The sequence below is a fragment of the Malaclemys terrapin genome, chromosome 4 (genome assembly GCF_027887155.1).
Source record: "Malaclemys terrapin pileata isolate rMalTer1 chromosome 4, rMalTer1.hap1, whole genome shotgun sequence".
Classification (NCBI taxonomy): Eukaryota; Metazoa; Chordata; order Testudines; family Emydidae; genus Malaclemys; species Malaclemys terrapin.
Genome location: NC_071508.1, coordinates 10,014,033 through 10,074,980, shown reverse-complemented (window position 1 = coordinate 10,074,980; position 60,948 = coordinate 10,014,033). Strand labels below are relative to the sequence as shown.

At 52.1% G+C, this 60,948-nt stretch overlaps 2 protein-coding genes across 2 annotated transcripts; one reads left to right on the top strand and one right to left on the bottom strand.

The window, feature by feature from the left end:
• Nucleotides 1-246: 246 nt before the first annotated feature.
• Nucleotides 247-17,176, top strand: MOV10 (Mov10 RISC complex RNA helicase). The gene is made up of 22 exons (XM_054026837.1): nucleotides 247-516; nucleotides 3,424-3,520; nucleotides 4,048-4,166; nucleotides 4,578-4,816; nucleotides 5,343-5,583; nucleotides 7,211-7,309; nucleotides 7,695-7,857; nucleotides 8,023-8,177; nucleotides 8,537-8,713; nucleotides 8,834-8,981; nucleotides 9,146-9,307; nucleotides 9,834-9,937; nucleotides 10,449-10,546; nucleotides 10,869-10,988; nucleotides 11,340-11,442; nucleotides 11,850-11,967; nucleotides 12,070-12,261; nucleotides 12,771-12,845; nucleotides 13,339-13,464; nucleotides 14,857-14,945; nucleotides 15,544-15,665; nucleotides 16,172-17,176. Exons 1-22 carry the CDS (start codon nucleotides 383-385, stop codon nucleotides 16,234-16,236), a joined length of 2,946 nt encoding a protein of 981 aa, XP_053882812.1. The 5' UTR covers nucleotides 247-382; the 3' UTR covers nucleotides 16,237-17,176.
• A 3,180-nt stretch (nucleotides 17,177-20,356) lies between these two features.
• RHOC (ras homolog family member C) lies at nucleotides 20,357-52,925 on the bottom strand. The gene is made up of 5 exons (XM_054027076.1): nucleotides 52,819-52,925; nucleotides 25,488-25,645; nucleotides 24,441-24,561; nucleotides 21,928-22,058; nucleotides 20,357-21,325 (listed from the first exon to the last, which is right to left on the bottom strand). Exons 2-5 carry the CDS (start codon nucleotides 25,641-25,643, stop codon nucleotides 21,152-21,154), a joined length of 582 nt encoding a protein of 193 aa, XP_053883051.1. The 5' UTR covers nucleotides 25,644-25,645; nucleotides 52,819-52,925; the 3' UTR covers nucleotides 20,357-21,151.
• Between the last annotated feature and the right edge of the window lie 8,023 nt (nucleotides 52,926-60,948).

Sequence of the window (60,948 nt, the reverse complement as noted above, 5' to 3'; positions counted from 1 at the left end):
GGCTCTGGGCTGAGTCCTGCCAAGCCCTGGGACTTTCTCAGAGTCTCATTCACTCTGCCTTGAAGAGGAGGCTCCTGAGCTCTCCCCCACCCTTTGCAGCTGCTGCTAGAGGGGCTGGCTCCCAGGACCTGGGGGAGAAGGCCGGGTGCCGGCCCAGGGCTGTTCCCACCCCCAGCCCAGGCAGGGGCCTGGCTCCAGGATGCACACAGCCTCTTTCACTTTCGTTTCTGCCTGCTGAGAGTTTGCTATCATCCTCCCTCTTTGATAAGCACTTTGCTGGCAGATTTCACAAGCAGAGGCACTGGCCAGGAGCTGCTGAGCCGGGCCGCCCCACAAGACAGGACAGGAGAAGGTCTGGGGGCGAGCAGCGGAGCCAGAGGAGATGCCCAAGTTCAACTTTCGGGAGAGGAGGGAGTTTGGGGATCAGTTTGTGCAGTTCCTAAAAGACACAGGCAGAGAAGCTGTGAGCAGCCGGGAGGCACTGAGGACCATCTACAATGTGGAGTTCAGGACCAGGTAACAGGAAGCCCTGCAGGGAGGGAGCGGGGTGCGGATGGCTGATCCCTCACCCCAGGAGCACCCCATTGCCCAGGCCTGTTGCTAAGGAGAGCACCTTTCCTCGGCCACATTACCTGAGTCTGGGAGGAGCTGCCAGCCCCGATTTCTGCTTAGCACCCTGCGCACAGGGGCTGGGGACAGCTGCAAACCCCCCTGTATGGAGCATGGCCAGGGTGGGATGGGGCCGGCAGGGCTGGGGGAGGAAGTTTAACTTCAGGGCTGTGGCTGTCAGGAAGCCATCAAACTCCCAAGCAGGGAGAGGAGAGTGTGTGTCACCCCAGACCAGGAAGGAAACTCACCTAGATGTTGAGTGGATTCCTTCCCCACCCTGCTGGGGCTTGCCATTCTGTTAAGATCAAATCCAGGGCACCCCGCCTCTCCCCTGGCTGATGGGGTGCAGCCGGAGCGCTGGCACAGACCCCGACCCAAATCACTCGCTAAGTCAGGCCGGAGAGGTCAGCGCCTCCATCCTGGCTGGGTGGCAGGAAGCAGCGTTGGCCTGGGAAGCCGGGCTTCTAGGCTGTGTTTCTGCGCAGGCCCATGGCTGAATGGTTCCCTGCGTCCTGGGGTGAGATACTGGGCCAGATCCTCACCTGGGGTAGATCAGCCCAGTGCCGCTGGCTTCGGCGCAGCTCCAGCCATTGACACAGGTGAGGCTCTGGCCCATGGTTGCACTGCTGACCCGCCAGCTTCCCCTTTCGCAGGGCTGGCCAAGAGGGGTCCCCTGCTTTGGAGTGTTCCCCTGCCAGCACGACTAAGTCTGGCCCTGGGCACGTGACAGCCCCAGTTAATCATTGGCAGGGGCCAGTCTGCCAAACGGTCAGAAGGCAGCTAAAAATACATACCCGCAAATGAAATACCACCCTGACTTCCCCATCCCGAGCTGGGAGAGGATGTTTTCCTGAGAGATGGGCTCTATTCCAGCAGGAATGAACTCAGCTGTTCCTTGGCCAGTGTTCTACAGGTGCCAGAACAGATGCTCACCCCAGGCCCATCTGGCCTTGGGTCTAGGACTCCGGGTCCTGGGGCTAAGTGCTGTGGGACGGGCTGGGAATGAAAGGAGCCCCTGCCAGCTCTCCTCTGCCTCCTCCCCTGCCAGCAGGCTGAGACACGTAGTGCTGGGGGCCCGGCTCCATTCGGATTCAGTGCCGGTTTCGACCCATCGCAGCAGTAGAGATGGGCCTTGGAACGGGAGGGGGTGGGGCGGACACACAAACACCTCCCAGCCCCCAGGGCTTTGGGGTGTGCGTGGGCCTGTCCAGTGGGACTAGCACTAGCATTTGCAGTGACAAAGGGATGCCTCCGGCGTCAGGGCACAGGCCTCTTGTGCCGTGGGCGGGCGGCAGGCTCAGGAGAGCTCTTGGTTGTTGTGCAGTGACAGCCCTGCGCTGTCCAGGGCAGAGGGGCGTCTGCGGCAGGGCAGCAGAGTCTGGTGCACACCAAGGCCAGGCGGAGGCAGGCCCCAGGGTGCTCAGGCAAGTGCGGGTTGAAGTGTGATTGCTGTCCCAGGCAAACACTCCCCTGCTCCCTCCAGGTAAGTGTTGGGCCTGCTGCTGGGGAGCTCTGCTCAGGCACCATCCCCGGCTCGCCCAGGGCAGCAGGGCGCCTCCGTGGCCCTCATGTACCGGCCGGCAGCCTTTGCTCCAGCCCTTCAGACCCGACTTTGCAAACACTGAGCAAAGCTGCCAGGCCAGCAGCCTCATGGTCCCCCACCCCGGCCTGCGCACTATGGCAATTGGGGGCCCCCACCTTCCCTGTCCCCAGAGTGGAGTCCTACCCCTGGGGGTTGGGTGTGTGGGGGGGGTCGGTCTGTTGAGACTGAGTTCACCCCACAGGGGATCCTGTCCAACGGGACTGGCCTAACTCCCTGCTCCAGCCCATTGGTTCTCTCCACAACATGTGGGCAGCAGGGCCCTACCCCTGCAACCCCCGCCGCCATCCTGGCTGGAAGGTGTGTGCACACGCGCATGTATACACGTGACCCGCCCAGTGGTCGGGGACCCCCTGAGATCCCCCCGTGCAAATGCACCTAGTGCACATTGGCTGATCCGGCCTGACCCCGTCCCCCGGGCAGGGATTATGCCCTTTGCCCATGGTCACAGAGTGAATCGGTGTCATTGCTGGGGAGAGACCCCCCCAGGCTTTGCTCTAACCTCTAGCCAGGCTAAGGCACAGTCTGCCCCAAGTGCTGCCAGGCTCACCCGGCCACAGCACATTGAGGCTACCACCGTCCCCCGCAGCACCAGCCCTGACCCCCAGGCCCTGGGCTTGTTTCCCACTGGAGTTCCTTGTGTGCAGCTGGCTTCACTGGCCAGCCCATCGCTGCAGGAGCAGGGCCTGCTCCCAGGCTAGGCCTGCGCTGGGGAGGGGGAGCGGCTGGATTTGCAGCTGCTACTAACCCCCGGCACTGTGAGCCCAGCCTGGGTTGCAATTGCTGGGGACAGTCGCCCCCCAGGGAAGATGCCAGCGCAAGGGAATGGCAGAGCTCGGGGTGCCCATGCTGCATTCGAGCAATGCCTTGGGGGCTGCTCGTGAGTTGCCCATGCGGCAGGCGGCGGCACAGGATTTGGTTGGAGACCGTGAAGAGTCCCCCACTCGCTGCAGCCGGGACCCCTCTCCCCAGAGCAGAGCACTGCCCTGCTGCTTCCCGGGTGGCAGTGGTACAGCGCCAGGGCTCTCCCTAGCCCATCGCTCTCCTAACACAGCAGCGGGGGAATGCCCCTCGCCCCAAACACTGGCATCGCCCTGCCCCTGCTCCTTTCCCCGCTGCGTCCTGTCAGCTCAGTCACTCCCTGGAGACGCGCCCTGGGCCCAGGCTCTGGGCATCCCGTAGTCACAGACTCTCCCGCTCTGTCGTTTCTGCAGGAATGATACGAAGACGCCCAACTTCTCCTCCATCCTGTTCACACTGGGCCAGAGCGGCCGGGCCGAGGTGCGGGGAGACTTTGTGCGCTTCGGGAAGGTAGGTGCTGCCCACACGGCCCCCAGCTGCCTCTCGGCTCCCCGGGCAGACGAGGGCCTGGCTGCCCAGGTCTGTTCCCAACATCCCTGTGCCCTTGGGGAGCCCTGGGGCCCGTGTCTCCCTCGCTACGGGTAGGATTGTTCCCTGCAGGCCAGGCTCCAGGGCTGGGCTGGCTTGAAGTGGCTCAAGCAGTGGTGCTCCCCGTCCCTGGGCAGGCCGATGCACCTACAGCTCTCACTGCTGGAAAGGGGGTTCCCAGACGCACTCTATTCCGGTTCAGCCTGTGGTCCCCTACTTCATCCCACCCTGAGCCGGGCCTGGCTGCAAGGTGAATACGAGGGAGTGAGCCGCCGAGCCTGCCACCATCAGCTGGTCCGGGGGTTGGAGGGTGCTCCAGTGGGGCTGGCCCGACTGAGCCCAGGGGCTTTGTGAGTCCCCTCTGCTCCCTGCCCCAGCTTCTCAGGGGCTGGAAGCCCCCGCTCCCCTGCCTGCTCCCACCCACCCGGACAATTGCTCTCCTTCCCCAGGTGAAAAAGAAAGTGAAGTTTAGAGATCAGTACTGGACACCCAGGCCAGAGGAGCACCCCACGGACAACCAGCAGGCGGGCACTGATCAGCCTCCCCACAGAGGACGCGCCAAGGAGAGGTACCAAAGCCCAGCGGAGTGCAGCCTGGAGCCCCCCTCACTGTAATAGGGGATGACGAGCTCCTGGACAGGGATCGCCCAGAACAGGCTAAACATTGGCAGCTCATTCCTAGGCTCCACCCCAGTGGGATGGGGCAGCTGTGTGGGCGGGAAGGAAGCAGGAGGGCTAAACAAGGAGTGCCTGCTCCTCTGCGGGCCTGAGCCAAATGCCTCTGAAAATCGACAGGAGTCTTTGCATTGAGGGCATTGGCCCAGCCTCAGAGCCCTGGCAGGGTCAGGACCCCGAGGGACTGCTGCCCAGAGTCTCTGTTGTAACAAGGGGGAAGGGGCTCCTAGGGTAGCCCCGGCCGGCAGAGACGCGGGCCAGCTGGGTCTGTACCTGCACATCCAACCCGCACCCTCTGCCCTCAGAGCGGAGTTCATCGGTGGGAAACACGGGGTGGAGATTCTCTCTGAGCACGACCGGGGGAACGGGCGCATTCGCTTCCCCATCATGCCCAACGAGCCCACAACAGTCAGCATTTGGGTTCAGAACAACGGCACAGAGGAAGTGACGCTGCTAGGGTACAGGGCGCTTCGGAAGCAGCGCGAGATCACCTTCCACGATGAGAGCAAGGTGACCAGACAGCAGCCCCGGGTGTTGCAGCCAGGTAAGAGGGTCCAGCTTCCCCCAGGAGCAGGGTTCTCCTTCACATCTGGTCCCACACTGACCTTCAGCAAAGCTGTGTGACTGGGAAACAGCTGCCGCATTCAAGCCCAGAGGTGGCTGCATCACAATAGTGGGCAGTGTGTAGTCCGCCCTCTGTATCCCTTTCTCTGCACCGTCCTGGCTCCCCCATCTGGTGCACGCAGCTTTGGGGAAGCAAGCACAGCAGGTGTAGTTGCCAAGTCATCTGGGTATGTGGGCGAGGGTGGAGCGTAGGGGTGCGAAAGGAGGAACTGCAGGCCCTGCTCACATTCTGCCCTGCCAGCGAACACGGCAGCTATTCTCCCATTCCATCCCCACAGTCACAGACACTCATGGACAGGCGCCTTCCTGGGCGTCTGAGTTAGTGCCAGAGACTTGGCAGAACGTTGCCATGGGGTGAAATGCCCAAGGCCCCCTGGGAGGGTGGGGAAGCACGTGGGGACCCCGGAAGCGGGAGCTCCCTGTTCACACATCCCTTTTAACTGCAGGAGACTCTTACTCGATCGAGGCGCGGTGCCTGACTCAGCACTATGGTTACTATCCTGTCACTGTGCTGTTCGAGTTCACCAAGGAGCAGGACGGGCCCTTCAGCATCGGCCGGTTCGTGTCGGCTGTAGCCAACAGCCGGCTGGCTGAGGAGCTGGGGCCCACTGCACCATACAGGCCTTACCAGGCCAACCTGAGGAAGACGGTCACATTCATCACAGAGGATGGCGTCCCTCCCGACAGGTACACGGGGAGAGTTGGGCCGGGCAGCTTGTGCCCAGCACCATTGGCTGAAGGGACGGATACGGGTGCAAAACGGGTTGGAAAACCGTTCCCAGAGAGTAGTTATCAGTGGTTCACAGTCATGCTGGAAGGGCATAACGAGTGGGGTTCCACAAGGATCGGTTCTGTGTCCGGTTCTGTTCAATATCTTCACCAATGATTTAGATAATGGCATAGAGAGTACACTTCTAAAGTTTGTGGACGATACTAAGCTGGGAGGGGTTGCAAGTGCTTTGGAGGATAGGATTAAAATTCAAAATGATCTGGACAAACTGGAGAAATGGTCTGAAGTAAATAGGATGAAATTCAATAAGGACAAATGCAAAGTACTCCACTTAGGAAGGAACAATCAGTTGCACACATACAAAATGGGAAATGACTGCCTAGGAAGGAGTACTGTGGAAAGGGATCTGGGGTTCATAGTGGATCACAAGCTAAATATGAGGCAACAGTGTAAGACTGTTGCAAAAAAAGTGAAGATCTTTCTGGGAAGTATTAGCAGGAGTGTTGTAAGCAAGACAGGAGAAGTAATTATTCTGCTCTACTCCACGCAGATAAGGCCTCAACTGGAGTATTGTGTCCAGTTCTGGGTGCCACATTTCAGGAAAGATGTGGACAAATTGGAAAAAAGTCCAGAGAAAAGCAACAACAACAACAACAAAAAATGATTAAAGGTTTAGAAAACATGACCTGTGAGGGAAGATTGAAAAAATTGGGTTTGTTTAGTCTGGAGAAGAGAAGACTGAGAGGGGACATGATAACAGTTTTCAAGTACATAAAAGCTTGTTACAAGGAGGAGGGAGAAAAATTGTTTCTCTTAACCTCTGAGGATAGGACAAGAAGCAATGGGCTTAAATTGCAGCAAGGGCAGTTTAGGTTGAACATTAGGAAAAACTTCCTAACTGTCAGGGTGGTTAAGCACTGGAATAACCAATTGCCCAGGGAGGTTGTGGAATCACCATCACCAGAGATTTTTAAGAGCAGGTTGGACAAACACCTGTCAGGGAAGGTCTAGATAATACCTAGTCCTGCCTTGAGTGCAGGGGACTGGACTAGATGACCTCTCAAGGTCCCTTCCAGTCCTATGATTCTTTGTGCAGCTGGGATCCAACCCCATTCCCTAGCCAGGGCAAAAGCACCTACTGGGCTTTTATAGAGCCAAAGGGACCGTTGGCTCATCTAGTCTGAGCCCCTGGATAGCACAGGCTTGCCTCTGCCCCAGGACCCCCAGGCTGAGCCCAGTAACTTGTGTTTGGTTAAAGCATCTTCCAGTCAAGAGCTGAAGAATTCATCACGTCCAGTGGCTGATCACCGGCTGTGTTACCCAGTGGTGCCTTGTTTCCAGTTGGAATTTGCTTGGCATCAGCTTTCAGCCATCGGTGCTTGTTCTGTGCTAGATGAACGAGCCCTTTAGTTCCTGGTAGTTGCACCCCGGGGAGGTGACCCAGCCACTTCTCCATCTTCTGGGGGTGGAGACCCAGTGTCCCCCTGCCTGAGCCCCCATGCTGGAGTCTGTCCCACCAGCTGGGCAGGGCGAGGAGCTCACTCCCACAGAGCCCTGCAGTAACCCTGCATCTCGTCTGCCTAGCTCCCAGCACCCCGAGCTTAAGCAGCTGATCCCGCTGGGCTTCTACAACTACCCAAAGTACCTGCAGGACATGGTCAACGCCGAGCGCAGCAAGCTGCGGTGAGTGCTCGGGGGTGGGGTGGAGGAGGTTCACTGCACTGGTGGCCTCATTGACCTCCCAAGGAAGGGCGCCTTCTCCCGCGCAGCCATGGGGCCCAGCCCCCCTTAGCCAGAAGCCCCCACCTGCCCTTAGCTGAGCTGCCCGGAAAGCAGGGCCTCAGGGTTCCTGGCGCTGGGGCCCGGCAGGGGTTTCTCCTCCTAGACACTAAGTCTCAGGGACACACAACAGCCTTTACTGGCCACTGCTTGCCCGGCCCCTTGCCTCCGAGGCCCAGACACGCCGCAGGGCGCCTGGAGCTTGCTGCCTCGTCTCTTGTGCCGGCTAGCCCAGCCCCGCAGTGCCCGGCGAGGTCAGGATAACCTCTGGCTGGCACCGGCCCTGCAGGAAGTCCCTGGCGGCCGAGCTTCAGTTTGAGAACTACCAGGAGAAGTTCCAGCTGCTGCTGCACCTGGAGGAGCTCCAGATGGAGGTGGACATCCGGCGCTATGATATGCAGGACGTCCCGATGGTGAAGGACACTCAGAACAAGAGGCTGCTCATCCTGGAGGTGAGAGCCAAGGCCTGATGGCCGTGCCTGTCCCTTCAGCGCGCCCCCTCCTCTCATGTCTGGGCTGCCAGCAGGGAGGGTGGGGTCCGCAGGACAGTTGGCTGCCAGGGGACCACAGCCAAGCATGCTCCCTGCTGAACTGCCCCTTCTCTGCTCTGTCCCTAGGTCCCCGGCGTGGCAGAGAACCGCCCGTCCGTGCTGAGGGGCGATCACCTGTTTGTCACCCGAAGCGAGCAGCGCACCTTGCCCCAGCTCATCCAGTACAAGGGCTACGTGCATGCCGTGGAGCTGGAGAGGGTCAAGCTGGGCTTTTCCCCCAAGTGCGTCGCGCCCGGGTCCCTGGGGGGCTCGGGCCAGTGTCCGGGGTGGGGGGAGGGGAAGCTGGGCCCTGACTGGTGGCACCGAGGGGTCTGCATGGAACCAGACTGGAGGGGCTGAGGCCAGGTCCAAGGCAGCTGCCTGATGCAAGCCAAGCAGCTCCTGCTGTTAGCGCTGACGGGTGACTACCTGGGGGAGTGCAGCAGAGGGGGAGGTGCTGTGCTGTGGGGCGCAGGATCGCCAGCCTGAGAAGGGCTGGGGGTGGGAACCACGCAGAGTAGGGGGAAGAGTGGGCCTGGGCAGGACGGTGCCCGGGGAGGGGTGCCCAGTGCTCTGTCCAACCCTCTTCGCCCTTTTTCAGCCTGCTGGCGAGCTTCGTGAATAACCTGAAGTTCGATGTGACCTTTACCTTCAACCGGCTGCCGCTGCGGGTGCAGCACCGGGCCGTGGAGCTAGCCAAGGAGAGGAACCTGGGCGATATCCTCTTCCCGTCCTTCTCGTACAGAGAGTCTCTCCTCCACGAGGGAGGCCGGCTCAAGTGAGTGCCTGGCCTCAGAGGAGAGGCACTCGGGGGGATGGCTGTGTGGGGAGCGGGGTGGTCACACGCAGCAGGGCCTGGCCTTCCCCTCAGCACCTGCCTGGCTCCATTTCCCCTCAGGCTGTTTGACCGGAGCCTGGAGACCAACCAGGAGCAGTACGATGCTGTGCAGCAGATCGTGACAGGGATGTCCAGGCCGGCACCATACATCATCTTCGGGCCACCAGGGACCGGCAAGACCGTCACCGTGGTGGAGGCCATCAAACAGGTGAGGGGTCCCCTGGCATCTCAGTCCAGAGCAATCACCTGGTCCAATTGCCAGAGGGGCCAAGCACTGGCACCCGGGTCTGGGCAGCTGGCCCACAGCCCCTCTCTCCCCTCCACATCCATTTCCTCCTGCCTGGGCTGCTACGCTCTTCCTCTCCCGCTCAGGTGGTCACGTGCATCAAGGACTCCCATGTCTTGGCCTGTGCACCCTCCAACAGCGCCTCGGACCTGCTCTGCCAGCGCCTGCTGAAACACCTGGACAAGGGCAGCATCTATAGGATCAACGCCAGCAGCAGGGACTATCACCAAGTGCCGGAGGAAATCAAGGTACGTGTGCACCCCTGGCACCCCAAGAGACATCGCCCGTAGAGCTGGGCAGGAATTTCCTGTCTGAAGGATTTTATGAGGGCAGATGCCCTTTAGCACACTTCAAATTTTCCATGGGAAAATTGAAATTGGGGGTGGAAATCAGTTTTCCATTGGGAAAAATAGGACAGCCCGCCTGGAAGACTCCTGTCAGTTTCACTTTCTACAGACAGGCACAGAGTGAAATTGATGACAGCTTCCCAGGCAGACCTCTCAAGCTGAAAAATGCCAAACATTTTTTTCAAAACTCTCATTTCCTTATGGGAAGGGACTTCTATGTTCCAGCAGCTGTAGTCACCTCCCCAGGCTGCACGGTCGATAGGCGTCCCTGCCCTCCCTGCAGGACCCTCAGGTCACCCGCCAAGATGCACATGCCATTGCCAGTTGTCTCAGGGCTTTATGGAGGGAGAGGCGTCTGCCCCCAACTTCCCCAAGGGAAACACAGCTCCGATCCCAGACCTTGTCTAAATGCTCTTGGTGTTCGTAGCCCTGCTGTAACTGGGACGATGCCCAGCAGTGCCACGTGTACCCAAGCAAGGAGAAGCTGCAGCACTACCGGGTCATCATCACCACCCTGGTGACAGCAGGACGGTAGGAGGGGTCCGGGGCAAACGGCACCAGGGTGGGGCTGGGGGGCCCAAATCACTTCTGATGAATGCGACTGTGCTGGGGGACCATAGTAGGGATGTGATTGGGGGGCACGTGCCTGTGCGGGGGGAAGAGAAGGGAATTCTTTGGGCAGCGTTTACCGGGGGAAGGGACGTAACAGAGAAATGTGGGCGGGGGCTGACCGGAGGGCACAGGAGGGGGGCACATCATCAGGTTGGATGTATTGGACACTTTCTGGTGTCTCCATTTGTAAAAGGGGAGGGCCAGCCCCTCAGACTCCGGGGGGAGGAGTACTCTCCCTGCCCAGCCCTGGGCATGGCCGTGGAAACCCCTGCTCAGGGACGGGAGGGGGGAATCGCCGTGCTCAGGAGGGGGCCAGCAGCATGGACAGGTCCCACAGGAGGCCTTTGGGCAGCAGTCTGGCTATGCAGGTGGCAGAGCAGGGAGCCAGCATTGTACAGGCTTGTTCACTGCCTCTCCCTGTCCCCCGCAGGCTGGTAACGGCCCAGTTCCCTGACGGCCATTTCTCCCACGTCTTCATCGACGAGTGCGGCCACGCGGTGGAGCCGGAGTGCCTGGTTGCCATCGCAGGTGAGTAGGAGTCTGGGGATGGGAGCACTGCACCCCCCCAGGCATCGCCTCATCCACCCTGCCCCACATGCCTCGGAGCCGGCTGTCTCACTCCTGCTCAGACAGGTGGCCAGCGCCTGCTGCTGGCGGCAGATTCCAGGCCCTGGATGCAGCCTCTTCTCTGCGCTGTAAGCTCGGGAGGAGCCCCCCCATGCTGCTCGGAGCAGATACAGCCGTGATGGGGCCCTTCGGCGGCTCCTTGCCGTGCAGGGATCAGTCAGTGACCTGCCTGGGCGTGGATCTCCTACCCCACCCAGCCACCTCAGCCATCTCTCTGCCCCAGGAATTCTGACACCGATGGACCGGGAGACCAACACCAATGGGGGGCAGCTGGTGTTGGCGGGAGATCCCAAGCAGCTGGGTCCGATCCTGAGGTCCCCACTGGCCATCGAACACGGGTTAGGTGAGTGGAACAGAGGGCGAAGGCACCGGGGGGGAGAGTGGGGAGTTCTCAGACACGCTGATTTGCCCCCAGCTCTCTGCCCCCTCGTCTGGGCTCTGGGGCCACCTGGCTTTGCACAGCCCCTGCAATAGCCCGTTAGTGACCCTGGGCACCTCTGGAGAGCAGAGAGAGGCCCGCTCCCTGATAAGCGGGTGAAAGTCTCCCCCAGGAGAGTCACTGAAGCTCCTGCCCCCTGCTCAGAGAGGCGCAGGCCAGGCTGCGACAGGCCGGACCCTGTGGGGCTGCTCGTAGGGGGCACGGTCCCAGGCCACGGGGGGTCGCTGGTAACCAGGGCATCACTCTCTCTTGCAGAGGTCTCGCTGCTGGAGAGGCTCATGAAGCACAACTCCCTGTACCAAAAGGGAGCCGAGAGCTACGACCCTCAGTTTGTCACCAAGTTACTGCGGAACTACAGGTGCCATATCCACCCTGCCGGGACTGACACTGCGGCGTGCAGGAGCCGTGAGGGCTGTCGGAGCTGGGCTACCGGCGGCAAAGGCTTCCAGCCCCCGTTCTGCTGGCTCAGCCCGGGATGCTCGTGTCTGTCCATCTGTCTGATACCCACCTGCCTGGCGTGGGGCTCCTTTAATAGTCACCCCAGGGCAAGAGGCGTTGGATGGAACAATCTGAATTCCTGGGTTCTGCCCTCCCTGCCCGGAAGCCTGGCCATGGCCGCTCTGTGCCCAGGGCAGAGGTCGCTAGGGCCCCTCCTGTTGCTGGTGAGGTGGGAGGGGGCCTCAGGGAAGCAAGGCTGCGGCAGCGCGGGTGAGTCTGAGGAGCAGCCGAGCACCCCTGGAAATGCTGTTGCTGCTCCTTCCCCAGGTCCCACGCCGCCCTTCTTGAAATCCCCAACCAGAAGTTCTACGATGGGGAGCTGCAGGAGTGTGCCGACCGCCTCATCAGCTATTCCTACTGCACCTGGGAGGAGCTGCCCACGCAGGTGAGGGCGGGGCGGGGAGCAGGCACCCAGCCTAGCCCCCATCCCGGGCAGGGCAGCGCCATGGGGCTAGCTGCAGCCCTGACCGTGGTGCTCTCCCTCCAGGGCTTCCCGATCATCTTCCACGGAGTGTCCGGGGAGGACCAGCGAGAGGGTAACAGCCCCTCGTTCTTCAACACGTTGGAGGTCGAAGCCCTGGTCACCTACCTCAAGAAACTGCTGCAGAGTCAGGGCAAGCGGGGCCGCTCCAGGATCTCCCCCAAGGAGATTGGTATCATCTCCCCCTACAGGAAGCAGGTGAGATGCAGCCCGGCCCCCAGGGCTGCCTTCCCCACGCACCACGAGCCCTGCAGAGAGGCCGGCAGTCCAGCCCTGAGCTCCCCCATCCCAGGCTCCTCAGCCCCACACGCCGTCTCCCTGCTGCACCCCATCAAGCCCCACTCTGCTGAGTATCTGGACAGAGGGCGCAGTGCCCCATGTGGGGGAGCCCCCTTGGGGCAGGGGCCAGGAGCCCTGGGGAATTGCCCCAGACGGAGGGACCTGCCGGATGGGGCCGGGGAACCCCAGCGGCGTTCTCTGGTCAGTCGCATGGGAACGACACAGAGCAGAAGCCTGCCTGGCACTTTGCTGAGGGGTCGAGGGCATTAGCTCAGTGAGATGGCGGAGACCAAATAGGAGGGTTAGGGCGAGACATGGCGGCCATCGCAAGGGCCTACAGGCTGTGAGAGGAACAAGCACGGGGCTGGGAGCCAGGAGCTCCTGAAGGCGGCGGGAGTCACATCCACTCCTCCCTCGGTCCTCCCCAGGTAGAGAAGATCAGACAAGCCATCACCAAAAAGGATGGAGACCTGATGAAGCTCCCAGACATCAAGGAGCTGAAGGTAAGTCCCTCCCACCCCCCATCCCTCTGGCCACACCTGGAGTAATGGCTATGGCCTGGCAGCTACGCCAACAGCCACACACAGCCTGAGGGCAGACTGTCCCAGCTCAGCGGTGGGACTCGCTTGGCGCTGGGCCAGGGGGCAGCTCTCCACCAGGAGACACCAGGCCAGCCTGGGGCCCTCCATCCCTTGGGCTTGCAGGGCAGCATGCTCCGGCCATGCGGAGAGGGCACCTGTAGCCTGCATCCCCTGGGAAGAAGAGGGGCCCTGCATCTCCTTTGTGAGCCCTGCAGCCAGAGCGCTGGGGCGAGACAGGCTCCGTCCAGCTCCCGCATCGGCCAGAGTCGCAAAAGCAGGGGAGGAGGTTGAGGGGACGCTCTGCCCCGCAGGGTCCCCGCACAGCTGGGTGTGCGACCGGCTCCGGGGGAGGCGGGGGTGTGCGAGGGAGGCTGCCAACGGAGGATGGAGATTCCTGCCCTCTGCTCTCTGCTAGGTGGGCTCTGTGGAGGAGTTCCAGGGCCAGGAGCGGCGTGTGCTCCTCATCTCCACCGTGCGCAGCTGCACCGAGTACCTCAGCATGGACGAAGATTTCAAACTGGGCTTCCTCAAGAACCCCAAGGTAGGTGCCCGCCCCTGCTGCCTCTCTGGCCCCAAGGAGACTGTGGAGCCCTGAGGGCAGTCGCGGGCTCTCAGATGGGATGTAGAGCTGCCAGCCATCCCCAGTCCATCTCCCTCACTGCCCGCCCCCCACCGCTCCCCCTGGTTTCACAGGCCATGGCTGAGTCATGGTGGAAAATGAGCTCCAAGCTGCTTTGCAGCCGTGGACAGGAAGCGTGGGCTAGTGGGCAGAGCAGGGCCAGGACTCTGGGTCCCATTCCAGGCTCTGCTAGTGACCAGCTGCATGACCTCAGGAAGCAAATCCAAGCCCCATAACCTCAAAGCCCTCCAAGGCCCCAGTCACACAGCCCTTCCCCCAGCCTGCCCTGGGGACAGCACCTGGGAGACACGCCTGCCCTTGCTCCAGGGGCCACGGGCCACTAGCCCCAGGACAGGCGGGCAAGTGAGGCTGTGCTCGCAGTAGGGCCCGTTCTCCAGCTCAGGGGCACTAGAACCGCACAGCTCCGGCATTCCCCCCCCTGCATCCAAAGCCCCGGGCAGAGCCGGCTCCCACAGGGCCAGGCTGCCTAGCACCCAGGTCAGCCCCACAGGCCTGGCCTCCCGCACAGACAAACCAGCTCGCTCTGCCGGGGAGCCAGGAATCCTCCCAGCCCCCCAGGCTCTCTGCTCACCTTGGGGCAGCTGCAGCTGCTTGGCCAAGGGGCCGAACGTCCGGCAGAGCCTGGAGCACTTGCGCCAGCTGAAGCAGACTGTGCCTGGCCTGGGCAGCGCGCTCTGGCCCAGGACAGGGCAAGCCGTGTGGCTCGTCAGAACCACTCACTCCAAACCCTCCCTCGCACCTGAGCCTCATCAGCAGTGACCAGCGCTGATCCCAGCAGAGCCCTTCCCCACACCACTTCCTGTGGGGGCGGGGGTGGTCGGTGGAAAGGAACACCCTTTAACCCCTTCCTGTCTGGGCAGGAGGCGGGGAGGCTGGGTGTGTGCGGAGAGCCCTTCTGCCCCTGACACGGTTGTGTGCAGTTGTCTGGCCAAGCGAGAAGCAAAGCCCGTGACCAAACGTAGCAGAGCTGCACGTGGGCCAGGCCCTTCTCAGGACACAGCGTTCCCGGTAGGTGCAGTGCCGGTGGGGTAGACGGGGCTCAGACTATCAGCTAGCCCTGCTCAGAGCTAATCTAGTCAGTCACAGTGAAACCCAGCCGTGGAGCTGCACCTTAGGGAATCACAGATCCTATTCCGGACACTGCCCCACCCCTCCCCATTAGCCCACTGACAGCCAGAAAGTGCTGGGGCTACGGACCGGCACTAGAGCTGGGCTGGCTCTCCTGCCACCCTGGGGGGGCGAGGGAGCTGTTTCCTGCAGGGCGAGCGGCCTCATCCTGCTCTCTCTGTTTAGAGGTTCAATGTAGCCATCACCAGAGCCAAGGCTCTGTTAATAATCGTGGGCAACCCGACCGTACTCAGCAAGGATCCTCACTGGAACACGTAAGTTGCATCCTGCAGCCTCCTCCTTCCCTGTCCTCTGCCTCTTCCCAGGGCCCAGTGGGCTCCCCCGTCCCGCAAAGCAAGTGGACCCCTTCTCTGGCCTGCAACGCAGCACCCCGTTTGCAGGGGTTAGCACGGCACCTGCCGTACCATGCCAGGGGCCTTTAGGTGGCTGCTCAGATGCCAGCCTGCAACCAGGCCCCCTGGCGGTGGGAGCCGCTCTGAGTTCACTAGCAGAGAGTGGGACTTGCACTGGGCTGGGAAGGTTGGTAGATCTGGAGGGGGCGACACACTTCTCTTGGGATCAGGACGGAGCCAGTAACCCAGCAGCATGCTGGGTGGGGGTGGGGGTGGGACCATCTTTTGAATGAGACGTTTAAACCCTGTTCCAAGCCCTTGCCACTTGTGGTCGTTAAAGAGCCCAGGGCACTTTCTGTAAGCGAGGGATGAGTGCTGGGGCCTGGTGAAATCCTAGCCAAGGTGTCACCCTTCTGCCCCCGTAGTTAGGACAGAAAGGGTAGCATTGCCCTGCACGGTTCAGTTGCTGAGGAGGAGGGCCGTGCCTAGGGCTAATGGACACCTTTGGTTGTACCTGCAGGTTTCTCAGGTACTGTACAGCGAAGGGTGGCTACACGGGGTGCCCCTACGCTGAAGAGAGCCTGGAAGAGGATATCCTGCTGGAGGAGCTTAGCTCCCTTCACTTGAGCACACAGTCAGCAGGTGAGAGCAGCACAAGCTTGCACCCAGCCTGGGTCCAACAGGGCAGCCCTCTCCCCAGCTCTGCGGGGGGTGGGATATGGCCTGGCTGCAAGGGCATTTTGAGACCCAGTGGCATGACTTGTAGCTCAGTCATGCCCTCTGCTGGTGTCCCGCTGACAGGCTCAGCCTGTGTGGGGGGGGAGCAGCGGGGGCTGGGGGGCACAGGTGTACTTTATTGCAAAGCAGACAAGCGTTGGCCCGGCGTTCACTTCCCAGAATCCCCCTTGTGGGCAGCCTCGGTAGAGCGTCCATGCCGCTGCCGCACCTCTTTGGGATCTCTCAGGGCGACTGCAGGCTCCTGCCCCTGCCACCAGTCCTGACCTCCTTCCGGAGAAAGGAGGGAGCTGAGAGGGGGCTCTGCTCTCCCCCTCCTGTGCCCTACGCAGACGCTGCCCTGCTCCCCACCCCCAGCCTGCCTGGGCGCTGCTCTGGTCCCCCTCTCACAGCCGGCCGGCGTCTCTCTGCAGGGAACCAGCTCGGGGAGAGCCACACCCAGCAGCAAGTGGAGCCGGAGTGGAGACACGAGCACTGAGGCATCGCCTGCAGTTCGTCCTACTGCCATGTCAGCACCAGCAGGGCATCTCCTCCCTCGCTCAGCAACTGCCCTTTGCCCTCTGTCTGGTCCCCTCAGCCACCTCGCTCGCTGCCGGGGGCTTTCCAAGCGCACGGGGTGGGGCAGAGGAGGGGAACGGTGCAAGGACTGAACTGGGAGCATAGCCCCGACTCTACCCACTATCCCAACGCCCACCTCTCACATGGACCCAGCCCCGTCTCCTACCCATTAGCCTGGCACCCACCTCTGCCCTTGTCTGGTCTATGTAGGCTCCTCCCTGTAGGATCTGGGCCCAGCCCTGGGGCCTGCTCGCTAACCTGAGCCAGTGCGATTGTGTAACTCTTGGAAGCACAAGGGCAGCTCGAGACGGAAACTGCTCCGCTTGGCCGTGTGAGGGGTTTGTTTGCACCGTCTCTCCCCGGCCCCTCTCTGGCCACTGTGGGGAAGGGGAGCCGCAGCAGGAAGCCCTGCCTGTTTGCCGGCATTGCCACACAATGGTTTAAACGATTTTACATCCAATTTTTGGGAAAAGACTCTTTTTAAAAAAAAATTCCCACTGCGTGGCGAACCTGACCGGCCCAAACCAGCCCTGCAGACACCAGCAACGCTGCGACGGAGAGACAACTTCCACCTTGGATCACGTTTTCCACACGTGGAGACCGGCTTTTGAAAATCAAATTCCCAGCTACTGGTCAACCGAACACTCTCCTGCGAACTAGAGCCATTTCCAGAGCCCAGCTGCAGGGCCTGGAGCCACTGCCGAGTGGCTGGCTACAGCCCTGCTCAGGTGTTGCTGTGATGCTGACTAACTGCTGGTTAGCACAGGGGGACCAGCTGGGCTGTAGCTTCCTGGCCAACAGGCCCCGTGCACTGCCCTGCAGGCAAGCTGTTCGATGGTGCTCCAAAATAAAGGGTGAGGAAACCACTGGTGCTTGTCTGTACAGCGCTAAAGCAGTCTCAGCTGGCCTCGGGCGGCTGGGCACCGCTTCCAGGGGACGGGGGAGCCGGATTTGCATGTGGAGCACATTGCTGCTGGCAGAAGCAACGGCAGGGGGCAGCGCTGGGCATTGTTTACAGGGGAAGGATAATACGAAGCTGGGGAAGGGTCAAGTTGGGGGCCAGTATGTTCCCCCTTCCTGGAGTCTCAAGAGGCTTAGGAGATAAACCTGGGCTCATGGCAGGGGCAGAGGTAAGGTAGGCAAGAGTCATGTCACCGGGTGTGTTCAACTTTCCCTTCCCGGCATTGTCTCTGCCTGAGAGAGAATCGCTCTGCCTCCCTCCCGCTCAGCTGCGGTTCATGCTCTGTCTGGGGCTGAGAACGCTGCTCTTTGTGCCATTCACAGCCCTATAACTCAGCTAGTGAATTATGGGAGCAGCTGGTGCAGGGGTAGCCTGGGATGCTGAATGAGGCACCACCAGCTGAGCCCAGCCTCTTCCCTTGCTGGTTGATTGCCTGCCAGGGAGACATAAAGCGGGCACGGGGAGTGTTTTCCTTACTCAGAGCTGGGCTCTGGTGCATCTCCTGGCTTTTCTCATTGGCTGGAGCTATTCGTGTGAGGGAGTTCAGAGTCTGGTCAGGGATTCCCAGGCTAGCTGGCTACATCACTCCTCTGGGGCTCAGCTGGAACCCAAAGCCTTTGTCTCAAAGGGGCGGGGGTGTTAGGAAGAAGGACTTGAAGTGGCTGTAAGGGGAAGGGGCATGGGTTTTTCCACCTTGCGTGTAATGATGGGCTGGTCACAGCAGTTGCCTGTCTGCAACTAGAGAAGTCCCACTTGTTAAATGACAAGTATGTTGACTACAGCACCATCTGTCAAGCATCAAGGCTCATCAGCTGTCCAATTCATTGTCACTCTCATGACTAACACCAGTGACTTGTGAAAGGAGAAGGGCCTGTCTATGCTGCAATCTGGTGTAACTGCAGCACCTGTAGCCATAGTTGAACTAGCAGGGTACTGACAGTAGGGACTTCAGCAGGGACCATACCAGCCCACCTTGGGTCCTCCCACTGGCAGCGAGCCCCACTGCAGTGTGCTGTGACTGGCTAAAAGTCTGGTCACTGCTTCTCTCACAGCTCCAGTTCAGGAGTGTGGGGAGATCCTTGCTGGTAAGAGGCTTTGGCTCATGGGAGTTTTATGTTGAGAGCAGCAGTTATGGAGCACATGGTCTCTTTCCTTCGCTCATGGCCCTAGAGGAGTGTGCATTGCTTGCCGCAGGCTAGGAATGTGCTGCTAAGACCCTGTCAAATGCTGCTCTGAGGGAACAGGCTCCCAAACCAGAGAGGGGTGGGCAATCAGGGGCATCTCAGACCATTCACAAATAATTAGCCCCCAAATGGGCAGGGGAGGCGAGTAACCCAGCACTGAGAGGGCATTCACCAGTGCAGCAGACACGCAACGCTATCAGGTTTGCCTTACTAGGCATTTGTATTGCTTTCTGTCTCCACTCCTGCTGGCCACCAACAGGACAGGGCAACAGAAAGGGCTGTACTGTTCCCCAAGATGTTTTCTGGGCATGCTGCAATGTGGTATGTCTTCATTTCAAACATCCCCCTTCTCTCTGCTCAGAGGGAGGAGAGAAGACAAACTCCTAGTGCCTGAAAATCCCGTGAAAAATCCCCTACTCTAAACCGAGAGGACAAATTCCTAGTGCCCAAAGATCCCCTACTCTAAACCTGACCTCTTCCAAACATTCAGCCTCATGATGAAAGCAGGCGACAGCATCAGGATGCTCCAGGTCTATTTGCACGGCCTGAACGTACATGTGCATTTGCTCCCGCTCCTCAGTGGCGGGGAGCTAGGTAGCATTTCTAGAGTGTGTACAGAACATTCCCAGAGCGGGGTTCAATCAGCAAATGCCATTTTACAAAAACAAAACTATCTGGCGGAATGCAGCTGCTGGTGAAATTTTATTTAGAAAATGTCAGAATGAAGTGTTGTGGTGGTGCCAAAATGTCCCAACTGACATCAACATGGAACTGCTCATTTTTTTAATCAATCATTTTTTGAAACAAAGTCAAAATCATAACAAAATGTTTTGACTTTATCAAAATGTTTTTATCAGTCCAAAAGTCGGGTTTGGTTTTGTAGAAAGTTTCCAAGTGCAGAAAAGGGAAGAGATTTCAGTTTCCCTGTCTCATGTGAGCATTGGGTGAAATTCCACTGCAGAAACCCCTGGAGTACTGAGGGGAGTTTCCAGCGGAGAATCAGCATGAGGTTTTGCAGAAGAGAACTGCTGTTAGCTGTGCAGCGCACACACACACACACACACACACACACACCCCCTTCTTAGGGAAGAAAGTTGAGCCACCCCATTTCCTATGGCCAGCTTGGAACAGCGTTCACAGGACTCTGACCAAACCACTCCTGACATTTCCTTTTGCATTTCATCATTGTGGAATTCACCTCCCCAGAGCAGCTCAACTGCTCAGTTTCCTTAACGTACCCAAAGTGCTCAACCCCATGCACGGGCAGGGGATGTATAATCCTCACGCCTCCCTCCCTGAAAGTGTCCCTCCCATCTTAGTTATAGCGAGGCATCCTCTCCTTGTCCCAAGAGGGCAGAGGTGGGGAATCCGCCTCGGTCAGTCAAGCAGGGCTATTAGAACTAGAGCTTGAAAGAAACTGAAAGATGCAATAGGCAGCCTTTGCCCCTCTCCAGGCCTTTTGCAAGGCGCTCAGAGTGTGTTAATGAAGCTTCGCACCATCTTGTGAAGCAAGTAGTTCTGACTCTTATTTTGCCAACAGGTGACCAAGGTAGGAGGCATAGTGCCTAAGGGCCACACAGCAAGTTATGGACAAAACCATGGAATTTCGTCCACAAGAACCGAGAAGTCCTGACTGGCAACTCCCTGCTCTAGCCCCTCAACCCAGCTGCATGGCATGGGGATAACTGAAGGACATCCCCAGGAAGCTAGTGGAGAGGAGAGCAGGAAACTCGAGAGGTCTGCATGCATGGGGCAGAATAATGGTGCACAGGAGCTAAGTTACAGTTATTAAAATACCAATTTGCATTTATTCTCCCAACTATGCATTTTAATTTATAGGTGGACTCAAACGTCAAGGCAAACATCAGTGTGTAAGAAAAAGACCCAGCCAAGGGTTATTTTACAAGGCCTTACTTTATTGAAAGAGGATAAGAAGACACTACCACAGTGCAGGTCCAAGGTGAAAGCGCAGCAGAAGGCATTTCTGACAGTAGCAGAGCACAGCTCCTTGCAAAGCACTGGTGGAATAGGGCAAGGCCCTGAGTACAGACAGAACAGAGACTGCCTTGGTGAATCTGTGTACAAAATGCTGGTGGGTGTACTGTACACCTTAACCAGAGGGAGAATCCAAACCCCCCTGGAGGAGGAGCAGCTGAACATCTTGGCTTGGAGACAAAGCAAGAGTTCAAGAAAACACAACCAGGATGCCAGGACAGGAACACACACCCACAGGCAGACTGTGTCAGAGCTTCCTTATTTTGCTCTAATCGAACAGTATGAAAGTAGAGATTAAATATTGCAGAGAATCTGTACAGAGCATCAGACAGGAACAGGGGATGAGGGATTAGTATAAAATGGGACTGAAGTACAACACCAAGAGCTACTCAAATGCACTGTATGGTGTATACAAAACAGAAGTGTCTGCCAAAGATGGTCCAAAGACATTTGGCCCTTCAGAGCCCAGGACCGGCTTAGGAGGACAGTCCACAGAGAAGCACCACTAGACACCTCCCCATATGTGCTTCAGGTAGTGGGTTTTGGGCAGCGGGGTGCAGGCCACATTATATTCTCTAGACATCAGACCTAACAGCGCTCTTCCCATCCTGTACCCCATTCTCACACACGTGGGGGTGCAGGAAAAGACAGATACAGTACAGATGGCAGTCACATTCTTCGCGGGCATTGCTGCTTTACAGGAGTGGGCAGCCTTTACGCTTCTTGTTTTTCCTGACTTGTAAGCCGGCCCGAGTGGCCATCTCAAAGACTTCCCGCACGCCATCCTTCGTCTTGGCGGAGCACTCGAGGTATCCAAAGGCGTTGATTCTGTTAGCCATGTCCCTCCCTTCCTCTGGCTTCACTGGCTCCTAAGAGTCATGAAAGAAAAAGCTTTTAGAACGCTGAGTTAAGCACCAGTGCAGCAGGCCAGACGTGCAGTCAGGGAGGCTCAGCATCTCGAGGTACCGATACAACCATGACTACTCCTATCTGAGTGCCTCCCTCTTCGGAAGAGAAGCTAGGATTGTCTCTGGAAATGCTTTAGTATCCGGCATCTCTCAGGGACTGGGATTCTGCTGGAACATTAACAGGAACTGGAGGCAGCAGCAGCCAGTAAACCTCTGTAGGAGTAATTGCACAGCAGGAAAAGGGATCAGCAGGTCAGTCTGGGCTGAGCTGAGGGACTGCCCTGTTACTGCGTAGCAGGGATCTCCACTGCCTCGAAGCTGCTCTCAATGGGCGACCACCCTCTACCCCTGAATGCAGGAAAGGCTCCAGGGCTCTCTGTAAGAGGAAGTTACAAATAGCTGCCGGCCTGACTTATCCCCACAGAACAGGCCTCACCCCACATGCACTGCGGTTGCCATGGGGATACGCAGCACAGCCGGAAGAGCACGCGTGTCTGCACAGATGTGTTGCTTTCCTTTAAGGGATGCTGGCATCGCAGCTAGAGGTGATGTAGCCCCCTTACCTGCTTCATCTTTGCTAGCTCCCTCCGGGTGTGCTCATCATTCCGTAGGTCCTTCTTGTTTCCGACCAGGATGATAGGCACGTTGGGGCAGAAGTGTTTCACTTCCGGAGTCCACTTCTCAGGAATGTTCTCTGGGAAAGCCAAGCACAGTTAAGGACTTTGCACTGAGCTGACAGGGCTTTTTAGTACACAGCAGCCCCCTTGCAGGCCAGGCTACCACGGCTGCCTTCCTACGACGTTCCCCGGATATTAAAAGAGGCAAATGTTTTAGGTTTTCCTGGAGAAATTGTATACCGCTGAGCTGCATAGGACGGAGATACAGTGAGAGCCTTATTTGCATGCCCTGACTGCTGTGTCATTGGCAGAGAGGCTGGGTCCTACACCCCTCCACGTGGACACTGCTCAAAAAAGCGTGAAGGAAAATCTCCACCCAAACCCCAGCAGCATTGCTGATGACACCCCTACAAACTTGGCAAACAGAAGGGCCTTCAAAGAGCGAGATCATGCCAAGGAGCTGGGGGGAAGGGAACAAACATCCATGAGGTCTGATTGCCAAGGGTGTTGATTCCAGCTGGTAGAGGGGCAGCATCATTTGCAATTAGCCACTATTTCCTTGTGAAAAGGAGCATTGTCGTCCCTTTCTCCCTGATGGATAGTACTGAAGGGCACTTGAGGAGGATGTGGTACGATCATGCACGGGCCTGCAAGCAAATGGGGTGGTTTAGCAAGAGAGTTGTAATCACAGCTGTGACAGACAATTGTTCACTCATGAGCATGGAGGAGGGGACTTCTCTTGCCAATGGCACCAAGGCAGCAAACTCCTCCTCGGTCCAGAGAGTCCCACTGGCAGCCCCCCTCCTCCCTCCCAAGCAACTGATGAGACACTGTACCAAGCAGAGACCACTCTGGGAAACATCCTCATAACTATCTTCTCTCAAAGCCTCTGCCTAAACCTGCCGAGCACATCAACTCACTGAGATGACAGCATGAAGATTTGGGCCTTATCTACGCTCATGAACAGCCCTGATTCAGCAATGATGCAGTGACACCAATTGCTGAATTGGGGCCATTCTTGAGTGCAGACAAGGCCTTAGCAGCGATTGAAGTTGACACAAACAAGTTACACAACAGTTTCTTTTTCTTTACTATGAAAAAGTGTCAAAGGAAGAAGATCATCTGCCGTGAAACATCCAGGGTCAGGGAGAGCTGCAGCCAGCCAGGAATGGGGGTCAGAATTCCCCTCAACATACCCGCTTTAACGAAGGCATGGCCAGCATGTGAATTACACATTGCAAGTGCAGCAGGTAGGAGAGGAGCAGAATTGTGTCGTCTTCAGCACAGGAGATCATTGCTATGGAAGGAGAGATCCTCTTCAGCATGAACACCAGCTCTCCTAGCTCTCACTGGTTTGGACTAGATCTTTACAGTGTCAAGACAACCAGACTGGATACTAGATTTAGCAACGGAGTTCTGGTTTGCTGGCAAAACTGTGCTCCTGGCTCTACTTTCCTACGGCCTTCTTGTGGGCTGTGAAAAGACACTACCATCCTGCCGAAAGCCAGGAATTTGTTGGGCAGGGAGGGCCTGAGAACAGAGCGGAAGTGCCACAAGGTATCTGCTTTTCTGCTCATGCAGGTTTCACTCTAATCACATACAGCAGGCTGCAGAAGGGGCTGGTGGGAGTTCGGGGTTGACTGCAGGCCTCATCTTCTGGGTTCTCTTTCTGGCAGCATAAGCAAACGCACTATGTATAAGAGCAGGGTAGGTTTTGGCTGAAGCCCAGAGCAGGACAGAGAGCGCATGATACGCCCTTTGGCTACAGGGGAGACCAGACTGAAATCAAGAACTGGCAAGCAACTAGGGCTAGCTCCGACACACTGCTCTCTTCAGGAGCCCCAGCCGTTGTCAAGAATGGCTAAAGCACTTTGGCCACCAGGCCCTATCCCCGAAAGCCAGGGCAGCATATCCGCTGGAATTCGCCCTGACACTGCCGAACAATACCCAAATCCGTCAACACCTACGTTGTCAACTGTAAGACTCCTCTCTACCCACTCGGGTTTGCACCAAGGTGCTGCAGAGGGAATGGACGCAGAAAGGGCATGGAGCTATTTTGACAGGGCTCTATTTATTTCACAGCTGAGGAGGTTGTTGGAGAAGTGCACGAGGAAGAAGCTGACTTACAGAAGCCAGGCAGGAGTGATGCCGTGACATTCGAAGTCTATTGAGTGCTGAGTTTGTTTGCTAACAAGAACTTTTCTGTTCCTCTCAAGGCTATTCTAGGCTTTTGGCCAGACTCATCTCTGCAGACTGCAAGCAGAGTGCTCTCAATCCAAGCCGGTGCTTAACAGTTTTGGAAGAACATGTTCATAGTCCTGTTTAGAGTGAACTTCACCCCTGCGCAGAGGGCCAGCAGCACAAGGCCCACCCACCTATCAAGTTGCCTTGTGCATAAGGGTGAAATTCACTCTAGTTCCTAAACCCCACGTTTGTTACCCTGGCCCCAGTGATCCTACCTAGACTGTCTGGGCTGTCGATGGAAAAGCACATGAGGATAACGTCCGTGTCTGGGTAGCTGAGGGGCCTCAGCCTGTCATAGTCTTCCTGCCCCGCCGTGTCCCAAAGGGCCAGTTCCACCTAGAGGAGGAGAGATTTAAAGACGTCAGCAGCATAACAGATGACCCCCTACCCTCCCAAACCGCCTCATGCTGTAACGATGGCAATTCTCTCCGGCAGGGAAGCAATTCATTTTTCTCCGTTAAGACAATTAAGTTGCTTTGCTAATTCTGGTAGATTTAAAGGTGACCAGGCATCACCCCCTCCCTAATCCACGTCCCTGGGCCCAGTAATTGATAGTGTAGCTATGCAGGATATTTTATGGGGCTGCTGTGCAGCAATACCTTCAAGAACCCCACTGCGCTATATCACCAGCTGCAAAACGGCCTGGAAAGCCAAGTCTACTCCAAAGGAAGCAATGCTTCTCCATAGCCAGCCTGACTGGGGAGCTACAGGTGTCTGGGTTCGGGCAGGTGGGGAGCATGGTCTCTCCTTTAGAGGATTCTCCTAATCAGGGAGCGTGTCACTGAGTTCTCTGCTTACAGGTCAGGGGCTCCAGCAATCCCTGAGAGGGACAGGCACCCTGCTGAGCTTGCCACTGCATGCTGGGTTGCAGTTCACAGCAGAGGAGAGCATTGCTGGAAGCAGCCTGTCGGCCTTTGCTTCTCTCTTCCTCCCCCACTGAAAGGCTTCCTCCTCTCGGAAGTACTGGAGAAAAACGGTCAATAGCCGAGACCTCAAATAGTCTCGACAGCAATGCCTGGCACAGGGCTTGAGGAGCCAGGCTGCCACGGCCAAAGCATCAGGACAGGTGGATGAGTTTAGCCGTTCGACAGACGGCTTAGCAGGAAGCGGGGGATGGAGGGGAAGAGCGCACATGACAAACATTCCAGAGGGGAAGTGAGCAGATCTGCCAAGCGCACGGTCCCTCGTGTGGAGATTGTCCATGGCTTGGGAATACAGGCGCTAGACAAGCGCAGGTGGCCTGAGACCCCCAGGAAAGTTACCTGCTTTCCATCTACTTCGATATCAGCGATGTAGTTCTCAAAGACTGTCGGCACGTAGACCTCAGGGAACTGGTCCTTGCTGAACACGATCAGCAGGCAGGTCTTCCCGCAGGCGCCATCTCCCACAATCACCAGCTTCTTTCTGATGGCTGCCATTGCTGCAGAGACAAGAGTGAGGCTGCGGGTGAGCCACGACCCACAGGAAGGCCAACGGTACTGCATATATTGTTCATTTTGTGCTGCCTTCTGACGGGCTGAGCGGCCATGGGCATTTAAGTGCAGCACCAAGGCGTAGGCTCCACCTCCATGCCAGAACTCCGTGTTGGGGCTGGTTTGGGGGAGGAGGGTGCACTGCAGATCCCTTCTCCCCGATGGCACGTGACAGAGGTTACTTTGCCCCACCACTTGCAGAAGTCCTTACGGCACACTTCACTGCCAGTCAGGAGTGAGCCCAGGGGCCTAGCCAAATTCTGTTAGGCAAGTTAGTGCACTATACAGAACACCTGTCACGAGTCTGAGCATTCCCAGCATTGCACGTATCCACGTCGCTGTTTTTTAAACATGCTTTAGATCCTTCTGAGCATCAGTAGGGGTCAGAGTAGCGGGTCTCAAGTGTTCAGGGCACAATTATCAGGATAGGCAAAGCAGCTTATGCTAATGTCCCATTATGAATTCTGGGTACAGCGTGGATTTTATAGACATTCACATGAAAGAGCCCAGAGTCTGGGACATTCTACAAATCCGAACAGTCAATAAAAAGAGCAGACAGTGGACTGGTTTTTAAAATGCAGCTTCCTGGCTACATTCCAGCCCACACCATCTTTCTGCGTCTTTTCGCAACGTCAGTAATATAATTAGAGAAAGGGATTAGTGAAGTAGTGAGAGAAAACCCGACCAGCCTTTAAAACCGGTCTTGATTTAAAAGACCTTCAAATAAAAGAGTGAAGTTATGAACTACTTCTATTTGCCAGGAGGGTGCAGCAAACGTGAGCTCTACAGGGTAAGGAAGCAAGAGCAGAATACCATTGGTCAATTCCCTGCTGGTGTAACGCCACTGAAATCAACATCAGCATCGCTCTGAATTCCTGTAAGTGAACCTGCTGAGTAGTGCTCAGTCACTACCCGCCTCCCCCATCACGAACAAAGATTCCTATGTGCACAAGAGGCAGGGAACATGAGGCATGGTCAGGATTGGATCAGTTTAAATGGAGTCTCAAATATCACTTCCAATACAAAACTGCTGGTTCCTGCTCAATACTGAGGACTCCAAGAATTCCAACTCTTAAAATTAGGTTCAGGGCCTACCCCAGAAGACGGATCAAATGCCTTACTTCAGTCAAGTGGCCAGCAGTAAATAGAGCGCCAAGGAAATGGCAAGTGACTACATCAGCAGTGCAGACAGAGGAAACAGGTCAGCGCTGGGCGAGAAAGTGAGGTTTTATTCCTGGAACAGTTTTCCAGCCTCGCCTTTAAACCCAGAATTATCAATCCAGAGACAGCCACTCTAGACAAGGAAGGGCTAAGCAAGAGGCAGAGATAAAGTTCCAGTTTTATTGTCCTCTACTGAGGCCTGGTCTACACTAAAAGTTAGGTCACCCAGGGGTGTGAAAACTTCACATCCCAAGCATGGTAGTTAAGCGGAGTGAACCTCTCCAGGGGGTGTGTTACCCACACTGTAGCATTTCAAGTGTAGATAAGCTCTGGTGAAAGTAATGCATGAGAAAAGTGCCGCAGTGACAATTCAAGAGACAAACTCCCTTTTTCTTCGCCACAGGTATAACCTGGACAGTGGGACTGAAAGCTCCCCCCACACCACACCTTGCTGGCCTGGAGCACACCTCCCCCTTCCTGTTTTCCAAAGGTGACTGGGTAATTCATTCTTTATCTCCATTCAATTCTTGTTGAGTCTATCCAGCTTGCTAGCAAGGGGGACAGCTACGCCACTGTGATGGCGGCCCACAAAGAACTGGTCACGGGGCCCTGGGCACAATGAAAGCACGTGGATTATTAAAGTTAGGTGGAAAGAAGAGCACCTTGGAGAAGTCTGTTGGAGATGTACAGATGGCTACTGTTACTCGAGAGAGCAACTCAACAGTGCAGAGCTGGGCACCTAATACCACTATTAGGAAGGGAAATACTGTGCAACGTTCCTGCGAGGGGACTTTGCTCTCTGCCTAGACAGCATCCCTTGCATTAGCTGGAGAGGCAAGGCTTGCAGGGGGCGGCTAGGAAACCCCTCCTGGAGTTCGAGGGAGAGGAGGTTCCAATCTGTAGAGCCCATAAGTGTGACTGCTGTTTGCCTTGAAATGCAAAACTGCACTGGGCGATCTATTTTCACCAGCTGCCCCAGTCTGTGGCTAAATTTTGCACACTCTTATCTGGATTTGTATAATGACAATGAGCACCCATCCCCAGCTCCGGTTCCTTCCCACAAACTTCACATTTACATAAGGATTTTCACAAGGGTACATAAGGATTTATATACGGTTCGTGCCTACCCTTGTAACGGCAATAACCCGGGAAGCTGAAAACGCTTGCTCTAGTACCCGATACTCAGAAGTATACAAAGCACTCTCTCACACCAGTCTGTCTAGAGATACCACTCTAGATCAGGCCCCATTGCAGTACATGTTGTGCCGCCATATTAAAAAAGACAAGATCCCTGTGCCCAAGAGCTCACAGTCTCAGACCTAAGGGCTGGTTTACACCAAGAACTTACATTGGCATCGCTACATCTCTCAGGGGTGTGAAAAATCCACATGTAGTTACGCTGACCTCGCCCCCCGGTGTAAATCAATGGCAGAATTCTTCTGTCAACCTAGCTACCGATGGAAGAACCCCAGCGTCTCCGGTGCAGCATTACAAAAGTGCTACTACAGCAGTTTAAGTGTAGACATACCCTTCATAAATTTCGAGGATAGAGGTTTGACCTGGTGCCTTGTTACCTACCCAAAGGGTCTGAAGTGAGGAGAAACAGTATGTTCTGCTCATATGCGGCATCTGCGTATGCATGTCAAGTCACTATCACTCAGAGAACCTGTCTGTTTTGCATCTTTTTGCACTCACGAGAACTTGTCACATAAAACGCCTATTATCTGTTGCATAGTGGCAGAAAGGGTTCAACAAGCTGAATCCATTTTAATATGATGAGCAAATTCTCCTCTTCCCCCCCCTCTACCAATGAAAAAACAAATTAATGATTAAGGTAATTAACTACCTTCCACTATGAGATTGTGTTTCTAACCTCCCACTAAAAACTGGCTTGGAACACATGAATGGGCTGCCTTTCAAAATAAATGTGTGATTAGCTAATCACATAAATGTCACCTCATCGCAGCCTCATCCTTACTAAGCAGTAATTATTTCAGTTACCACAAAATAAGCCAGCAGTGCCATGATGTAATAACTCAGGACGCAACACAAATAAGCATTTACACTTGCGGAATGCCCACCAATCAGCTGGACAAACTGCTGGAGGGTGGGGGAAGGAGTTAATTCACACAAAAACCAGCTGATATTCCCAGAATTAGCTGTGACTCTCCAGATACAGACACATTTAGGGGTCTAATAAGCTCCTAGAGCAGAGTTTTCAGAGGACACCCAGCCACGTTTGATGAGTTTCCTGCACCATAGTCACAGTCTGCAGGATGTAGAAAACCCGCAGAGCGTGAAAGGAGTGTTACTTACGCAGGGCTGCTTTCAGGCCATCTGTGGACAACAACTGCGATGCTAGCGAGGAACCTACGCTTTAGCTCAATCAATCTAGCCCATTTTAAAGGCTGGAGCCTTGTCTAGACTAAGACTTTTCAAACACGTTACTGTGCTGTCATCATGCCTGAATATCGCTGGGGCCTTATCCAGACTAGGACGTAAACTGCGCTCCCACTCTGGCTGTTTCTGTCATTTTGTGCTTCCTTGTGCATGGAAAAGACCTTACAAACCCATTTCACCAGCCACTACCCTCTTCATTCAAATCCCTCCAGGATTCTTTCACAACACCCACCCCCGAAAAAAACAACTCGATCCCCTCCAAGTTACACACCCCTTGGGTTTGTTCTTCGGCTGGAAGGTCTTTGGAGCAGAGACTGCATTTTTGGGCCTGTTGCACGGCCTATTTGTCAGCACTTAAGATCCATGTGCAAAAGTCTTCAAACAAGAGGAAGCAGAGGTCTGTGTGTGTGTGAGTGCCAGCTGCACTCCTGGCACAGGGCACCCCACTCAGAGCACATCTGGCATCATTTTACCCAGTGTCCATAACAACGCATCCTTTGCCACACAATCACTGTTTGAGTTAGCCCTGGTATGGAGAGTAGGCAGTGCTGCCAAATTGCACTCAGCGAAGAGCACTGAAATCCCTCGATAAAGTAGCGATTCTATTTTCAGCCTGAACTTAAAAAAGGGACAGGGTTTTTTAAAGGAATTATGCCTTCATGTCCTTGAGTCTCACAATATGGCAATTATAACTTAGCCACAGAGGGCTCAGTGATCAGGCACTGAATGCCTCCTGTGAAACAAGAACTAGGTAGTTTAAAACTAGGTTGAACAAAGCAACAGAAAATAAATACTGGAGGGAACAAACATGCCTTGGCTGGGAAACGTACTATGACCTAACAGTTCTTTACCATCTCCGATTTACAGGGTTCTTTGATCCTAAGAGTCTGTCCCATTCTTTTATAATCTGCATAACATATTAAATTCCCTGTGCCCATAGAAGACTTGGGTCAGGACTTCAGTGATAGCTCACTGTCTAATCCCTTATTAATTACAATTCACTACACGGGGTGGGGAGGACGTGCCTTCCAAAGCAGCATCAGCCCTGACCATTCTGAGCACTGTAGCCTGAAGTCAGACACTGACTTGCTGCATACCTGCCGAGATAAGGCTGTCCCCAAGGGATTAACCTACACAAATTTTGTAAGCACAACAGCCACAAGCTTTCTGTGCGGATCCTGCAGGAGGCAGGGTTTTGTTTTTTTTCTATAAAGCCAGGCACGCCACCTTCACAGCTTAATTTGATTGTTTCCCTGCAAGGTAATAAGACAATTTTTTCAAATTGTCTCTTGGAGACAATTCATCATTCCTGGGCTTTCTATCAGCATTTCTACTTCACCAAGTAACAGCTGCCCTGTGCATGGGACTCTTTTTCTCCCTCCTCTCGCAAAGAGGTGTTCTGCGGGTCAATAAGAGTGAAGGCAGACTATTTCCTGAACATTTTAATTGTAAGATAGCATGAGGTTTCTCAAGGACAGTCCCATTTAAAGAAGTGCTTCCATATTTTTGCACCTTGTTCAGTGGTGTAAACTACAAGCCATTTTTCCTTTTTAAAGAGGATTTTTCCCTGCTTTGGTGAATCAACATACGTGCCCACCCTCCCCCCTTTTAAGCGGCATGGCACAATAGATAGTAAACAATACAAGGCACTTTTATAGCAGTATAACTATCTCCACACCATGAGGTCATACTGGTATAGCTACAGAAATAGTTATACCAGTACAAGAACGTGTGTCTAGACCAGGCCTTAGACTCATTTTACAGACAGGTTAACAGGAACTGAGAGTAGCTTACCTAAAGCTATACTGGAAATCTTTGTCAGAGCCAGGATTAGAACTTGAGGTTCCTGGCTCCCAGGCTGTGCCCAGACTGTATCCTTCTCCCGGAAGCAAACAGGGAGGGGGAGTACAGTGTATGATGTGGACAGAGGCATGTGGATTTGTCCTTATGCAGGTTCATGGCCCAGTCAAAAGGAAAACGGAGATTCCTTCAACTCACAGGAATAATTTAAGCCAGTCTGGTAAAATGTTCACAAAAGTTTACCAACGTAGGTGCAAATGAAGATTTCCCCGACTTTCACCATGCCATGGGAAGAAACAGTAGTGATATTGCACTCACCTCTCTAAGGCTACGTCTACACTTGCAGAGTTTTTGCGCTGTCAGTTTCAATGGCGATAGGGAGCCAGTGGGGAAAAAAAAAAAACCACTGGTTTGCGTTCTCACTTACTTCCACAGGTGTCAGAGAGTGTTCACATTTGCAGAACTTCCATCACCGATGAGAGCAGGGCACGGAGGGCAGCTATCCCACAGTGCATCTCTCTGCATTTTGAGGATAGGTCTTGTGGGAAGAGGGGTGTGTGATCGCAGGGCATTTGGGGTCCCTGCACAGCCGCCTCTCCCCAAACACTGATCGGCCCCGGGTAGCTCAACCTTGCTCCAAGCAGGGGATCCTGTGGAGCAGCCATTGTCACCTGGCCAGATAAGTGAGCACTTGCCAAGAAAACAGGAAGGGGAGTTTCAAAGTTCCAGGGGCTTTACAGGGAGAAGCGTGGATGTCTGTTTACCTGGCATCAGAGCCGCTGAGCTGCTGGCCAGAACGGTCACCTAGGCGCTGTGGGATATCCTGCAGAGGCTAAAAGCTATGTAAACAGGAAGAACGTGTCTTCACTTGCACATCACCGGTAAGAGCTGTACGCCTCTCATGGAGGTGGTTTTCTTTTTGCAGTGAAACTTCTGAGTTTCACTGCAAAAAGTCATTGGCAAGTGTAGACGCTCATGTTTTTTTTTCCACAAAAAAGCGACTTTTCCCACTTTAAATGGCAAGTGTAGACATACCCTAACGCAAACAAGTTGGTTGCTCAGCCAGAATTTTGCAGTGTTGGCTTTAAAAACAAACCACGTCAAAGAAAGAGCAATAACTATCCAGTCCCTTTAAAAATAAGGGCTTGTCTACACTTACATTTTATAGTGCTCTAACTTGCTGGCTCAGGGGTGTGCCGCAAGTCTGAGCGCTTTAAAGCGCTAGTGTAGACAGGCTCCCCGCGCATGGACCTAATCCCCTCGCTCACGGCGACTACACTCGCACTTCAAAGCGCAGCCGTGGGAGCGTTCCCGTGGCAGCGCTTTGAGGTTTCCAGTGTAGACATACCCTAAGATAACAAGGCCTAGTCTCCACACGTTTTGTGCTGTGAGACCATTTCTGTTAGGGGTGTGATTTTTTTTAAAATCCTAAATAGTTATACCAGCACTAACCCGTAGTGTGGATACAGTTATACCAGCACAAGGGTTTCTTAAACCATTATTCCCATTTTCACACAGGAAGGGAAATATCTATACCAGAATAACTGCAAATACACTCGGGGGGTGTACCACTTTAACTAGACTAGTATAGATCAAGTGATGCAATTTTCTAGTGTAGACAAGTCCTAGGAGTAGGAAGCTTTTTAAGCAGAGAAAGGAACTAGTTAGTGGTACTGTGCTCTCTAGCACTAATGCAGGAGGACTTTGCTCTCACACTGACCTGCTTAATTTGAATTGGGGACAAAGCACCTTTGATTAGGTCAGCTTTTATGTGCCTGTCATCAATGATAAAAATGAGTAGAGATCACACTGAACTAGATATTTCCATTTCATTTGTCTCTCACTTAACAGGTTATTGGGCCAAAACAGATTAAAATAGGAATTTCTAAAACTCCAATCTTCTTCAGACAATGACAGGTTGAAAGTGCTCAGAGCCCTCCCAGGCCCCCCCTCAAAGGCCTAAGGCAGTCTAATTTAGATCTGCAAAAATGTAACTTGCCAGACAAATTTTTTGTAAACAGACTGGGCCAGCGTGTGAACGAATAATGCCTTGAGCGAGCTCTAACTGTGTTTGTAGGGACCAGTCCCATTCCCAGTGCCTAGCTGTTCAAGCAGGGCCTGAACGTGCAGTTGGATTGTGCCCAAATAGCAAAACTTTGTCAAGTCAAACTGAATTCCAGGAGAGGACAAGAGGAGCAGCATACAAAGAAAAAAGGCAAAGATGTTCCCCCATTCTCCAGAGTGGGCACTGATACCCACACTGAAGAGAACATTGCTAATCTCCTTCCCACCCCATAAAGCTGCTTAATCTCAGGTAATTTTGTGACAATGATGCACAGCAGGACGGGCAAAGTGGCTGGCTCTCCATACTGGGGATTCTTGCTTTGGCATAGCTACATTGGTGCAGAAAGTCACTCCCCCACTTCTGCTTACCTTTGTGCAAGCCTTGTGCAACATCGGTGCACTATGTCTACGGTAGTGGTCTCAACTAGTCCTCGGGATAGACAGGCTGTCAGGCCCTGCAACACTAGAAGGCTCACAGCAAGGTGTCCACACAAGCCATTCATCAGTGTCAATTATTTAAAAAGAAAAAAAAAAAATCTACATCTGACCAGAGAGAAAACTGATTGCAGGAAAAACAGGAAGTGAAGTCAGGTTTGCCCAGCTGTTTTTAGTCTGTACAGTGAACAGAAGTCAGACAGTTGCTGCAGTAAGTTAATGTTCTTGCTCATTTTGGACCCTCGTTTCCTTGGGCAAGAAGAACAAGAACAGAACATATGAAAATTCCGGGTCGCACTAACCCAGGAATTTCACCTAGGAAGGATTCACATTCCCAAATGAGCTCCTGCGCCGATTAGCTCACAGTCAGGAGTCCTGGCTGGTAACAAGTATTTTATTTAAACAACACATTCGTATGCGAGGGTTAACAGAATGAAAAGCTACTGTAGAGAACCCAGACTGCTCCCAGAATGATTATACATGCAACCAGCTCTTCCATTAAAGGAAATAAAGGAGCAAAACACGATTAAGGCTGCATCATAATTAACTGGAAGCGAAGGATTAAGAAATGAAATTCAGAGGCTGACTTGCATTTCAAAAGCAAGCTGAAGAGTGTGCTTCTTATCTGCATATTTAGTTCTGCTCTCCCAGATGCTTTGTAGCAGGAGCTAAAGAATCCCATCGCGGAGGCTATCCCAAAGCTGCGCCACTCACAAAGGCGACAGCCCTGCATTCGCTGTACAAGTCACCTCTATAAATCAGGGGCAGTGGTCTCCAGCTTTTATAGCCTCTGAACAGCACACTAAAATCTGTCTACAAACATTTCTGGTGTGAAGAGGAGTGTGGAGACGTTTTATCAGGGTAAGGCCAAGTCTTGTAGTAGCCCCAGAACTTAACAGCTCAGTAGGCACCACAGTCCGCTAGCATAACATACGGAGCGTTTCCCGCACAATGTCGGTTATTGCCAGAGACCTAGTAATAAAAGCGAACCTGGAATTTACCAGATGGGTAGGATTAGAATGAAGGACTCAATTTAACAAGACCTGACAGCCCTAACCCAGGAGAAATTCAGGACTTTAAAATGAATTTAAATCCAATTAAAAGGAAAGAAGAGGTACAGTAATATTAAAACTGAAGGTAACTCTGCAGTGTAGTTAGTTACTGGTTAACTTTTTAGGACGAGGCCAGTTTTACACAACACACTAAGATTTTACTTGACTGACCTTAACCCAAGTTGCCTGATACCTTGTGTCAACAATTGTTAGTATAGTCCCCGCAACTGTATTGAAAACAATCCTTTGCACACATGCATTGCCTCTCATCAAAAGGTCTGAAGCTCTTATACACATTAAGCATTACATTAATCCCCTTTTAAACACACACATGGGAAGTAGAGAAGTATCAGGAGTTTAAGGCCAGAAGAGAGAACCAAATCATCTTTCTGACCTCCTGCACATCACAAGCCACTAAACCCCCGCCAGTTACCCCTGCACTGAGCCCAGTAACCTGGATTAGACTGAAGTGTTACAGCCCCCAGGACACTGCATTACTGTGTGCCACAGGTAGGTAACAGATGGAGGTGCACTAATGACCGAGGCCCCTGCAATTGACCGGGTGAGATATACCCAGGTGAACCTATCTAGCATGCTGCACGGATTTGTCCAATGGCAGTGCCAGGAATAAAACAACGGAGACTTGCTTTCCACTCCCCACGAAAACTACATCCCCTTCCACCCCAACAACGTTCCCTGACATGAACAAGCAGCCTTGGTTTCCACAACTAACTTGCACCTCTCCTAATTAACACACTTAAATTGCACTCCATGATCCTTACTACAGACACACACACAGGATTCTGGGGGTTTCTTTGTTTGGTGACAGAATCCCAGAGGATTTCAGCCCAAACCTGAAAATTGCTCTTATGAGTGGATCACCACTACTCAGCTAGTAAATCTTTGGCACAAGCTTGCTTTTGTGCAGCTCTACATGAACAGTGGCCTTTTTGTAAGTGGCGTGGTAGATTTAAGATGGAGATATTTAGAATATTAAGGGCATCCCATGCTAGAACAGCAAGTGGGAAACCTCATCAGGCATCAGGAACTTTGCAAAGGAGTTGCAATATTTTATGTTTTGGGGGAAGACACTTTAGACCCATATATCCAAACTATGTGGCCACGCTGTGCCATTAACCTAACATGGACCCCCAACAAGCTGACAAGGTGCAAGGTGACATTCCATGAGGAAAGCTTAAGAACTAAGCATAGCTGCAAGCAATTCTCAGCTGAATGATGCAACGTGCAAGAGCAAATCCCCATCCACCCAGGCTTCGGCAGGCTGAGCTCACTTCAACTCACAGCGCTCGTCATCATTAACCGCTGTGGCATCACCACCTCTGGGTCCAGAGCTTCGCAGGGTTACTGGCCGGGTTTTGAGGCTGCAACATTACTTCGTCAACTCCAAAAAGGGCCCATTGCCTCTGAGTTACTCTAAGGGCTTGGTAGAGTGACCAGACAGCAAATGTGAAAAATTGGGACAGGGGGTGGGGGAGTAATACGAGCCTATATAAGAAAAAGACCCAAAAGTCGGGATTGTCCCTATAAAATTGGGACATCTGGTCACCCTAGGCCTGAGTTTGAAGGGGAAGTCCTCCTAGGCTGGCTCCCTCTTCCTTGATCTGGGAGCATCTCCCTCCCTTAGCACCATATGCAACAGTACGATGAGGGCCCTCCCCCCTGCCCCAGCTACAGACCAGCCTGCTCCTTGACTGTGCTGCCAATCCCTCTTGGCTGCACTACTGAGGTGACCCTCCAACAGCAGAGGGAACGGATTCCTAATTGGTGGTCCAGGGACACCAGGGATCCCATATAATCCTGCCTCACAAGGTACTCATGCCCAGCAGACACCCTCCTTGTTTAGGATTCTGTCCCTGCAGGCATATTACTGACTTACAGAACACCAACCCCAAGGCTGGGCAGACCTGCAGATGGCATCTTTCAGGGCAATGTGTGGTCAAGAGACACCCGTAGGTTGGCTGTGTCAGCTGGCAGGACCTGTTCCTGGACAGTGACTTGTGAACCTGGGCATGTTCAGGAGTTTCTAACTGCTACAGATCGGGGCTCCCTCTGACAAACTGATCTGACACCAAGGCTTGTGCAAAGGTCGATAGATCCGGGTCTCAAGTTCAACTCATGAAAATGCAAGATGTTGGCGCTACAGACAAAGATAAAGGGTACGATCAGCTCTGATGCCCACATCTCTACAGAAAGCTTGTGGGGAACACTCATTCCTTCATCTGCTGGGATACGGTCACCTACATGTTAGTCCATCTTTATCGATCACAAGCAGCAGATCCGCTATGCAGGCATCATGCCATAGCTTCATGAGACAGGACAAGGTAAACCTGGGGCCACTTACCACATTTGCCTTGGGACACAAGAGTTCTTTGCCCACCACTAATCCCACTTTTCGCCTTATCTCTATTATTCTATATCTGAAAGCCGTTAACTGAAGGGGACAGGGGTTGTGAGAGAGCCCTGATGTTTTTGGGAAAGGCCAGTCTGCAGGGTGATGAATGGAGGAAGTTCCGGGAGACAAATGGCATGTTCCCAGAAGACAGGAAGAGAAAGGCAAGGAACGCGAGATTAGCCAGCACACAGCCCAGCAGGATTTCTATTAAAGCTGATGTTAAAACTATCTAATACACAGGTTAAAGGGTTTCTATACATCTGGGTAGAATGCTTAAATTATCCAAAAGTACAGAGTTTGGTTTAAAAAGTCAAAGTACATCTGGTACATAATCTGCAATATCCCCAATTAAGGTTAATAAATTTAACAATACAGTTTAAATATTAGCATCCGAATATCCAGTAAAAGCAAATCCAGCCAGCAGTGTGCGGCTAACGTGGAAGAGCAATACTAGCCACAATTAGAGCAAGGCAAAGGACTTTTTGGCAAATAATATATTATTTGGGACACCAAAACTATTTGTGATTCAGGTCAAGTTCAATGAATAGTTTTGGCCAAAAAAAAAAAAAAAAAAAAAACCAAAAAAAAACACCTTTAAAAAATTCAGACATTTCAAAACATTTCAATTAGACATTTTGTTTAGAAAATGTTGTTTTGAAATTAACATTCAAAATGCTGCATTTGACCCGAATGATTTTTTTTTTCATTTTAGCAAGAAAAACCTGAAGAATTCAGTTTCAGTTCAAACCAAACAAGAACCAAAAACCTCCCATCGATTCTTCGCTCATTTCTAGCCATGATACAACTCCATCTCCTTCTCCCCACCACTTCCTTACTCCCCTGGCTAAGCATGAATGCTGCTGGAAAGAAGAGAGTGTTCTAACCAGATGCATTTAGAGGCGGCCAGGCTCATTGCAGAATAGCCAGGAGCTCACAGATTGTTGCCTTGCACTTTACAGACTGTCCATAAATTACATAACACGATTCTGTGTTATGTAATTTATGAACAGCCTCCTACAATATTCAGAGATGGAGGAATTCAAGATACTCCCAAAATCGTGGGGGTCATCAGGCCAAAAGGCAGCTTCTCCATACCCCGCCCTTGTCCCATTCTTTCTTCCTCTCTCCCCAAATGCTACTACAGAAGCCTTGATCTTACAGAGAAAGACACTACCCTCCCCTCCCTGACCTGGAGTATCTCCTGCCCCATGTTCTCCATGCAGCTGCCTGAAACCTGCCTGAGGTTGAGCAGTCACAAGACAGATCCATGACTCATCCACCCAATAAACTGTTCTACCCCACCCATAACTTGAATACAGAGTTGAGACTCACATGTATTCACAAGGAAGGGTAGCAGCCAGAAATAGTCCTTCGAGCAGAGCTTCCAAGATACTAAATGGAAGCTAGCATCAGAGAACTAATGACCAGCTGGATAGAGATCCCGCCCAGCCATTACAATTCCATTAGAAGAAATCCATGTCATGGGTCCATTTCCTCCTGCACCTCTTTATAACAACATCACACACGCAGTTAGTTCAGATATTTTGCTGTCATCCAAATGCAAAATGGACCATTGCCAGACACTAACTCAATGTTTGCTTTTATGCATCTTCATCTGTGTAAAGCCACCAACCCATATCCCTCTAGTTTTGCTCATAACAAGTCAAAAGTTAGAATCTATTTTAACTCAAACAAGCAGGCATGATTAACATCAGATTAAATATTTCTGGTGAAATAAGTTTGAGATATTCACTTGTGCAAAGGCTCTCTCTCTTTAGGTCTCCCCAAGTGCATAATTCAAATGAAGACACCTACAATAACATTTCTTTTGCCTTCCAATATTTCCCCCTTTAGCTTTACCCTGAGCGCATTCATCTTCTTTTCCAACTTATTTTTGGAAAGTCACAGGCACACATCCCTTAGGATCTGCCATCAACATTCATAAAATACCAGCCTGCATTCTTTTCATAAGGAGATTAGCTTATCTTTTCAGGCAGTGTTTGTGTCACTCAAGACTACAATGTCCTTCCTGGGGAGTACGAGATGCATAATGCAAAAGGCTTTGTTTGTGTTTGAGATAACAGTCCCTAGATCACAAGAAGTTCACAGAGGAAATCATGGAGAAAATTTCAGGAGGTTAGTTTAAAGTTGCCAGCAGAAAATCTGAATGATTAAAGAGCATCAACATCAGACATGGAATGTCTCTACAGCCAATGTTTTCAAGAGGAACTAGCAGATTTTGGGTGTCCAACCTGACATCCTTTAAAGGGGTGTGAAGCTGGGTAATTCAGCTTTTTATGAAAAGCAGACTCCTTTAAGATGCTTCAAGTTGTGACTGGTGATTTCTGAGTCTTCTTTATGGGGGTCTCAGTCATCTCAGATTCAACTCCCATGAACATTAGAGGGGAGTAAGAAAGACAACATTTCTATCCTTATCAAATAGTTAAACTATTTCAACATTTCACAAATTATCCCTCCCTTCTTCTCTTTTCCAATTGGAAATTTAAGTGAAGAGGACTGAACGACTGAAGAAAGGATGCCAGGTTTAAGAAAAAGTCTCGGTTGTGAAGATACCTCCCCTCCCACAAAAAGAGGTGAGTAGTCAGAAATGTCTAAGTAGGCTTTTGAAAGGTCTTTCCTATATCCTACGTTATGTTTGTTCTGAAGGGTTGTGCCCAAACTCTGACACAGGTGCCAACTTTCAGCATTGTCACTATCCACAAAGTGAATTTTAGGCCATTCTCTCCATGCTGTTCTGGGCAGGTATAGCCAACATGTTGGTAAGAACATTGGTGTCTAATCTACACTAATGCTGCCACTGTTGCCCGTACTGGTGCTGGAGCAACAGTGGAGGATTGCTCATCTCCCCCAGTTTGATGAGAGATTGCGAACTAGGAACATAGCAGCACTGTTCTATGCTCCAAGCAGCTACAACAAACTGTAGTCATCGCTGCAAAAAATAGCAACAATTCTGTCATAGCTATTATAATATAAGTCCCCCTTGGGTTTAATGACTCAGGATTGAAACTCCTACCAGATAGGAAATGGGGAATTTCTTTGGTAAAAAAAATACATCTTTCATCCAGTTGTCACTGTGGGAGCTGGAGAGAATGGTAGAGAAAGGTGTTGACCCTTCAAGGGAAAAAAATCAGAATCTTAGCATCAGAATTTAGAGATGAAGAGACCTATTAAAGCTTTTTACTGGCTGGCCCCTCCCCAGGCCAATGATATAAAAGCTTTGATCTAATGTGTTATGTGGATGATCAAACTCTAAAGTTCAGACCGTTTTAATGGGCACAGATTTCTGAAGTATCTGTATCCTGACTACGAATGTACCAACTAAGCCCCAGATTCTGGCAGGTTCAAGATAATCCTGCACGCATGACGGTTATGGAGATAGACCTTAAATCCAAGTATATGAATAAGTGATTACGATAGGGAGGTTCACATCTTCAAATCAAGAATAAGTTGCACTATTAAAAGAAAATAGCACAGACACCAAGCAGGGGCAACATCCTGAATCAGTGCTAGTTACCGTCTTACCCAAATCCCATTACATACAGATGGGAAATATAGCCACACGTACCTGTTTGTCGTGTAAGAAAGGTTAGCTAGCTTGTAACGTTCAAAGCAATTAACAATATTGCAGAGAAAGCGACTGCCTTAGTCTTCACTGCCAAAAAAAGATGAATTTTTACCATGGGATAACTAAGATGTGTTCGGCTATCCCACTGTAAAATCCTAGAGGCCATCAGACATTGTAGTTTTTACTGTGAGGTAGCTAGCTAGGCAAGATGAACATTATGCCCACACCCATGGCTGACTTCATCTAGTTACCTCATAATAAAGAATGCCTGGTCCCCACTAGAATTTTGCAGTGAGATAGCTGAAGTGCATTGTCAAACCAAAAACAAAATACACCTATTTTTATGCAGTAAAGACATACCCACAGTGCAAGCCCCAATACCATTCAGCTAGTTCTGTGAGCAGCACAACCAGCTTTACTCAAGCCCAACGGACAAACCCTCAAGAAGAGGGCAGGGGGAAATTAAAACAAAGTAAAGCAACCCAAGAAACTGTTTCTGAAATGACACTGCTGACAGACTGGCTATAGATAGAACACGGCTGTCTGAACGCTTTGATGATTCCTTGAGATGAAATGACCTTTGTTTGCATTTCACTTGTCAGTGCTTGATCCACTTTCCCCATCATCTCCACCTTGGGTATTGTGGAAGCCTTTCTAGCGTGTCAGAAAGTTCCCAGTATGCAACACTCAGGTGGCTGATTCAGTCAGGATATGGTGGTCTATCCATCTAGTGTGCTGAGCACTAAACTGACCATGCAGTGACTAGAACACTCCCTACAATAGTAGGAGCTGACTTTTCTCCAGGAGATGAGCATGGATCCCGGTCCAATTTACTTCCCCATTTCACTATCTTGCCGGGCTGGCTAATACCACTGAGCTTTAGGGAGGATTTTTAAATTTAAAAAACTAAACTCACACATTTTTCTTCACTGTTTCAAGAAGGAAGTTACCAGGGTCTGGGTGAGTTTCCCACGAGAGATCTGTCATGTTAGTTTCAGGGCTGCCTCCTAAGCACATCTGTGCCAAAGAGCCAGCAGGCACACTGGACTGACGTGTCCCAACATCCTTTGCATTTCAACGGGCAGCACTGAGGAGCTATTGACCATGGCAAACAGTCCAGAAAAGCAGAGACTGGTGCAAGTTGAGAGGGTCCAAATCTACTACTTTTGGCAAGAAAGCTGCAAGCCCAGCAAATCTGGCAACAGAAAAATCTGAGGCCAATACCACAGTGATTAGTACAGAATAAACGCCCAAAGAGACAGGATTAAACTGCTTCTATCAAAGTCATTGACTAAGCTAGAGAGACGTCAGAAGCAACAGTTCAGGCACAAGCCAAACGTCTGATTGAGGAAGGGGAAAACCCCCGCTTGTACCTAGTGGTGACCTACCGCTGTAATGTGGTTTGACACATGGACACACAGCTGCTACAGAAGGGCTGAGCAGCGCTGCCTAAGCACTGCACAAGGGGACCAGGTGCATTATTTCGGGATGAGCATTTCACTTTCTTCTAAGGCAGAGGTGGGCAAACTACGGCCCATGGGACTGTCCTGCCAGGGAGGCTAGCCCCCGGCACCTCCCCTCCTGTTTCCCCTCCCCTGCAGCCTCAGCTCGCTCGGCCACCAGTGCAATACTCTGGGCGGCGGGGCTGTGAGCTCCTGGGGCAGCACAGCTGCAGAGCTCGGCCTGACCCGGTCTCTGTGCTGCGTGGTGGTGGCAGCGGTGTGGCCCAGCTCCAGATGGGCGGCACGACTCCAGCGCCGCCAGCCATGGTAGCATGGTAAGGGGGCAGGGAACAGGGGGGGTTGGATAGAGGCAGGGCCGGCTTCAGGCACCAGCCTGGCAAGCAGGTGCTTGGGGTGGCCGCTCCAGAGAGGGGCGGCACATCCAGCTATTCGTCGGCAATTCGGCAGACGGTCCCTCACTCCTGCTCGGAGCGAGGACCTCCCGCCGAATTGCCGCCGCAGATCACGATTGCGGCTTTTTTTTTTTTTTTGGCTGCTTGGGGCGGCCAAAACCGTGGAGCCAGCCCTGGATAGAGGGCAGGGAAGTTCGGGGGACTGGTCAGGGGGCGGGGCTGTGGATAGGGGTCGGAGTGGTCGGGAGAAGAACAGGGAGTTGAATGGGGGCAGGGGTTCCGGGGGGGGGCAATCAGCGAGGGGGGTTGGATGGGGCGGCAGGGGTTCTGGGGGCTGTCAGGGGACAGGGAGAAGGGGTGGTTGGATGGGGCAGGAGTTCCAGGGGGGCTGTCAGGAATGAGGGGAGGGGTTGGATGGGGCGGCAGGGGACAGGGAGCGGGGGTGTGTGGATGGGACAGGGGTCCCAGAGGGGCTGTCAGGGAATGGGGGGGGTTGGATGGGGCAGGAGTGGGGCGAGGGGCAGATAGGAGTGGGGGCTGGGCCACGACCCCTTCCCCAACCGGCCCTCCATACAATTTACGAAACCCAATGCGGCCCTCCGGCCAAAAAGTTTGCCCGCCCCTGTTCTAAGGGGTGGTCACTGACGGAGGCAGCGAGATACTGCTCTGTACGGCCCAATCCTACAGAAGCATTCTTTGCTCAGGTACACTGATGAGGCTGTTGGCAAAACCAACCCAGTCTCTGAAAATCAAGCTATCATTTCTCCTGGCTTGTGTGTTCGTTGTCTCCAAGAGGAAGGAGCCTGGAGTCAGGCTTTTGACGATAGTTATGCAAGAGGCCTAATAACAATTTAGTTTATTCTGCTACAACAGGGGCAGCTCTGTAGGGCTAACAGCAATAAAAACCTTGTTCTTGTCAGGAGATTGAAGGAACAAGACCAGGCAAAACTTATATGCCAGACCAGGTGCTGCTTTTATTGTTCCCTTCAGGTAAGTTTGGTCAGTAACTCTATCCCCTCCCCCTTTCTCCAAAAAGAGAAAGAAACCAGCTCCTTTTAGCTGTACTGTACTTCACGGAGACAAGGGAGCTGGGGAAGGAGAGGGAACAACTGTTCTAGTGCAGCAGTCAACTGAACTCTTCACAAAGAGGCAATCTGGAAACCAGAGACAGATGATTACACAAGGGAGACAAAACCTAGGCGCCCTCCAGCTGGCCTCCCCAAATCACCATTTGCAGTGGCAGCCAATTCCAAACCACTTGAATCAATATTTACTATTTTAAAATCCCCGTATCAGCTGCCAGGGGTGTAAGTCCTGTACTCGCTAGTCCTCGTGGTACCATGTAGGGTCAATCCTGAAGCCCTGGTGGAAGAGGTGGTAGGCAAGCTGGTGCTATGGAGCGCCAGTTAAAGTCATAATTCACTTGTCTTTGCCTGCACAATACCAACCAGATTCCCTGTTTTAAACCTTTCTGGTTTCAGCACAGCTCGCCATATACAATGACCACTAACAGAACATGCTGCTTTTGTCTGAAATAATTATGTGGTCACAGACTGCTTGATTCCAACTGCAACCAGACTCCTGAGTTGGTAAAGAGCTTGTTTTCCTGCAAAGATCCCTTGCAATAAAGGCTGATGGAAAAGAGTAAAGAAGATACATCAACATCTTAGGTTACAATCCCCTCTTCCCAACACATGATTCCAGGAGCAGAGAGGTGTCTGAATCCCTGTATTTTTGCAATGGTTGGACAGGTTAAGCATGAAGACTTTGATGCTCTTCCATCTGTAATCAAGCCTCAAAATGTTTACCTAGATAAACTTTCTGAGATTAGAAGCCCTGGCTAAAATAAAGTCATGGGCCAGTAATTTACATAACTAAACAGGCTTTCATCAAGACAGAGAACCTACGGGCTTGTCTACACGTAGAGTTGTTCCCGATTAATTAATTGTGTGAAAACTTACTCTGAAATAAGAGTGCCTTGGTCCTGTTCAGATTATTCCAAAACAACGTCTACTCATGGAGTTAATGAGGAACACCTCCATGCATGGACAAGTCCTATCTCAGAAGAGATGCAGTCAGTTCCAGAGACTGCTGGCTATCCTGAAAGCAGTCAAAGTTATTGTGGAAGGGTTATCCAAAAGAGCCTTTGGGTCATGCAGTATGCCCCTGGTGATTTCAGAAGACTGTTCACTTATGCTGCACCAGTGGAAGGGCAAGGTATCAGATTTCATTTCCTTTTATGCCAATTGGTCCTAGTCTGGATTCCAGCAGATTTTTTTTTAAATCTACATGATTCTAAATTGCTGTGCGACTGTCTCTTTTAGGTCCGCAGCAGGCAACATGAGCCAACGCTTACATACACAGAGAAAGCTGCTTCAGTTCAACTTAAGTAGATTTAAAACCAATTTAGCGAAGACAATACCTACCGCTGCCTGGGTGCACTTATCTGTTTAAACCTGTTTAATGAGTTTCTACACACAAGGCTGCAATACTTCAACCATCACATCTTTAGTTAAACTGGTGCAACTATGTTTTTAAATCAGGCCTTCGATACTAGGCTCATAGGGCATCAGAAACTCCCTGGGTAGATATAAACCTGTCTTGTTTCTTCAGGCACTTGGTTCCACACACTGAAAACAGCCTTGCAAAATTCTATACACCCAAGTAAGTAAAGATCCCCAGTGTCTCCTTAGCAATCACCTTAATAAAGGACAGGCAAGTACATTTTGGACCGGGACTCTCATTTCCATGATAGTTTTGCACGGAGGCTATGGAGTGTTCCATCATGGGCTTCTTTAGGGGTTATTAAAAAAGAGTTGCACATTTAGAAGTTCTCTACATCCTGGATATTGATTAAGAAATGCTTCAACACCACCGTTTTTTTTTTAAATCAAAGTGAAGCATGTCTCCAGAGCCATTTCATAGAGATCAGTTTGGGGGTCAATGAGGGACGGAGAGATGGGGTTGTTTGTTTGAACACAAAAGGTGGCAAGTCTCAAGCGAATGCTGAAAAATCTGCTTCCTAAAATATAACACAGGAGCCTACACAGGAATTAACAAGTCTATATGCTGCTAAACAACAGTCTCCTGTGTCTAGCTTCCATGGCAGTGGCATATACACCTTTACCCCGATACAACACGGCCCGATATAACACGAATTCGGATATCACGCGGTAAAGCAGCGCTCCGGCGGGGCGGGGCTGCGCACTCCGGCAGATCAAACAAGTTCAATATAACGCGGTTTCACCTATAACGCAGTAAGGTTTTTTGGCTCCCGAGGACAGCGTTATATCGGGGTAGAGGTGTATCTATTAGCATCTGTAAACTCAACGAGGAGTCCTTGTGGCACCTTAGACACTAACAAATTTATTTGGGCGTAAGCTTTCTTAAAAGGCACCCCTATCCAAGCAGCAGCGCAACCACTTACCCTGCAGGGGTTTTCCACCCCACAACCAACATTAAAAAGGCATGTCTACAGTTGTCCTACACCAGTGGGGAGGAGGAAAAGAGGACTTGAAGGGAGCAGCTGACCCTTGTTCCACAAGCGACAGAAAGCAGTGTATCGTTTGCCACCCCTTCAGTCGCAAGGTATCAGAACCTTTGGCCTTATCTACACTGGACTTAAAACACTTTCCCAGTTCCACCACCACTCGGGGGAGTGCTAGCATAGCCAGTGCGCTGGCATTCAATAGCGTCTTCACTGTGCCTTCTACTCTCAGCAGTGTGATCAAAATGCTGTTGCCATGTCTACGTCTACACTAGTCCTTTCACCATTGTCACTGACAGAGCTGCACCAGTGGTAGTGAGAGTCAGAGATTCCCTATAAAAGTCTAGGGAAGACTGTCTGGCTAGGCTCTTAGCACTGTTGACTACCCTGTAGATAACATTTTCACCCGTCCCGTCCCCGCCCCACCCCCAGCCAGTACTATGCAGAACCAGAAGGGAAAAAACTTTGTACAGATTAAAGCCTAAGTCACTTTAGGCCTTGACTGCATTATACATTGCACTAGTTTAAGTCAATTTACTTAGCTTGTTTTGAGCAGTTTAAGTTAATTCATTACCAAATTAAGTCAAGTCAATATAAGCCTGTTTTAAATCAATGTAAGGGTATCCACCCAGGGCTTGAACTAAATAGTTTTAGAAAACCCAAGTCCCCACCCCTCCTTTAAACCAATGCAACTTGTAATACAGGTCTTAGCTACACAGGTGCTGTACAGCGCTGTAACGTGCTGCGCTCAGGGGTGTGAAAACGCGCCCCCCCCCCCCCCCGAGCGCTGTAAAGCGCACTTACAGCGCTGCGAGAGAGCGGCAGCGCTGTGAATTGCCAAGTGTAGCCAAGGCCACAGACATGGACTAAGTGAGATCATAGCATTTAAACACTGGTGGAAAACAGAATCAAACACGAGAAGGGAGCACAAGGAAATGCCTTTCACCAGCACAGCCAAGGACAAACTGACTCCACATCTAAGCATGGTTGTGTGTGCACAAAGGATTGATGCTACACAGCCCAAAAGCACACAAGCCCCCCAGTACAGAGGACAGGGGCTACCAGGGGTGTGATTAACTCATAACTGAACTAATATGAGTTTGCCACAGGCAGGAGCGCAGCCAGCTTTTCTGCCACCCTAGGCGGCGGAAGGTCCCGCCGCCAAAATACCGCCGCGATCGCCACCCCCCCAAATGGTAGCGCCCTAGGGGACCGCCTAGGTCGCCTAATGGGTTGCGCCAGCCCTGGCCACAGGCCAGCCACAAAGTCAATGCCCGAACCGCCAACCTCTGAACCCGAAACAGACAAGTGGAAATAAGCAGTGCTCTTTGAGAAACCCACCAAGCAATTTAAATGAAGAAACTCTCCTTCTTAGGCTCCCCAATCAAAACTGATCACTCCTCTGACATATCAGAAACAAACACCACATCATTGCAACCTGAAAGCCCATGCTTCATGGGAATGACAGAACACATCAAGAATGAGACAAGACAACTCAGCTTGGGGGGGGGGGGGGGGGGGGGGGGGGGGGGGGAGACGAGACTCAAAGTATTTGGTCAGACAGGATGGCAAAAGCAAAGGTACACACACAAAACTCAAAGGAACAGGCCCAAAGAAATAATCCCTTAGAATTGCTTGTTTCACAAGATGAAATAAAACCCTCAACAAAGAGGAAGCAGAATGGTCTTAGCAACGAATCCATCTCTCTGACCAGTTATGGCTGTCAAAAGAAAATCAAGTTTCCACAATCAAGCTTAAAAAGTATCCCATTGGGAGAAACAATGTCCACTGAGCTATCTAACTTAGAAGAGCCAGGATATTGTACTGTACTCTATCTAATGCCTCGGGTATGAAAATTCTGAAAAAGAATCTGAGACCAGAGACTATATTTTGCCTTCAGTTTCTGGAATGATCCCAGCTTTCAGATATCTGATCAAAGTGACATGTTTTGGCAAAGCAAGGGACCACAATTTCACATACATAGTTTGTAGGCAGCACAGTCTGTGTAACTATACATAAACAAAAGGGCCTAAGTCTACAGCCCTTATTCATGCAAATAATCATTACTCACAATTAACACAATTAGACTTGTGACTACAAGCATGAGCCTCCCAAATGAACAATCCAACTCCCACATAAACTTACACTGCTCCCACAACCCTCCCCAGAAGCACTTGTTTGTATTCTTTTATCTAATCATATCAGTTTAGAGTATTTTCAGTGGGGGGTTGTTGGGTGTCAGACAGAGGCAGTTACCCTTTCTTTATGACCGGTGAACTCCTCTATGCTGCCCCTCCAAGCTCCCCATGGCCACTTACAGGATTTTATTAGACTAAACTAAGGACTGTGTCTTAGAGGGGGCTAATCTCAAAATTTATGTTTAAATTTAAAGACTTTACAAATCCTCATACTAGAAATAGTTTCATTACATATGTAAGTGTAGAATCATAGAATATCAGGGTTGGAAGGGACCTCAGGAGGTCATCTAGTCCAATCCCCTCTCAAAGCGGGACCAACACCAACTAAATCATTCCAGCCAGGGCTTTGTCAAGCCGGGCCTTAAAAACCTCTGAGGATGGAGATTCCACCACCTCCCTAGGTAACCCATTCCAGTGCTTCACCACCTTCTAGTGAAATTAAAGACATCTTGGATTTAAACATTTCCTTTGCAATGTTTGCAGCATGGTGCATGAAAAGGAGAAAGTGAAACCAACCATAAACGGAAGTGAAATTGACACCTCTGTTTTCATTGTCAAAGCTCAGAAAAATGAAAAAGCAAACAGCATAAATGGTGAGAGGTAGTTTGGATTTTAAAGATTCTTTCAGTCCTAACATTGCCTGAAGCGTGTACGCTTGCATGCTGTGGGACATCATTGCCTATTTCTCACTGCAGCTAGATGAAAGAAGGCAGAGAGTTGGAACCATCACTTCATTCCTTAGTTCATCAAATCTGAGCACAGTGTTTTACTAATCAACAATGTTTAATCCTAATTGGGGCCTCTGGGCACTCTTGTTGTTTATTTGTTGTTTAATAATGGTACATATTAAATTTTTTAGATATTCAAAATACCATGCAAACATTAACATAAACATAAATTTATAATATAATTTTAACTCAAAGTCCCTTTTAAAAAAGTTCAAGATTATATGCATGGGAGAATGCCTAATGAGCTAGGCCCATTCATAAAGTCTCAGCTCAGTAATGAATAGTCATGTGGCAATAGGTATTAATAAATCTCACATGCATTAAACATATCCTTTACCTAATGCTGAGCTCAATACTCTTTCTTCAGAATTGTAGCTTTGAACTTTGATATTTTATGTCACAACAATGAAGTGCAAAAGCTAACTTTTTTATAGTTGCTAAACCAGTCAGACTGCTTTGAGTTCAGGATCTTATTTTAATAGAATTCAGACTGAAAATCTTTTAGAGCTAAAGGAGTGTGTGGCAACCGACGAGCAAACTGCTAGGTGCTAAAAACAGACGCCTTTCTTCCATTTTTTGACTCCATCTGGAGTCTACATTATTTTTGTCCTCTCATCCAAGAAAGGATACCACCCGCACTCATTCCTTTCCCCAAAGGCAATAACCTCAGAGTATTTCACCTATTGTATGGATTTATTTAATAAGAGGCTTGCCAATTACAAGACTCTTCATTATACAAACGGCAGATTGAGAGCACCTTGTAAAAAAATTAACGCTCAGCAGCATCCAGGAATCAGTTGCCTACTGAGTCTGATTTCATCTGATGCATGACCCCTTTAGAAAGCACAGAATTTGGGTTTATATACCACCTTTCCTGCTTTGTGTATCCCCCATGCCTTGCACAGTAGTGCGTCAGATTCCTGCTGGCTAAAGGGGCTGCCATTTTACACTTGGCATTCACGCAAGGATTTGTTTATAACAGGTTTCAGAGTAGCAGACGTGTTATGTTAGTCTGTATCCGCAAAAAGAACAGGGGTACTTGTGGCACCTTAGAGACTAACAAATTTATTTCAGCATAAGCTTTCGTGGGCTACAGCCCATTTCTTCGCATCCAAAGAAGTGGACTGTAGCCCACAAAAGCTTATGCTCAAATAAATTTGCTAGTCTTTAAGGTGCCACAAGTACTCCTGTTCTTTTTGTTTATAACAGTGTGTTGGGAGGGAAGCTGGGCAGGACGTGAGGATTATTCCATGTTCTGAGAAATGCTGCAAGATCTTAACTTCCTTAGGAAGTTATTGCTGCAAACCACCTCTGGTTTGGAAGTTTACTGTTCCACAGAATTTCTTTTCAAAATAGGGAAACAAAAGCTCAACATCCAAAGGCTCGACATCTCAATTTTCAAGGAGAGGAGTCACTTGAAGTGCATCTTATATAAAAAATTCTTACAACCCACCACACCTTGAATCTAGAGACACCATCTCTCCACCTCCCCCCTCCCCCCCCACACACACCCATTAAGCTATCTAGTCAATCTTCATTCTAAGGCAGCATAGGTTTCTTATTACACATTTATTAATAAAAAGGATTCTCCCAACATTTATACTGAAGAATAAGTGACATGTTATTAGCTTCCAATAATATTCCACAGTCTCAGGAACTGTTTCTACCTGGTGTAGTGTTGTGCTGCTTTTGCCCTGGGGCCAATCAATATTTGTCTAACACATTCCTTACATTTCATAGCTCTAACACACACAAACACAAATAGAAGATTACAATGTATATTTTGTTTACACAAACTTCTGATAACCTGTTAGGTGTGGGTCAGCTCTGTGCATTTTCCATTTAGATACAACCTCTCTAAGCAAATATCTTCTACTAGGTACATGACTCCAGTTTAAGGCCCCTACGCTCTCACACATAGCCAAGGAAGGGAAACTGACCATAAATTATGGAGGCCAGAAGACACTCAGCACAATGAAAGTAAAGTGTGACTGAAAGTGGAATATAAATGGGAATGCACAAGTAAAGCCCTGAAATAGTTTGTTGTCTATGTTTTAACACAATTTTAAACCCTTTTCACAATTTGCTTAAAATGTGACATTTTCCTTTATCCATGACCCAGTTAGTTTCAATCAGCTTGAGGTCTCAGCACACAACATGTCTTCCAGTCACAGATTGCACACTATAAACTGACTCCACAACTTAGTTACTGTTTTATGCTCGGGTTGTCTGGAGGCTGAGGCTGGATTTAGGGGGTTTGGCTGCTGCTGAAAAGACTTGGCTGCCAGACTGTTAGTGCTGGAGAGAGCCACTCAGTCATGGTTTTGGAATGCGTGCTTACTCCTAAGACACTACAAAGCTATTCCTCCTCCCCACCCCCTAATATCAACGTTTAAAAACCACCTCAGTAGTAAGCCAGGAGCACTTTTTAGAACACAGAGTTGCTGTTCAGTTAACACAGAAATGCAGTTTGTTAGCACCAGGAAACTGCTCTTTTAACATGAAAATGACCAGAGAAGCATGCACACACCCAGAAAGGCAAATAGTGGGTGCATGGGGGAACCACCACCATTTCAGTCAGCTTGGTTCAAACAAACTTCCTATGGCGTCAGTTGTAGGCGTTCTCCAGTTGACAGTGACACAAGAGACCAAGCAGCGAGAACTCACTCCTACGCTGAGTAACAAGGCAAAGGAGAGTCACACTCTCTACACTCAGCCAGCAGTGGCCTCTGCACGCAGCCCCTCGGGGGAAGTGGGTGGACATGTGCAAGAGATGGTCACGGAAAGGCTAGCTGGGATGTTTGCTCAGCTCAGCTGGATGTTCCCCCTCCTCCCCCCCCCGCCCAGTCTTTCAGTGTAGCCCAGGCCCCCACCCATCCCAGTTACTCAGCACACTCCCAAAGGAAGGGAAGAACCAGCCACGGAAGTGTTTCCTAACCGCCCTCCCTGCATCAGCTGCTGGGCTGAGACAAAGCTCAACCCACGCAGGGCTTTATCCAGTTCAGCAGGGCAGGGGGGGATGACTCCCAAGAGGGGAGACAAAGGGGTAAGAAGAACCCCTCCCTCCAAAAGAGGCTAGGGGAGAGAAGGCAGTTCCCCCACACCTCACTGCTAGAGCCCCACTACAGCCACCCCACCCATCCCTGTTCACCCCGCTGCCAACCCCACTGACCCCCACACACCCCACAGCAGCCCTGCCACTCCCAACTCCTTAGGGCCCTATCTCACCCCTGAAGCCCCCATAACCAAGTCATACCCCAGCTCCGCACTGTGTCCCCACCTAGCCCCCAACCCACACACATCCCTACAACCTCCTCGCACCCCAATGCCCATCGTAACACAGCCCCCACCCTGACTGCTCCCCCCACCACCTCTACCCATATACCCCCCGACCCCAGCCCCCCATAGCCCCACCCTGACTGCTCACTCCCCCCCCACCTCTACCCATATACCCCCCGACCCCAGCCCCCCATAGCCCCACCCTGACTGCTCACTCCCCCCCCACCTCTACCCATATACTCCCCCGACCGCAGCCCCCCATAGCCCCACCCTGACTGCTCACTCCCCCCCCACCTCTACCCATATACTCCCCAGACCCCAGCCCCCCATAGCCCCACCCTGACTGCTCACTCCCCCCCCACCTCTACCCATATACTCCCCCAACCGCAGCCCCCATAGCCCCACCCTGACCCCAGCGAGCTTCTACCCATATACCCCACCCTGACCCCAGCCCCCACCCTGACTGCTCCCCCCACCACCTCTACCCCTATACCCCCCCGACCGCAGCCCCCCATAGCCCCACCCTGACTGCTCACTCCCCCCCCACCTCTACCCATATACCCCCCCGACCCCAGCCCCCCATAGCCACACTCTGACCCCCCCCCACTGACTCCCTGGTGACCCCCCCAGGGCCCGGCCCCGCCCCGCCCCACCGCCCGGTACCTCGGCCGCGGGTCTCGCTGGCTCCGGCTGTTCGGGCTCCGCGGCGAGCGGGACTGAGCCGGGCAGGGCGGGGCCGCGCGGGGACTGACAGCGCCGGGCCGCCCACCCCGCCGGGCCTGCTGCGGCCGCCACCGCCCCGGGGGCGGGGCTGGGAGCCGGGGGCGGGGTAGCAAGGGGTGTATGGGGGAGGGGAGCTGGCACAGGGAGGGGGTGGCACGGGGTGTATGGGGGTGGAGATGGCACGGGGTGTATGGGGGTGGGGTGGCACTGGGGGGGGAGGGGGTGTATGGGAGTTGGGGGATGGCACAGGGTGTATGGGGGGAGGGGGGCTGGCATAGGGAGGGGGGTGTTACGGGGTGTCTAAGGGTGGCACGGGGTGTATGGGGGGAGGGGGGCTGGCATAGGGAGGGGGGTGTTACGGGGTGTCTAAGGGTGGCACGGGGTGTATGGGGGGAGGAGGGTGGGGGATGGCACGGGGAGGGGGTGTATGGGAGTTGGGGGATGGCACGGGGTGTATGGGGGGAGGGGGGCTGGCATAGGGAGGGGGTGTTACGGGGTGTATAAGGGTGGCACGGGGTGTATGGGGGGAGGAGGGTGGGGGATGGCACGGGGAGGGGGTGGCACGGGGTGTATGGGGGTGGGGATGGCACGGGGAGGGGGATGGCACGGGGTGTATGGGGGTGGGGTGGCACTGGGGGGGAGGGGGTGTATGGGAGTTGGGGGATGGCACAGGGAGGGGGGATGGCACAGGGTGTATGGGGGGAGAGGGGCTGGCATAGGGAGGGGGTGTTACGGGGTGTATAAGGGTGGCACGGGGTGTATGGGGGAGGAGGGGGAAGGATGGCACGGGGAGGGGGTGGCACGGGGTGTATGGGGGTGGAGATGGCACGGGGTGTATGGGGGTGGGGTGGCACTGGGAGGGGGAGGGGGGTGTATGAGAGTGGGGGGATGGCACAGGGAGGGGGGATGGCATAGGGTGTATAGGGGTGGAGGTGGCAAGGGGAGGGGGGAGGGGGGATGGCACAGGGTGTATGGGGGGTTGGGGATGGCACCGGGAGGGGGGGAGGGGGATGGCACAAGGTGTATGGAGGGTGGGGGATGGGGATGACATGAGGCGAAGGTGATGGGGAGGAGGTGCAGGGGCAGGCTGATACAGGGTGTTGGCAGGGGGAGCTGGGAGATTGGCCACAGGCCTGGAAATGGGGAGAGGGGCTGGAGGTAGAGACTGGGACCTGGCACAGGGTCAGAGGGGAAGGGCAAAGGGAGCTGCGGTAAAGGAAAGGGCAGCAGCTATAGGAACAAGACTCCCCAAACACACACACACACTGGTGCTCACTCCCGTCATGTCCCCCAACCCCCACAGCTCTAGGGGATCTCTGGGGACCAACCTGTGCATGGGGGATTGTCAATGAAGCCTTAACTCCCCAATTCCAACCCCAGAGCCTGGCACCTCGTGTGTGATGCACTGCTGCCCTGCTCATCTGGGAGTGTGTCTCTCCCCCTTTACCCAAGTGTTAGTGACTGCACCATTTGCCAGCCAGGGGAGAATCGTTAAAATACCCTTTGAACTGGAGGCAGGTGAACTGGAGGAGGACTGGTCCAGGTTTGTAAAACCCCGTGGGTTGGGTTTTCATTCTGCAGACCTTCGGGGTTTGGGATCCCTGTCCCAATTGTGCATCTGGAGAGTTCCAATAAGGGGCTCTGGCTGCACCCAGCTCCTGGAGGACAGAGGATTTCCCCTATCTGTGGATTGCACCAGCAGGAAAATACCCCTCCTCTGTAATTGGGTACTCAGAAATTAGAGCTAGGATCTCACTTAATGAGACAGGGTTGGGATTAGCATCTCGCTGACTATTTCCTCTGTTCCCAGAGACTGCACTTACTGTTACTTCCCTTCAAAGTGAACTTTTCCCTTTTCCTAAATGATTATTTAATTGCCAGTCTTAATAACAGGCCTCTGAAAACCAAAAGCCTTCCAAAAAGCATATCTGGTCCAACACTTTTCAATAGGAGTGAAAGATGCAGCTCTGTTCCTTTCTCCTTAACCCCCCACCTCCCGGCACACATACCTCCTCATTAATACTTTCAAGCCTTGGTATTTTGGCAAAGTATAGCAGCAGGCTAGACACCGGGATGGATGTGGGTTTGGTAGAGGCTCATGTAAATCGCTGCAACTCCTCAGCCCCAAACAGCTGCTCTGTTCTCCAGTTTCAATTCAGTGCCCAATGCCCATCTTGGAAAGGGTTTTTCTAAGTAGGCAACATTAGCTGCAGCAACTTCCCAAAGCCAGGATGGCAAATGCCTGTTTTCTAGCCTGACAGAAATCCCACGGTGACCTTATCACCCTCTGCAAATGGGCATATTGTCTGGTATGTAAGAATTGTGCCAAAGTAACTGAGCAAGACTCACGCATTTAGTGCACTATGTGGGTGAAACCAGATAATCACTATGCTCTTGGATGAACTCACACAGGCAAATGAAAAACACCCTATCCCCTGGGGGTGAACACTTTTCAGAATGCGATCACTCTATGTCTATCAGCCCTCATCCTCAAAGGAAACCTGTGTAACGCTGTCAAAAAGGAGCTTGGGAGTTTAAATTCATAACGTTGCTAGACACTGAAAATCATGGTCTTAATAAAGACAATGGATTTATGGTTTATTACAACAATCTGTAACTCACTGCCCCTCTTTTTGTCCCAGGACTGCAGAGGTGTTAACGGGCCATTCTACCTTGAATGGTGCCTTGCAATATATGCTAATAACTGGTGCTAAACAATCTGTTCCACCTCCAATTTAGCTGAGATGCTGGAAGTATCTTTTCCAGGCCTGAAGAGCTCTGTGGCAAGGTCTACACTGGCAATTGAACGACAAAACTTTTGTCTTTCAGAGGTGTTAACCCCTCCCATGCCAAAGACAAAAAGTTTTGCCGGGACAAGTACCAGTGTGAAACACCACTCATTGGGGGTGGAAGTTTTTTGTGGCCACACAACCATATCGCTAAAAGCTGTGTAGTGTAGACATAGCCTGTGTGGCTCAAAAGCTCATCTCTCACCAACAGAAATGGTCCTTAGCCTCCTCATCTAACTAATATATCAACCATTGTGTTAGGTCCTAGACAAACAGTAAATGACACCACCTGCCCCAAAGGTCTTACGCTAGCCAGTCTGTCTAGTATGGTCAGTAGCCAGTTGTGCCTAGTAGTCTGTCACATGTCTATTGGCCAGCCTGTGGCATGCTGCTAGTAGCCAGGCTATCTGATACTGTGCATCTAATAGCTACCTTCTGTATGGCTAGTAACTAGAATATATTGTGTCTAGGAGCCATTCTGCTGTGGCCGCTAGCCAGTTGACCTGAGATTTAAGGCTTTGGTGAAATAGAAACACAAAAACCATAATTGTCAAATTTATTCCTTGATGAGAAAACCTTGAGCAAGTCACGTTTCGTTCATGGGACAAAGGCAAACACACACAGAGACAGAGCCATAGGAACCTCACACACACACTCGTGTGTGCACACACCCCTCCCATATGAAGCTAACACCGCCATCCTTAGCCACAGGAGACAGCAAGCATTCCTGCAGCTGTGCACCAGGCAAGGAGTGTCGTTTATAAACATAAATATGAACCCCAAGGCAGGAATCAGGAAACAGACAATGTCAGGCTCTGCTGGCTATGGCATTTCCTGTCTTTATAGCCCTCCACAGCAGCAAGAAGACTATAAAGCCTGATTTTATGCTATTTATTTATTTGTGAGGGTAGGAGTTTCGTGCTGCATCAAATGATAAGGGACTGGAAGAAGTGGGAGCAGAAGGTGATGTAAGCCCCCGCAAAGCGGATACAGCGCAGACTGAACCTGGCTGATATTCCTTAGCAATCATTTCATCTTTCAGCAAGGGCTTCGTCTCAAGGGAGAGGAAGAATTCTTATTGATTAAAAGAAAGGATTAAACATTTACTGTAAGCGAGGAAGAATAGTGTTCTCCCCTACAGTCACTAGGGCCATCAATTGGGAGGGCAGAAGCTGATCTCCACCTGGGTGGTGTGCAGCTACCATGGGATACTGTTGCAGGAGCAATCAGCTATATTGGCCATTGCTGGGGTCAGGATAGGAGACTGGCTGGCCCACCGGTCTCTTCTAGCACAACAGGAAATGGGACATTGTAATGGAGGTACAGTGACCGAGGCACTGAACTGGGAATTTAGAGTACTGGGCATTGTTCCAACCTCAGCCTTCTGCTCCAGGTGCAATCACCACTCCGTGCCTCAGTTTCTTCATCTGTAAACTGGAGGCGATGCTGCTGACACACCTTTGTCAACTACTTTGCGTGTGGTGGGTAAAAACGTTCTACAACTACAAAGCTCTGGATTTAAATGGTTGGGGCCGCTTCCATGGTTTTGTGATACCAGATTTCAGGGCTGATGATAACTAGAGCCTGCAGTTACGTCGGGCAGGGCTGAGAGCCAAGCTGGTCAGATCATTTCCATCAGCGGTGAGCAGAGGAAAACAACGTGGGGACATTTTCATGATTTCTTTTTTCTCACCACCTATAGAACCACTCCGGGCATTTTCATCAGCATCCAGCACATTGGATCTAACTCCAGGGCTCAGTTATGATTTCCCGTCACACAGGGATTTGTCAAGAAAGGAAGGGTAAGGCAACGCGTATCCACCCTCCTCCTTGAAAGTCCCAGCTGCAGGTGACTGTGACTCAGTGAGGCGGGAAAGCCAGCCCCGGACTCTGGCTCAGACCCAGCAGTCTATAAAACATTTGCTATTTTAAAGGGGTTTGGCCTGAGAGACAATTTTTCTTAATTTACTGGGCTTCAGATTTGGAGTTGGCTCCAAAGGAAACATTTCCATATAAAGAAAGGGAACCAAGGAGGAAGTTTTAACTTCAACTCCTTCCTGGGTTTCCTTTCCTTTATACAGCCCCCAGCCTGGGCTCCAGAAAAACAAGTGTCCTGTTCTCTTCAGCAGCTAGCATCTAATCTCATGCCTTTTCCCCTGCAAACAATGAGAGCGTTTGTGTGCCAGAGAGAGCGTTTATGTGCCTGGGTAACACTTGGGCCTTGGCTACACTCGCGGATTCACAGCGCTGCTCCCAGCACTGCGAGAGCTTTCTCACAGCGCTGCAAGTACTCCACCTCTCCAAGGGGAATAGCTTGCAGCGCTGCGAGCGAGCGTGCAGCACTGCAGGTGCTGATTATACTGGCGCTTTACAGGGCTGCACTTGCTGCGCTCAGGGGTGTGAAAAAACACCCCCCCTGAGCGCAGCGAGTGCAGCGCTGTGAATTGCCAGTGTAGCCAAGGCCTTGGATACAGGAGAGGGAGAAAGTGAACACAGGAGGGCCACAGGAAAGGAACCAAACAGGGATGTTTTCAGCAGTCACCCAGAACTATATAAATTCCCTGGAATGGCTCATAATTTCCAGCTTGTGGCTTCTGCTTCTTCCTGCCACCTGGGAAGTTCAAACACTGCTGGGAAAAGGGAGTCCTGCTCCCAGGACTGGGGTCTGAGATCACCTGGGGCCGCCTGCAAACAGATAGAGAAGCCCTGGCATCTCCAATGAAAATGACACCATGCATAAGCCTCGTTTCCATTGAGTGGCTCCTGGGAATTGGGTGCCCAAGTGCCATGCACCCATCGAGGTGCTATGTCCACATACCACCCAACAGAAAATCCACTTCTCCCCATCTAGGATGTCTTCAGAGCGATAGGAGTCAATATATTAAACCCCTCTCCTTCCCTCCTCCCCCAGCTCCTGCTGATACATGGTCTGTGCCTCCAGTGTCTCATCTTCAAGACAAAAGAGGGATGGGGTTGGGCAGGGATGGCTCCCAAGCTTCTCCGCTCTACAATGTCTTTTTCCGGAAAATGAGATCCCTGCATGTGCTTCCCTGCTGCTTTCCATTGTCCCTTGCTCCCAGAGGGACTCACATTCTCTCCACCAACCAGAGATCTATGGAGCTTAATGTTCTGCTGATGTCTTCGTACCAGCTGAGTGGGTCTTGCCCTCTGCAGATTAGTCACTGCATAATTAAAGTGTTTCCTTCTTTCTGCACAGTCACACTTGTGATTACTCTAATCTTGCTCTTTAGACTATTGATGCTTTGCTCACCCTGTCACCCTGACCAGGAAGGAGCAGAGTCAGCTGTTTACACAAAGGAACTGAGGCCACCAAGAATTTTCTGAGGGCCAGCTTCACATCACTGCCAAATGCATTGCAAAGTGATGCCATGGTGTGGCTGGGGAGGGGCTGTTGTCCTGTTGCTACTGATACCTGTGCCCAGCAGTTTTCTTCCTCCGGGGGGATCATCTCTACCAGTGATCCCAAGGCTGTGGCTTCCACAGGCTCATGCCAATGGCAAGGTTTACTTGCTAGTACGCAGTGTTGTTTGTGCCAGCCGTTAATCCTGCCCATCTGCCAGGCAGCATTGATAGTGCACAATGCTCCCATCTCCGGCTCGCTCTCCAGTGGCAGCCCGGGACGGACGTGCTGCTAACACCCACCCATCAGGTTGTACCTGTTGCCTGTGAATTTGGTGCTGCTGAAAAGTGCTGGATCAATGGAGGTGTCTATTAGTCTCCAGAACTGAGAGAGCGGGGCAAGCTTCCTTCCCGCACACTGCTCTCCGCACTGTGCCTCGCAGCCCTGGACGAGAAAGGAGCGATCTTGAACTTCGCTGGGTAGGCCAGGCAGCTAGTGCCCCTCACACTGGTGGCTGCTGCAATGTGCACACCTTGCCACAGGGTACCATGCTCAAGTCCAGCAACTCACTTCCCAAAGGCGGCAGCTGGCTATCCAATAGCCCAGGCTGTCATTCACCCCGCCCCGTTCTGAGGGGGATGCCTTTGCATGTGAAGTCCGGCAGGAATTAGCAGAGATCTCCAGGAGGTATCACCTTGTCTTTGGAAAACAGAGAGAGCAGAATAAAGTCCAGCGTCCAGCACAGTGCAGGGCGAGGGTGGGAGCAGCGAGTGAAAAACAACGCGATAGGACATTTCCCTTCCACTTCCATCCTTTGAACTTCTTGAACCCTGGGGGATATCTTTCTGCATTTTCATGAGAGTCGATTGCCTGGAATGGCGCTGCTCCCCAGACCAATGGGGCAGCATGAGGAATCTCACGCTGTGGGCTGTGAGATTTGCTCAAACTCTGTTAAATAACTGAGGGTCCAATTTATAGTGGGGGTAAAAATAAAATGAAATCCAAATGTCTGCAACATTCACTGCAGCAATCTCAGCTAAGGGCTTCTCTACACAGACAAGCTGAACTGCTTTAACTATACCTGTAGAGTTGACACGGCTGGGCACCACTCCCCTAGTGTGGATGCAGTTAAGCTGGTACAGAGGTGCTTCATGTACAGGAAGGGGAATAACGATACCAATATAAGGCAGCTTGATACTAGAATAACTGCATCCACACAAGGTCTTGTGCGACTAACTATTTTGGCAAAAAAATCACCCCCTTACTGAAAGAGTTCTATCAATCCAACAACTGGGTGCAAGCCAGGCCTTTCGCCCTCAGCATCCCCCTTCACCTGGCTCCAGTAGGAAGCCAGGCTCTTTCTCATTAAATGTTTGGCCTCGGTGTTGCATTAGACACAGAAGCCAGGTTGATGCGCCCACCATGCATCATTCCCACTGCGTCGCCTAGGTGGAGTGTTTTGTTGTCAGTTTCTGCAGTTCAGGGTGTGCTTTAATGTAGACAATACATGCGCTGGGGCTGAACTAACATTGCTCTGGGAACCTTTAACTTCTGAATGTCCTGACTTGTGGGTGTTTCCCTGCCCTGCCTTAGCCACGCATTCATTTATTATAAGAGTCTGAATAGTAGTAGTTCTCAGGGCCAACACAATTCATGCTGTTCCACGCCGCTGCCAGCTGCTAACAGAGCCTGTCCCCACTTCCTCTGCCTAGCACCTGCCCCTGCCCTGGCTTTGGAGAGGTGAATCCCTGCAGATGAGTCCACAAGAAGCTGTGCCTTTCCATTGGCAGCCGGCCTGATTTCCCCACTGCTCTGCACCTCGTGTTGGCATTTGTACTTGTGCAAAATCCTGGCATTCTGATTCAGCAGCGTTTTACACCCTTTGCACTGGTGCAAAGGACAATGCCTGGTGCTGGGCTA

What these genes read in the sequence shown, in the direction of transcription:
- RHOC (XM_054027076.1), bottom strand. Translation starts at nt 25,643, where the DNA reads ATGGCAGCCATCAGAAAGAAGCTGGTGATTGTGGGAGATGGCGCCTGC. An exon ending in CGACAGCCCAGACAGTCTAG is followed by an intron (nt 22,059 to 24,440) that starts GTAGGATCACTG and finishes TGGCTTTCCCAG; the next exon opens with AGAACATTCCTGAGAAGTGG. An exon ending in AGCTAGCAAAGATGAAGCAG is followed by an intron (nt 21,326 to 21,927) that starts GTAAGGGGGCTA and finishes CATGACTCTTAG; the next exon opens with GAGCCAGTGAAGCCAGAGGA.
- MOV10 (XM_054026837.1), top strand. Translation starts at nt 383, where the DNA reads ATGCCCAAGTTCAACTTTCGGGAGAGGAGGGAGTTTGGGGATCAGTTT. An exon ending in AGAGGACGCGCCAAGGAGAG is followed by an intron (nt 4,167 to 4,577) that starts GTACCAAAGCCC and finishes CTCTGCCCTCAG; the next exon opens with AGCGGAGTTCATCGGTGGGA. An exon ending in GCTTCCTCAAGAACCCCAAG is followed by an intron (nt 13,465 to 14,856) that starts GTAGGTGCCCGC and finishes CTCTCTGTTTAG; the next exon opens with AGGTTCAATGTAGCCATCAC.